Source organism: Oryx dammah, unplaced genomic scaffold, assembly GCF_014754425.2.
Source record: "Oryx dammah isolate SB20612 unplaced genomic scaffold, SCBI_Odam_1.1 HiC_scaffold_8, whole genome shotgun sequence".
In the NCBI taxonomy this organism is placed as follows: domain Eukaryota; kingdom Metazoa; phylum Chordata; class Mammalia; order Artiodactyla; family Bovidae; genus Oryx; species Oryx dammah.
Genome location: NW_024070192.1, coordinates 21,686,900 through 21,750,328, shown reverse-complemented (window position 1 = coordinate 21,750,328; position 63,429 = coordinate 21,686,900). Strand labels below are relative to the sequence as shown.

At 42.5% G+C, this 63,429-nt stretch overlaps 3 protein-coding genes and 1 pseudogene across 3 annotated transcripts; all 4 read right to left on the bottom strand.

The window, feature by feature from the left end:
* Positions 1–5,346: 5,346 nt before the first annotated feature.
* On the bottom strand, positions 5,347–6,588 carry GJD3 (gap junction protein delta 3). The gene has a single exon (XM_040245430.1). It carries the CDS (start codon positions 6,586–6,588, stop codon positions 5,734–5,736), a length of 855 nt encoding a protein of 284 aa, XP_040101364.1. The 3' UTR covers positions 5,347–5,733.
* Positions 6,589–22,375: 15,787 nt separating this feature from the next.
* Positions 22,376–23,265, bottom strand: LOC120866620 (annotated as a pseudogene).
* Positions 23,266–23,771: 506 nt separating this feature from the next.
* LOC120867193 (cytochrome c oxidase subunit NDUFA4-like) lies at positions 23,772–24,194 on the bottom strand. The gene has a single exon (XM_040245429.1). It carries the CDS (start codon positions 24,192–24,194, stop codon positions 23,946–23,948), a length of 249 nt encoding a protein of 82 aa, XP_040101363.1. The 3' UTR covers positions 23,772–23,945.
* A 3,797-nt stretch (positions 24,195–27,991) lies between these two features.
* TOP2A (DNA topoisomerase II alpha) lies at positions 27,992–54,009 on the bottom strand. The gene is made up of 35 exons (XM_040245428.1): positions 53,844–54,009; positions 52,833–52,988; positions 52,533–52,623; positions 52,205–52,268; positions 50,974–51,119; positions 50,690–50,787; positions 50,018–50,230; positions 49,511–49,684; positions 49,210–49,311; positions 48,967–49,104; positions 47,813–47,951; positions 46,807–46,964; positions 46,373–46,498; positions 46,001–46,111; positions 45,751–45,856; positions 45,553–45,662; positions 44,989–45,081; positions 44,476–44,590; positions 44,269–44,390; positions 42,653–42,801; positions 40,446–40,677; positions 40,134–40,268; positions 39,817–40,017; positions 39,444–39,639; positions 37,836–37,927; positions 37,568–37,732; positions 37,359–37,442; positions 36,136–36,318; positions 35,734–35,824; positions 31,131–31,283; positions 30,772–30,892; positions 30,608–30,651; positions 30,067–30,207; positions 29,342–29,541; positions 27,992–29,010 (listed from the first exon to the last, which is right to left on the bottom strand). The coding sequence occupies exons 1-35, from the start codon at positions 53,862–53,864 to the stop codon at positions 28,882–28,884; spliced, it is 4,599 nt and encodes a 1,532-aa protein (XP_040101362.1). The 5' UTR covers positions 53,865–54,009; the 3' UTR covers positions 27,992–28,881.
* Between the last annotated feature and the right edge of the window lie 9,420 nt (positions 54,010–63,429).

The window sequence follows — 63,429 nt, the reverse complement described above, 5'->3', positions numbered from 1 at the left end:
TCCTTGGAAGAAAAGTATGACAAACCTAGACAGTGTATTGAAAAGCAGAGACATCACTTTGTGGACAAAGTCTGTGTAGTCAAAGCTATGGTTTTTCCAGGAGTCATGCACAGACCTGAGACTTGGGGCCGTAAAGAAGGCTGAATACCGAAGAACTGATGCTGTGGTGCTGGAGAAGATTCTTAAGAGTCGCTTGGACTCAGAGATCAAACCAGTCAGTCCTAAAGGAAATCAATTCTGAATGTTCATTGGAAGGACTGATGCTGAAGCTGAAGCTCCACTACTTTGGCCACCTGATGCAAAGAGCCAACTCAGTGGAAAAAAACCCTGATGCTGGGAAAGATTGAAGACAGGAGGAGAAGAGGGCAACAAGATGAGATGGTTGGATGGCATCGCCAACTCAGTGGACATGAATCTGAGCAAACTCGGAGATGGTGCAGGACAGGGAAGCCTGGCGTGCTATAGTCCATGGGGTCACAGAGTCAGACACGACTTAACAACAGTGTGGGCTCCCACCTCTCAGCCAGGGCTCTTTCTTGGATCTCTGAAGCCCTTGAAGAAGTGTCAAGCACTGAGGCCTGGGGGAGGTCTAGGGAGTTGGCAGTAGAGGCTGTGTTTGGGGAAAGTTAGCAGGCGCCCCTGCAGGATGTGATTCCTGTGTGGGAAGTCTCTTCTGTGGGGAGCCATCTGCCATTTCTACTTTAGCCACCAGGTGGCGCCAGCTTCTCACTTATGTCCCAGTCTGGCCTCTGTTGGAGGGGGACAGAGGCTCCCTTCCTCTAGCAAATATTTTCTAACACTTCCCATCAGGTTTCTTTATGAACTAGACAGAAATTTAATATAACATACCAAACACATGCGTTAAAAAAATCACCATGCTGTCACACTGTCCTGTAAAGGAAAGCTCCTGAAGCCTGGTGTGCTGCAGCCCATGGGGTTGCAGAGCTGGACATGAATGAGCAACCGAACTGAACTGATCTGAACTGTGAATTTCAATATGTCAATGCACGGGCACAATCACCAGACAATAGGACATAGTCCTACGTTTGCTTCTATTTTTAACAAATATTTGGATCTAAAAGAAGAAGGCCAGAAGTTATTCTGTACAGGAAGCCCAGGAAAGTTAAAGAATATGGGTGTGTGTTGAAATAAAAACAGGTAATGAATAATACAACCATGTGAACAAAAAAACCCGAACTAAACCCCCAATATTTTGTACGTAAAACAGAGTCAAGTTTCGGGCTCAGGTAATTATAAAGAGGTTTTTCACTATGTAAATGTCAGTGGGACATTCTAAAGGTGTGTGTGACAATTCTTTATTGTGGGGGGACACTGGAATTCCTAGCCCCTGCTCACCAAATGCCAGAAGGATCCCCCTCCTTGTGATGACTAAGTCAGTGACCCCCAAACATACAGAACGCCCACCTTGGGATAGTAACTTTGCTGCTGGGAACCTCTGGGGTCTGAGGACGCTATGGATGGTTCACAGTGCACCACCAGAGAGCAATTTTCATCCACGGCACAAGGGACATTTTGCATTGGGAATTATTTGTCGTGAGGGGCCATCAATGTCTCCAGACATTGCCGAATGTCCCCTCGGGGACAAAATCGCCCCCAGTTGAGAACCACTGCTGTGGAGTTTGGTCATCAACAGCTGACATGTGCTTTGCTTAGGGGAACGCAAGACTCAGACATTTAACCAGGCCTGGAGCAGGCCTTAGACACCTTCTTGAAAGAGGTACCCCCGCCGCCGCCCACCTAAATCTGTAAGGGGATGAGTTAGCTAGGTGGAATGCAGAGGTAATAAAAAGCTTCTGGGCTCAGACATTATCCCCAGCTCTGTGTTTTAACCATTTTGGGCTTTGGTTGAAGTGGTAAAAGAGGTGAGGCTGATAAAAAGGAACGCATTTGAATCAGGTCTAATGAGGTAGATGAACCTAGAGCCTATTATACACAGTGAAGAGAAAAACAAATATCATATATTAACGCGTATATATGGAATCTAGGAGGATGGCACCAATGAAATTATTTACAGGGCAGCAATGGAAACACAGAGGACAGACTTGCAGACACAACTGGGGGGGAAGAGGAAGGAGAGGGCAGGATGTATGGAGAGAGTGACGTGGAAACTTAATTACCATATGTAAACCAGAGAGCCAATGGGAGTTTGCTATATGACTCAGGGAACTCAAACCCAGCTCTGTAACAACCTAGAGGGGTGGGATGGGGAGGAAGGTGGGAAGGAGGTTCAGGAGGGATAGGATACGTGTATACCTATGGCTGATTCATGCTGATGTTTGGCAGAAACCAATGCCATCCTGTAAAGCGATTATCCTTCCATTAAAAAAATAAAGTTAAAGAGATGAGGGTGTAGAGGCTGGGACAGAATCAGGACAAGGCTAGTTCAGGAGTGGGACTGGATCCTGAGGGCCCCAGCAGTGAAGGGGCTGAAGCTGGTGATTGAAGTGTTCGGATTAGAATCACAGGGGCCAGAGCAGAGGCTGAGGGAGGGCATACACCAAGCCATCGGTGACGGTGACGGCTGCTCCTGGGCAGCTTCTAAACAGGTGACGAGGGGAGGAAATGCTTAGGTGGAGAAACGGGAGGATCAGATGCTTGACAGGATGCGGAAGGCGGGCAGAAGACAGGCTATGGCAACAGCGGATGGAGGTGGCCGGGGTGGCCGGGGGCCCCAGCAACTGAGGCGAGAGCTAAGGAAGTTGAGATGCCATCTGAGTTGCTGGTGACCCCCTCCGCCCCCCTCATTCCACTCCTGCCACACCAGTCTCTTCTTGGGCCTCCAACACTTTCAGCTTATTTCTGCCTCAGAACCTTTGCTCTTGCTATTTCCTCCAACGTGAATGCTCCCCCTGGAGAGACTTCCAGCTAGAGGGTTGCTAGTTCTTCTCCCCGACACTCCCCAGGTGTCGCACTCTCTCCCTTGACTCTTACCCTGGCTGGTAGCACAGTCAGTGTTTGTTGTTTGCCTTCTCCACCAGAATGTAAGCTTTGAGAGGGCAAGTTTGCACGTGGATCTCCTATTACAGCAACCACTTGTCACAGATGACAGCCAAACCTGAGATTCGTGGGTGGTCCAAACTGAGAAGGGTTTCAAGCACGGAACATACACCAGACTTAGTACAAATGAAACCTGTAAAGCATCTCTGTGATATTTTTTTTATACTGATGATGTGTTTGAAATAATATTTTAGATGTTAAAAATATATTTTGGGTTAACCAAAATATATTACAAATGTTTCCTTTCATTTTGTAATGTGACTAAGGGAAAACTTGGAATGACATAGGTGGCTCGTGTCCTCTTTCTGCAGAACAGTGCCTGGCATATAGTATGTGCTCAAAAGTATTTGTTGAATGAATACACACGGGAAACAGTTGGACATTCATGTCTAAGTCTGTGCAGAAGGGTCTGGGAGGCAGACACAGAACTCACCCTGGGCAGAGAGATGGCGATACACTCTGTGAGCGTGGATAAGTGTTTGGGCCTGGAGAACACTTCCAACACAAGTTTGTGTGTGTGCGTGCTAAGTCAGGTCAGTCGTGTCCGACTCTGTGCAACCCTATGGGACTGTAGCCCGCCAGGCTCCTCTTTACATGGGATTCTCCAGGCAAGAATACTGAAGTGGGTTGCCATGCCCTTCTCCAGGGGATCTTCCCGATCCAGGGATTGATCTCATGTCTCTATGTCTCCTGCATTGGCAGGCCGGTTCTTTACCATTAGCGCCACCTGGGAAGCCCCCCAGCGCCAGTTTACCAAGCACCTACTATGGGCCTGCAAGGAAGAGAGAGCTATGTATCCAACAAGTGCTGCCTTGGGGCCTTAGCTCTGGTTTTGTGGGGCTGATCTGTCTGTCCAGAAAGGCATTCATTTTCTTCCCAAATGAGACCAAAGGGCAGGGAGGAGTTAACTAGAGGAAGGGGGGCAGCAGAGAGGGAGACTGCTCCAGGCAAAGGAACAAGTTGAAACATTAGAAGCAAATCTGGGTACCCTTGGTAGGAACAGAAAGTTTAGATTGGTTTGGAGCATGGAAACTTTAGAGGAGCTGAGCTGAAGGGGTTGGGGAAGACCTGATGTAACAGGGCCAGACGTGGAGGATTCAGAAGCCTCGCTCAGCTGCTTGACTTACCTGAGGACAGGGGAGCCCCAGAGAGTAAGCAGGGGCACCTGTTTAGAAAGACTCTTCCCTCTGCTTGTGTGCAGTCCAGGCAGGAAAGCTGAGGAAGAGGCATGAAGGAATGGAGGATAGGGAGGGAATGACCAGAGGTGTAGAAGAAAATTGTGCAGAGTGGGGCCCTGGCAGCCTGCTCAGCAGAGTCTGGTGACGGCCCAGAGGTGTGGTTAGATGGTGACCCCTGGATTTTTCACTTAGGGGGTGTGTGTGTGTATGTGTGTGTGTGTTCGTTGCTCAGTAGTGTCCGACTCTTTGCAACCCCATGGACCGTAGCCCACAAGGCTCCTCTGTCCATGGGATTTGCCAGGAGTGGGTTGCCGTTTTCTTCTCCAGGGGATCTTCCTGACCCAGGGATCGAACCTAGGTATCCTGCATTCCAGGCAGATTCTTTACTGTCTGAGCTGCCAGAGAAGGTGCTGGCTGCTTATGGACAGCATCCCCACGGGTGTGGTGAAGGAGGAAGCTGATGGGGGCAGAGGAGAGACAGGAATGAACAGGAGGCAGCCCTGTAGACAGTTCCTTATATTTCCAGAGGGTGGGAGTGAGGGAAGTAGTGAAGGAAGAAAATGTAGGGCCAGGAGGATGTTTATGGACTGGGGTAACGGCAGCAGGGTGAGGAGGAGGAAGCTAGAAAAGAGTCCTGCCCTCTGACCCCAGCCCCAGCCCCACTCTGTCTTCATGAAGGAAGGGCCCAGCCACCTTGCCCAGGTGACAAGGTTGAGAGTGCAGCTGGTACCTGGACTGAGGCCCGCCCAGGGTGAAGGACTGCCCCTCCTCCAGCACCCCTCCTGCGTGGGCTCGATTAGGAGGGATCTTCCTGAGGAAGGGAGGAGCCACCGTGGCTGCTGCTTGCCCTGGATCCTGGCCACCCACACGGGGCATGTCACAGATCACACACACAACTCACACAGGACACACCGTCACACGCACAGACGCAGAATGCACACAGGGGTAGGCACACGTGTGTGCAGAAAGCCTGCACAAGATGGCCATGTGCATATGCACACGTGTGCACATCCAGAGCTCACACAGGATATATATGCATGCATGCACACACACAAAGTGCTTACATAGGTTTTACACATGCGAGGGCACCTATGCTCACACCGAATGTGTGTACACGTGTGTGTGCATGTACACGTGTGTGTGCATGTACACAGAGAGCCTTAGTAGAGGCTACACCCCAGTCTGAACAAGGAGAGGCCCCGGGGGATGCTGGTATCACAGCTGTTTTCCTTTCCAGTAAAATACCCAGGGCTCCTCCAGAACGTCCACTCTCCACTGACTCTGCCCTCCTCTGGTCCACCTTCTTTCAGCCTCCCTGGCCTCCTTCCTTTCCGCCTGGATCAGGGCACCAGGGACAGGCCTTAGTTGGTTCGATGTCCCTAGCTCCGCTGGGAAGTGTGGGTGCTGCCTGGAGGGCCGTGCGCCCTGCGTGTCATCTGCTGGGGCAGGGGTCCCTGCCAACAGTGGGTGAGGAGACACTTCTTGCTCCGGGATGGTGGGATCCGGCCTCTGGCCTCACCTCCCGCCCCAGGCAGTTCTAGATGGCCAGGCCTTGACGGATGGTGGCCAGCGACGCCTTGCTGCGACCGCTGCCGCCCTCGCTGTCACCGGCCGGCGCCCCGTGCGCATAAGCCGGTGGGGCGTAGGGGTCGGTGCCCGGTCGCCGCGTGGGCAGGGCGGGCAGCGGCTGGAGCAGCTGCCGCGCCTCCTCGTGCGCGAGGTTGCAGCGGTTATCGCGCTCGGCGGCCTGGCTACAGCGGCCGGCGCGCGGGCGGCCCTTCCAGAGCAGGTGGCCCAGCTCGGCCACGCTGAGCAGCGCCGAGAGCAGCCCCACCGCGAAGTAGAAGACCACGAAGACAGTCTTCTCGGTGGGCCGGCTCACGAAGCAGTCCACGGTATGTGGGCACGGGGGACCTGCGCACACGAAGTGCGGGGCCACGCGGAAGCCGTAGAGCAGCGCCTGGCCCGCCAGGAAGGCCAGCTCAGCCAGCAGGCGCAGCGCCACGCTCAGCAGGTAGCAGCGGCGCGCGCGGCGGTCCCCCGGGCGCCCCCGGGCCCCCGCCCCGCCGTCCGCGCCGCCCGGCTCCTTGCTGGCCCGGTGCACCGAGTAGATGACGAAGAGCACCGGGGGCGCCGACAGCAGCAGGATGTGGAAGAGCCAGAAGCGGTAGTGGGAGACCGGGAAGGCGCGGTCGTAGCAGGTCTGGCGACAGCCAGGCTGCAGCGTGTTGCACACAAACTCCTCCTGCTCGTCCTCGAACACGGCGCCGCCCACCGTGGCCAGCACCAGGATGCGGAAGATCAGCATGACCACCAGCCACAGGCGGCCCACGAGCGGCGACTGCAGCTGCACGGCGTCCAGCAGCGAGCCGAGGAACGCCCACTCCCCCATGGCGCTGGAGATAGACGCAGGGCGGGCAGTTAAGAGGCCGAAGGATCAGGGTCCCAACCCTCCCAACCCTCCGCGCCCATCGGGGTGGGATCAGCTGGACCGCTTCTAACTTCGAGGTGATCCAGGGGGTCAGCCAGACCTGGCTTTAGCAGGGGCTTTGAGGGAACAAAGGGCTTAGCTTAGGGGGGCTCAGGGCTGCTGGGGAGGAGCTCCGCCCCGGTGCTCTGGTCAGACACCCATGGAACTGCTGGGTTGGATCCTGCGCTCCTCCAAGGCCAGGTTGGAGGGAAAGGACCTCGGAGATGAGCCCTGCCGGCCCCTGACTACATGTGTGGAAGCAGAAACCCAGCAGTGCCCTCGTGTGCTCCAAGATGCTTTCTGTGGGCAAGAGCAGTGCCCTGAACCCAAGGCTCTGACCCAACTTGGTACTTCTGGGTGAAGTGGAACCAGCAGACCCAGAAGGATTCACCTTCTTCTTTCTTCGCCCATTTCTCTTGCCTCCCTCCTTTTTTTTTTTTTTTTTTTTACTGCAGTGAACTCCTCTCAGAATTGGGGAGTGGACACAAAGGGAAGGAACCCCACTTCCATCAGGATCCATTGTCCTAGATGCCCCCTACCATCTGTGCGGTGGGAATGCTGGCCCACCTCTTCCCATCTCCTCACTGGTGTCTCTCTGCTTCCAGCTTCTCGTATCTCCCGAGAGAGACTTCCCAACACCCCCCTCACAGGTCCCACAGGCTCCCAGACCCTCACCCATAACCACTCACCCTGCAGCTGGTGCTGGGATGTTAAAGTCGAGTGAAGAACCTTGGGCAATGGTTGGGACCTGTTCCTCCTGATCCCTCTTTCATTTTTCCTTTTGGATTTGGCCAGGATGGATGGCAAGACAGGATGCCTGAGAGGGGCGAGTGCTCCCCCTTCTCTTAAAGGGACAGGGTGACCCTGTTGACTGGCTCCACCCCTGGGAACAGACCCAGGGCCACGCCCCTTGCTGGACTCTGCCAGCCTTCCCTTCCCATCCCCTCATCCCCCCACCCCCACCCCCACCCCCACCCCCATCCCAGGGCTGAGTCCCCACTGGAAATGAGGAATGGGGTTACCCAGCGCTCATCCCTGTTGAAGAAAGTCCATCTCTAACAGACTCTCCTAACTGGAAGGCCTAGATCCACTATCTAGTAAAAAAATCCCCCCTGAAGGCGGTCTTCAGGGCTGGCGCGGGGTTTGATGCTGGTATTGGTGGCACTGGTATTTTAAGCAGCAACAGACACCTGCTAACTCTTCTTCAAGCTCTGACATTACAAGTCCCTTAGTTCTTCTGGGCCAGTCTCCTGGCTTGTCAGCTGAGGAGCCTGGGCCAGCTGATCCCCAAGTTCCCTTCCAGCTCTGCATCTTAATGCTGAGGTCCCAACCATGTCACAGAAAAGCTCAAGCCCAGAAAAATGTTCCTTTTGGAAAAACATTAGGGTATCAAGGGTATCTGGCCTTGGGACTTGAATAAAAACTTTTGCTTCCTTCCTGCTTTTCTGTAACTTCCAGATTTACTGTAATGAGCGTGTCATTTTATAATGTGAAAAGTAAAGGCTTTTGAACTGAGTCACCTTCTACTGCTCTAGGTAGCTGGAGAAGCTGTCCCATAGAGAAGGGCAGTTAGGATGACCAAAGGTGACCTGAGCGGCCAGGGAGGGGACACTCCCAGGTTAAGTGCTCATTTGTCCTCTCTGCCTTTCCAGGAGTCTGGACCCACACCATTCTCTTCCTTCGCCTGTGCAGTTGCTCTGGGTCGGGCCCCAGGCCCCACTCACTCATTGTAAGAATTAGCTTATTTCATCCTCCTGACAAGGATGGGAAGCTGAGACACAGAGGATCTAAGGCACAGTCACGCAGCAAGAGAGAGAGGGTCCTGGCCTCACACCCAGCCTCACTGGTTTGGAGCCCATGTTCTGAAGCTCATGGTGGAACTGTTCCGGTTCTAGCCTGCCTGGACTTCCCAGGGCCTGACAGTCCCTAGGGCTTTGTGTGGGGTCATGCCAGGACTCACCTCTTTGGTGACACTTTCTCTCCTCTCTGGCCATGGGGGCCTGTCTGGTTTCCCATGTGCTGATGGGGACCCCTGGCCGGTTTCAAGAAGGGGTGGGAAATGTGTCCTTCACCCACACTGGCTCCAGCCCAGCCCTGCCTGGAAAAACCCTAGGTTAATGCTCGGGAGTGCTGGGGTTCCCTAGGGACAGGGCCTGGGTGGGGAGACACCAGCCTGGATCAAGTCCAAAGGAAAGCACATGCTGGGGCCCTTTCCAAAAACAGGATGTAGGCTGGGAGCACCGGCGACCTCCCCATTCCCTACCTCCACCTGCTCCTGGCAAAGCTGCTCCCTGACCCATGACTCCTGCCCCCAGCCATGGGGGCCCAGGGACACACCTCATCGCCCCTGGAATAGTCCCTGCCCTGAACTCATGGCCACTGCCGGGTCAGCCCACCAGCCCAGCCTGGAAAAATCATCAGACCAGACGCATCTGCCTGCGGAGAGTGGAAAGTAGCAGAGGTGGTGGGTGCGCAAGGGGGGAGCCGTGGAGCCGTGGTTCCCCGGCACTGTCCCCGGCCCTTGATACCGCAGGGCCAGACACAGGAGACTCAGCAATCTCTGGGGCCCATCCTCCTTCTCAGATAGTGCCAGCCTGGGAGGAGGTGTCACTGATGCTGCCCAGAGCTGGCGGCACTTGGCCTCATTCTTGGCCCAACTTGCGGCCGGGTGTGGGGCTCAGACTGGTTCACCCTCGGCCTCCATCCCAGACACCTCACCCTGGTCCGTTGGACCGTGGAACCACTTCCCATGTTCATCATACATGATGTCCATCACACATGAACACACATAGGCAGGCACACACATGGGTAAATTAATACCCATGACATCAGCAACCCACAACTATATTTTCTCTCCACTGTGTCCCTCTAACATTTAAAAAGATCTTTACATAAATGCTGCCTTTTAGTAAGGCCTTTTCTAGCTGCCCTAACTGGAATTTAACCTCTGACTTCCTATCTCCTTTCTGAGCTCTATTTCCTTTGCACTGACCACTTCATAACATACTTTATATTTTTCTTATTTATTCTGTGTGGCATCTGTCTCCTTTATTAGCATGGTAGCTCCAGGAGGGCAGAAATTTTTGGTGCTTTATATACTATCCTGCCCTCAATGCCTAGACAGTTCCTGGCACTTTAGCAGATCTGTGTGGTGGCTGAATGAGTGAATTGGGGTGGAAGGGTTTAGAGGGTGTAGATCTTCTCTGCCTCAAGAGGATGACGCTGCTGGGTCCCACCCCTCCGTTGTTCCCTCCGATCTCCTCCAGGGCTTGCGATCACTTAAGCGAATATTCAGTCTGAGATCCGCAATCGAAAGAAAACTCCAAAATCGGTTAATGGTGAAAATCTGCCCCAGCTCAAACAGAGCAGGAAGGAAGAGTGGCTGAGAGGCAGGGGGCATGGCCGCTTCTCCTTGATTACTCCTTTCAAGTCCGCCGCAGCCCTTCCCCTGCAGAGCTGCGCTTCTGAGCCGGTCCCCAGGCTGGTCTGAAAAGCCTCCAGACCAGATGATCTTCTGGTCACTGGTCGCCCCAGCTCTCTGCCTCCTCCCCTCTGTCCTCAGCCTTTGGTTCCCCATAGAGCCCTCAGGCTCTGTGATTTATCACCAGCTGGGACCTGCTTCCCTGTCCAGCCTTGTTTGGCTCTAAGAGCAAAAATACTAAACAGTGGATCAAACCAGAGGGAATCTTGTTTCTCACATAAAAGGAGAGTGGGGGCTGTTCAGCACTGGCAGAGCAGCTCTGCGCCCCAAAGTCCTAAGTAAGGGGCAGTCGGCTCCTTCCAAACCCCTCCTGGGTTGTAGCCCCCTCCTGCAGGATTCACAGAATCTATCAATCATATTCCAGGCAGCGGAGGGAGGAAGCGATGAAGGTGGGAGAAACAGGCGCAAGAACATCTCTCTAAAAAGTCTGGAGAGGCTGCCACGTGACCCACCTGCTCGCATATTATTGGTCTTCCCTCCGCAAGGAAGCCTGGGAAATGGAATCTTTATTCTGAGTGGCCTTGCGTGGAAGAAGCGAGAATGTAGCCCTCAGTCAGAAGTCCACCTGTAGTATTCACATTCTGCACTGAGATGGGAGTCAGGTAGATAAGGTTCGCCCCAGGCCTGCCCCCACCAGCTGCTCCCTGAGGAAGGAGGAGGCCGCCTCAGTCTACCTTGTCCCCTCAGCTCCTACCAAACCGGTGCATCTTCATTCACGTGCCTCTGCCCCGCATGGTCTCTTGCGCCCTGTCACGCTTTTCTAGGTTGTACGTGTGGCAGCTTTGTTCAGTGAGGACGATGACTGGGCCTGAGGGTGCTTGGGCCCTGCAGGCAGCCTCATCTGAGAGACAAAGAGGCTTGGGAGTTCCACTTCCTTTCCTCGAAAGCCTAGAGTGAAAGACTGAGGAGAGAAACTACTTTGGGACTGAGGTGGGGAAGGGGACAGGTTTGTTATCAAGAGGCGTCTTTCCAAGTTCCATTTCCCTCCCCGGAGCTCTGAATAGCTGATATGTATAACTGCCAAGATCCGTAAGCTGCTACAATCGCTGCTGGTGGACCTATGACCTTCTCTCCATCACCCCGGGGGCAGAAGTGGGATCAGGTTGACTCCAGATCAGTTGATGGGCAGACCAAAGTAACTCCCTCCCTGAAAGAGATACTCCTGGGTTCAGAGGAGTGCTGCCCACCAGGCCCTGGAAAATTACAGAAAGACTAGATGCAGAAGACAAAGTCACTTATGGATTCGGCTTCCTATCCTCCGGTTAAAATATCTTTTTTATTCAGCGGGATGTACTGGGGCCACCTTGAGGCCATTCAAGATACTGTCTTACTCAAACAAATCTGATTCCAAAAATTACTGAGGAAACACGTAAGGGGGAGGGTAAAATGATACAACTGTTTTGAAAAGTTCGGCAGGTTCTTAGAAAGGCAAAGATTTATTAAACAAATGACCAACAATTCCACTTCTAGGTATCTACCCAAGAGACATGAAAAAATATGCTTTAAACAAGGTTTGTATTCTCACGTTCATAACAGTTTTATTTATAATGGTCGCAAACTGGAAGCAACCCAAATGTCTGTCAACAGGTGAATGGATAAACAGATCCATACAATGGAATGCGTGTGTGTGCGCGCGCGCGCGCGCGTGTGTGTGTGTGTGTGTGTGTATGTTAGGCACTCAGTTGTTTCTGACTTTTTGCGACCCCATGGACTATAGCCCATCAGGCTCCTCTGTCCATGGAATTCTCCAGGCAAGAATACTGGAGTGGGTTGCCATTCCCTTCTCCAGGGGATTGTCCAGATCCAGGGATAGAACCTGAGGCAGATTCCTTACCATTTGAGTCACCAGAGAAGTCCTACAATGGAATAATATTCAGCAATTAAAAAAAAGGATGACTACTTGATACCTAAATATGGTTAACTTTCAAAAACATGATGTCAAATGAAAGGTCGGACACAAAAGCATACATACGTATACATTAATATATGTATATGAAGTTAAAAGCATATATATATATGAAGTTCTAGAATAGGTAAAATTAACCTATAATGGTAGAAATCAGATCACTGTTGGGGGTCAGGGTTGAAGAGACACTTAAGAATTTTGGGGAGTGATGGAAAAGTTTTATATCTTGATAGTGATGGTGGGTATGCAGGAATATACATTTGTCAGAAGTCATGAATATGTATACTTATAATGAGTGCATTTTATGTATGTAGATTATACCTCAATAAAGTTGATTTAAAAAGGAAAAAGTAATGTTGCTTTGTGTTGGAATTCTTTTAAAGGAGTGAAGAGAGCGATTGAGACTTTTTAAGAGTCACTTTTACATCTCTCTCTCCAGCTCTTTTAGCAACTCTCTTTCCTCTTCGTCTCCCTTCACCCTCTTGTCCCTCCACAATCCATTCTGTCATCCTTCCCCCTGTAACAACTGCCTCTTTCCCATTCTTTATGAAATAGAGCAAATTGGCTTGTTCCTACCAATCTGAGTTTGATGTCTGAAGGACGCTTTTGTGCACAAAATCAATATCCTTGGGTTTGAATTTATTCAATTTATTAAAACAAAAAAATTCTAACTTTTTCCTTTTTAAGTCTTCAAGTTATACACTTTGCTATTTTAGTTATACAGGTAATATAGTTTGAGTATAAAAATAAGAATACTCATTTTCACTTGCTGTTTCATATTCAATTATAATTTTTAAGTTAAATTTGCATCAGTTCAGTTCAGTTGCTCAGTCGTGTCAGACTCTTTGTGACCCCGTGAATTGCAGCACGCCAGGCCTCCCTCTCCATCACCAACTCCTGGAGTTCACTCAGACTCACGTCCGTCGAGTCGGTGATCCCATCCAGCCATCTCATCCTCTGTCGTCCCCTTCTCCTCCTGCCCCCAATCCCTCCCAGCATCAGAGTCTTTTCCAATGAGTCAACTCTTCGCATGAGGTGGCCAAAGTACTGGAGTTTCAGCTTTAGCATCATTCCTTCCAAAGAACATCCAGGACTGATCTCCTTTAGAATGGACTGGTTGGATCTCCTTGCAGTCCAACGGACTCTCAAGAGTCTTCTCCAACACCACAGTTCAAAAGCATCAGTTCTTCGGTGCTCAGCCTTCTTCACAGTCCAACTCTCACATCCGTACATGACTACTGGAAAAACCATAGCTTTGACTAGACGGACCTTTGTTGGCAAAGTATCGTCTCTGCTTTTCAATATGCTATCTAGGTTGGTCGTAACTTTCCTTCCAAAGAGTAAGTGTTTTTTAATTTCATGGCTGCAGTCACCATCTGCAGTGATTTTGGAGCCCCCCAAAATAAAGTCTGATACTGTTTTCACTGTTTCCCCATCTATTTCCCATGAAGTGATGGGACCAGGTGCCATGATCTTCATTTTCTGAATGTTGAGCTTTAAGCCAACTTTTTCACTCTCCTCTTTCACTTTCATCAAGAGGCTTTTGAGTTCCTCTTCACGTTCTGCCATAAGGGTGGTGTCATCTGCATATCTGAGGTTATTGATATTTCTCCCGGCAATCTTGATTCCAGCTTGTGCTTCTTCCAGCCCAGCGTTTCTCATGATGTACTCTGCATATAAGTTAAATAAGCAGGGTGACAATATACAGCATTGACGTACTCCTTTTCCTATTTGGAACCAGTCTGTTGTTCCATGTCCAGTTCTAACTGTTGCTTCCTGACCTGCATATAGGTTTCTCAAGAGGCAGGTCAGGTGGTCTGTTATTCCCATCTCTTTAAGAATTTTCCACAGTGATCCACACAGTCAAAGGCTTTGACATAGTCAGTAAAGCAGAAATAGATGTTTTTCTGGAACTCTCTTGCTTTTTCGATGATCCAGCAGATGTTGGCAATGTGATCTCCGGTTCCTCTGCCTTTTCTAAAACCAGTTTGAACATCAGGAAGTTCACGGTTCACGTACTGCTGAAGCCTGGCTTGGAGAATTTGAGCATTACTTTACTAGCGTGTGAGATGAGTGCAATTGTGTGGTGGTTTGAACATTCTTTGGCATTACCTTTCTTTGGGATTGGAATGAAAACTGACTTTTCCAGTCCTGTGGCCACTGCTGAGTTTTCAAAATTTGCTGGCATATTGAGTGTAGCACTTTCACAGCATCATCTTTCAGGATTTGAAACAGCTCAACTGGAATTCCATCACCTCCACTAGCTTTCTTCGTAGTGATGCTTTCTTAGGCCCTCTTGACTTCACATTCCAGGATGTCTGGCTCTAGGTGAGTGATCACACCATTGTGATTATCTGGGTCATGAAGATCTTTTTTGTATAGTTCTTCTGTGTATTCTTGCCACCTCTTCTTAATATCTTCTGCTTCTGTTAGGTCCAGACCATTTTTGTCCTTTATCGAGCCCATCTTTGCATGAAATGTTCCCTTGGTATCTCTAATTTTCTTGAAGAGATCTCTAGTCTTTCCCATTCTGTTCTTTTCCTCTATTTCTTTGCACTGATTGCTGAGGAAGGCTTTCTTATCTCTCCTTACTATTCTTTGGAACTCTGCATTCATATGCTTATATCTTTCCTTTTCTCCTTTGCTTTTCACTTCTCTTCTTTTCACAGCTATTTGTAAGGCCTCCCCAGACAGCCATTTTGCTTTTTTGCATTTCTTTTCCATGCGGATGGTCTTGATCCCTGTCTCCTGTACAATGTCACGAACCTCCATCCATAGTTCATCAGGCACTCTATCTATCAGATCTAGTCCCTTAAATCTATTTCTCACTTCCACTGTATAATCGTAAGGGATTTGATTTAGGTCATACCTGAATGGTCTAGTGGTTTTCCCTACTTTCTTCAATTTAAGTCTGAATTTGGTAATAAGGAGTTCATGATCTGAGCCACAGTCAACTCCTGGTCTTGTTTTTGTTGACTGTATAGAGTTTCTCCATCTGGCTGCAAAGAATATAATCAGTCTGATTTTGATGTTGACCATCTGGTGATGTCCTTGTGTAGAGTCTTCTCTTGTGTTGTTGGAAGAGGGTGTTTGCTATGACCAGTGTGTTCTCTTGGCAAAACTCTATTAGCCTTTGCCCTGCTTCATTCCTTATTCCAAGGGCAAATTTGCCTGTTACTCCAGGTATTTCTTGACATCCTACTTCTGCATTCCAGTCCCCTATAATAAAAAGGACATCTTTTTGGGGTGTTAGTTCTAAAAGGTCTTGTAGGTCTTCATAGAAACGTTCAACTTCAGCTTCTTCAGCATTACTGGTTGGGGCATAGATTTGGATTACTGTGATATTGAATGGTTTGCTTTGGAAACAGAGATCATTCTGTTGTTTTTGAGATTGCATCCAAGTACTGCATTTCAGACTCTTTTGTTGACCACGATGGCTACTCCATTTCTTCTAAGGGATTCCTGCCCCTAGTAGTAGATATAATGCTCATCTGAGTTAAATTCACCCATTCCAGTCCATTTTGGTTCACTGGTTCCTAGAATGTTGATGTTCACTCTTGCCATCTCCCGTTTGACCACTTCCAATTTGCCTTGATTCATGGCCCTAACATTCCAGGTTCCTGTGCGATATTGCTCTTTACAGCATCAGACCTTGCTTCTATCACCAGTCACATCCACAACTGGGTATTGTTTTTGCTTTGGCTCCATCCCTTCATTCTTTCTGGAGTTATTTCTCCACTGATCTCCAGTAGCATATTGGGCACCTATCAACCTGGGGAGTTCCTCTTTCAGTATCCTATCATTTTGCCTTTTCATACTGTTCATGGGGTTCTCAAGGCAAGAATACTGAAGTGGTTTGCCATTCCCTTCTCCAGTGGACCACATTCTGTCAGACCTCTCCACCATGTCCCGCCTGTCTTGGGTGGCCCCACACGGCATGGCTTAGTTTCATTGAGTTAGATAAGGCTGTGGTCCGTGTGATTAGATTGACTAGTTTTCTTTGATTATGGTTTCAGTGTATCTGCCTTCTGATGCCCTCTCACAACACCTACCGTCTTACTTGGGTTTCTCTTAACTTGGACGTGGGGTATCTCTTCACGGTGCTCCAGCAAAGCACAGCCGCTGCTCCTTACCTTAGACGAGGGCTATCTCCTCACCACTGCCCCTCCTGACCTTGGGCTTCGGGTAGCTCCTCCCAGCCGCTGCCCCTGCATAATGGACACTAATTACAAACTTGTTTAATTAAATTTCCAAACACTTCCAATGCCCAATGGGACTGAAAACTCTAACAAATAATTATCTTCTGATGCATTGAAATAACTTCTGTAAACCTAACAAACCAAATGTACAAATGTACAAATTCAAGTTCTTTTCAATTTTATGGTAGTGTTTACAAATTTAATCAAATCTGTTAAACTTTTGCGAATTCCCTGGCAGTCCAGCGGTTAGGACTCTGCACTTTCATCGCCAAGGGTGCAGGTTCAATCCCTGGTGGGGGAATTAAGATCCTGCAAGTTGTGTGGCACACCTCCCCCAAAGTTAAAATTAAAATATCATCTAAAAATATGTTACATATTTAAATTGAAATTACTGGGCTAATCTATCAGGTTTCTTTACTTAAATTCTTTTAAACATTAGGAACATTAAAAATATGTAATACAGGGTCTTCCCTGGGTTCAGTGGTTGGAACTCTGTGCTTCCAGTGTGGGAGGGGCACGTTTTGTTCCCAGGTTGGGGAACTAAGATCCCACATGCCGTATGTGGTGCAGCCTAAAAATAAATGAATGAATAAATAAGTCTTTAAAAAAATATGTAACACAAACACATTCTGAATGATTATGAAATGTTCCTAAATTTAACACAAAATCATAAACACTGTGAGTTTGATTGCTTCATCATTTCTATAGTTCTATCTTTACCTTCCAGTTTGTATGTAGAGTCATTTACCCAACTCAGAACAGGTTAATCATGTAAGGTGGACTGAAATGTTTTTTAAAAATTGAAGTATAGTTCTTTTTTATAATGTGTTAATTTCTGCTGTACAGCAAAGTGATTCAGTTATACATACATATGCCCTTTTAAATATTCTTTTCCATTTATCACAGGATATTGAATGTAGCTGCCCATGCTACACAGCAGGACGTTATTGTTTATCTAATCTATTTATAATAGCTTACATCTGCTGACCCCAGTCTCCTCCTCTGTCTCTCTTCCAGCCCCTTCCCCCTTGGCAATCATAAGTTTGTTCTCTATGTCCATGAGTCTATTTCTATTTCTATTTTGTGGATAGGTTGTTTTTAGATTCCACATACAAGTGATATCATATGATATTTGTCTTTCTGACTGACTTCATTGACTTACCAATAATCTTTAGTTGCATCCATGTTGCTGCAAACGGCATTATTTTGTTCTTTTTATGGCTGAGTAGTACTCCATTGTATATATGTACCATATCTTCTGTATCCATTCATCTGTGAATGGACATTTAGTTTTATTCCATGTCTTGGTTATTGTAAATACTGCTGCTATGAATATAGGGGTGCATGTATCTTTTTGAATTAGAGTTTTGTCTAGATATATGCCCAGGAGTGGGATTGCTGGCTCATATAATAGCTCTATTTTTAGTTTTCTGAGTAGTCTCAATACTGTTCTCCATAGTGGCTGCACCAACTTACATCCCACCAACAGTGTAGGAGGGTTCCTACACTGATTTCTTAGTTAATGTGGCATCTGCCAGAGCTCTTCTCCACCATGTAGTTCTCCAAGCTTTTTGCTTTGGAATTTATTAAAAGTATGTGTTTATGTTCCCATTTTTAGCCTTTTCATGTTCATTGCTTCATGTTTTTTGTCTGGCAAAGACCATTACAAAGCACATAATTTGAATATGTGCCCCGGAATTCTGTAACCATACAGGTGGTAATGCAATTATTTCTCCATCCAATTCAGACTTGTCTGTTCCATCCAGCAGGAGGAGATACAACTGTGGTTTCCATGGAGATTCTTGAAGGCGGGATCGATAGTTTCCCCATCATGCTAGTGCTTAGTCTCTCAGTTGTGTCTGATTCTTTGAAACCCCATGAACTGTAGCCCTCCAGGCTCCTCTGTCCATGGGGTTTTCCAGGCAGGAATACTGGAGTATGTTGCCATTTCCCCATGGTGCATTGCAAATCTCTCCCCAATAACTGCAATGTATATTCTGGAATGGGCTTCTCTGATAGTTCAGTTGGTAAAGAATCCACCTGCAATGCAGGAGACCCTGGTTCTATTCCTGGGTCGGGAAGACCTGCTGGAGAAGGGATAGGCTACCCACTCCAGTATACTTGGGTTTCCCTTGTGGCTTAGCTAGTAAGGAATCCGCCTGCAGTACAGGAGACCTGGATTTGAACCGTGGGTTGGGAAGCCCCTGGAGAAGGAAAAGGCTACCAACTCCAGTATTATGGCCTAGAGAAGTCCATGGACTGTATAGTCCATGAGGTTGCAAAGAGTCGGACATTACTGAGCAACTTTCATTTTCACATGTTCTGGAATGCAAAAGTAGAAAGTTGAGAGATACTTGGAGTAATAGGCAAGTTTGGCCTTGGAGTACAGAATGAAGCAGGGCAAAGGCTAACAGAGTTATGTCAAGAGAACACACTGGTCGTAGCAAACATCCTCTTCCAACAACACAAGAGACGACTCTACACAAGGACATCACCAGATGGTCAATACTGAAATCAGATTGATTATATTCTTTGCAGCCAAAGATGGAGAAGCTCTATACAGTCAGCAAAAACAAGACAGGGAGCTGACTATGGCTCAGACCATGAACTCCTTCGTGCAAAATTCAGGCGTAAATTGACAAAAGTAAGGAAAACCCCTAGACCATTCAGGTATGACCTAAATCAAATTCCTTACAATTATACAGTGGAAGTGACAAATAGATTCAAGGAATTTGATTCGATAGGCAGAGTGCCTGAAGAACTATGGATGGAGGTTCATGACATTGTACAGGAGGTGGTGATCAAGACCATCCCCAAGGAAAAGAAATGCAAAAAGGCAAAATGGTTGTCTGAGGAGGCCTTACAAATAGCTGAGAAAAGAAGAGAGGCTAAAGGCAAAGGAGAAAGATGGCAATGATGACCCTGTATGCAAGACAGCAAAAGAGACACAGATGTGTAGAGCGGACTTTTGGACTCAGAGGGAGAGGGAGAGGGTGGGATGATTTGGAAGAATGGCATTGAAACATGTATACTATCATGTAAGAAACGAATCGCCAGTCTATGTCTGATGCAGGATACAAGATGCTTGGGGGCTGGTGCACGGGGATGACCCAGAGAGATGTTATGGGGAGGGAGGTGGGAAGGGGGTTCATGTTTGGGAATGCATGTACACCCGTGGTGGATTCATGTCAATGTATGGCAAAACCAATACAGTATTGTAAAGTAAAATAAAGTAAAAATAAAAATAAAAAAGAATATAAAAAAAATAAAGGCAAAGGAGAAAAGGAAAGATATATCCATCTGAATGCAGAGTTCCAAAGAATAGTAAGGAGGGATAAGAAAGCCTTCCTCAGTGATCAATACAAAGAAATAGAGGAAAACAACAAAATGGGAAAGACTAGAGATCTCTTCAAGAAAATTAGAGATACCAAGGGAATATTTCATGCAAAGATGGGCACAATAAAGTACAGAAACAGAAGCAGAAGATAGTAAGAAGAGGTGGCAAGAATACACAGAAGAACTATACAAAAAAGATCTTCATGACCCAGATAACCACGATGGTGTGATCACTCACCTAGAGCCAGACATCCTGGAATGTGAAGTCAAGTGGGGCTTAGAAAGCATCACTATGAACAAAGCTAGTGGAAGTGACGGAATTCCAGTTGAGCTATTTCAAATCTTAAAAGATGATGCTGTGAAAGTGCTGCACTCAATATGCCAGCAAATTTGGAAAAGTTAGCAGTGGCTACAGGACTGGAAAAGGTCAGTTTTCATTCCAATCCCAAAGAAAGGCAATGCCAAAGAATGCTCAAACTACCACATAATTGCACTCATCTCACACACTAGCAAAGTAATGCTCAATTCTCCAAGCCAGGCTTCAACAGTATGTGAATCCAGAACTTCCAGATGGTCAAGTTGGATTTAGAAAAGGCAGAGGAACCAGCGATTAAATTGCTAACATTCACTGGATCATAGAGAAGGCAAGAGAGTTCCAGAAAAACATCTATTTCTGCTTTATTGACTACACTAAAGCCTTTGACTGTGTGGATCACAACAAACTGGAAAATTCTGAAAGAAATGGGAATGCCAGACCACCTAACCTGCCTCCTGAGAAATCTGTATGTGCAGGTCAAGAAGCAACAGTTAGAACCAGCCGTGAAACAAGAGACTGGTTCCAAATTGGGAAAGGAGTACATCAAGGAGGTATACTGTCACTCTGTTTATTTAACTTATATGCAGAGTACATCAAGTGAAATGCTGGGCTGGATGAAGCCCAAGCTGGAATCAAGATTGCTGGGAGAAATATCAATAACCTCAGATATGCAGATGACACCACCCTTATGGCAGAAAGTGAAGAACTAAAGAGCCTCTTAAAAGTGAAAGAGGAGAGTGAAAAAGTTGGCTTAAAACTCAACATTCAAAAAGCCAAGATCATGGCACCTGGTCCCATCATTTCATGGCAAATAGAAGGGGGAACAATGGAAACAGTGACAGACTTCATTTTCTTGGGCACCAAAGTCACTGCAGATGGTGATGCAGCCAAGAAATTAAAAGATGCTTGCTCCTTGGAAGAAAAACTATGACCAATCTAGACAGCATATTAAAAAGCAGAGACATTACTTTGCCAACAAAGGTCCATCTAGTCAAATCTATGGTTTTTCCAGTAGTCTTGCATGGATGTGAGAGTTGGACCATAATGATAAAGAAAACTGAGCACCGAAGAATTGATGCTTTTGAACTGTGGTGTTGGAGAAGACTCTTGAGAGTCCCTTGGACTTCAAGGAGATCAAACCACTCAATCCTAAAGGAAATCAATCATGAATATTCATTGGAGGAATTGATGCTGAAGCTGAAGTTTCAATACTTTGGCCACCCAACACAAAGGACTGACTCCTTGGAAAATGCCCTGATGCTTGGGAAGCTTGAAGGCAGGAGGAGAAGGGGACAACAGAGGATGAGATACTTGGATGGCATCATCGACTTGATGGACATGTGTTTGAGCAAGTTCCGGGAGTTGGTGATGGACAGGGAAGTTTGGCATGCTGCAGTCTATGGGGTCACAAAGAGTTGGACACAACTGAGCTACTGAACTGAACTTCCATGCTTACAAGAGCATGTATTGAAAGCAGGGAATCCCTCCCATTCACTTTTTAAATTAACACTGTGATTTTCCACAGTTATGAAAAACCTGTTTACTCCGTCAGAATGGAGTTTTGTGCACTATACAAAATGTTATTACCAAAAGCTGCAGCCCAGGCAAAGGATGTGCTAGTCTGCCTTGTGGCCACTGTTTCAGACCTTGGGAAGCTACTCTGTAAGAGGTTCAGTATCATCACACGATTACAGTGTGGAGCATGACTGCTGAGCACTAGACCGTGGCTCACCCTTGCCTGTTCATCCTCCTGTGTCACACCTTTCAGCGGCTTTCTAAGTTCTCTGTCCATACACTCTCCTCCAGTTTATAGTTGTAGCCGTCACAGCAAAGCACAGATGAATACATGTGGACAAAAAGCTTCCAGGTCTTTGGAAATCTTGCTGTGCGTTGTGTCAATAAAAGTAATTCCAGTTTCCCACCACTGTGGTAACTTTAAGTTTGTTTCCTACACCCATGACTCTACTTATGTTTTGCAAATAAGTTCATTTGCTCCCTTTTTATTTTTTTTTAAAGATTCCATATGTAAATGATATCATATGGTATTTGTCTTTCTCTTTTGACTTACTTTACTTACTGTGATAATCTTTAGGTCCATCCATATTGCTGCAAATGGCCTTATTTTGCTCTTTTCTTACCACTGAGTAATATTCCAATGTATATATGTACATCTTCTTAAGCCATCCCTCTGTTGATAGACATTTAGGTTGCTTCTATGTCCTGGCTATCATAAATAGTGCTGCAGTGAAGCATGTATCTTTCTGAATTATGATTTTCTCCAGGTACATGCCCAGGAGTGGGACAGCTGGGTCATATAGTAGCTCTCTTTTTAATTTTTTAAGAAACTTTTATTCTGTTCTCTTTAGTGGCTGCACCAATTTACATTTTCACTAACAGTGTAGGAGAGTTTCCCTTTTCTCCATACTCTCTCCAGAGTTTATTATTTATAGACCTTTTTTAAAAAAAAAAAAAAAGCAGTTGTTAACATTTAATGCATCTCCTACCACATGGCTTCAAGCTACTGGGACACATGCCCTACTCACATCCTTAACCTTCTCAGCTCTGCTGCTGAAGTATTTGACCTTCACCATAACAGGCTGCTTTGGGATCTTTTCCTTGCTCAGAAGTTTGTATTTAGTAGCCTGACAGCACTGCATTGATGTTAGGAGCAGCTCCTCTTGTTCTTGGCAGCGTTTATACCCATGTCTGTTCACTGACCAAAGTCCACCATTTATCAAGGTTGACATCTGGGCAGAAGTTCTGTTTCCTCTTTTTTTTTGGCTACACAGTATGTGGGGTCTCAGTTCCGCAACCAGGGATCCAACCCATACTCCCTGCACTGGATGCTCAGAATCCCAACCACTGGATCACCCTCAACTCCAGGGAAGTTCTGCTCTAGGTCCTCTTTAAGTGGTAATGCCTCATACCAGCTTGCCCAAAGTATCCTGGGTGATATTTGTTGAAGTTGAGTCTGTGGTGATGAATGTCACCATCATTGTCCCAGCCTCCTGGGTGCTCCCGGTGTTTGCTGATGCAGCTGAGGCTGTAGCTCATGTGGCCCCTACGTTTCCAGGCCTTCCTTAGTCTGATGGCTGTAGATTTTTAAAAAATTTATTTATTCGGTTGCCCTTGGTCTTAGTTGTGGCATGTGGGATCTAGATCCCCAACCAGGGATCAAACTTGGGCCCCTTGCAGTGGGAGTATGCCTGCCGAGTCTTAGCCACGGCCCACCAGGGAAATCCTGGCTGTAGATTTTTTGATGATGACTATTCTGACCAGTGTGATACCTCATTGTAGCTTTTGTTTTAATTTGGCTGTGCCGGGTCTTCACTGTGGCACGCAGGATCTTTAGTCTTGGCATAATGGGCTCTTAGTTAGGGCATGCGGACTCTAATTCCCTGACCAAGGATGGATACCAGGCCCCTTGCATTGGGAACATGGAGTTTTAACCACTGGACCATGAGGGAGGTCCCCTGCATTGTAGATTTAAAAAAAAATTGCCTTAAAAAAATTTTTTTTAATTACTTTATTTTTGGCTGTGCTGGGTCTTGGTTGCTGTGATCCGGTTTTCTCTAGCTGTGGAGAGTGGGGGCTGCTCTCTAGGTATGGTGTGTGGGCTTCTCACTGAGGTGGCTTCTCCTGTGGCAGACCATGGGCTCTAGAGCATTCAGACTTCAGTAGTTGTGCCACTTGGGTTCAGTAGTCGTGGCTCCCGGGCTCTAGAGCACAGGCTCAGTGGTTGTAGCACATGAGCTGAGTTGCTCCTCGGCATGCGGGATCTTCCTAGATCAGGGGTGGAAACTGTGTCTTCTGCATTAGTAAATGTACTCTTCACTGCTGAGCCACCAGGGAAGCCCCTCATTGTAGTTTTTTTTTTTTTTTTAAGTTTCAGACTACTTATTAATCATTGTAAACCCAACACAATACACTAACATGGTTTTGTGCATTTAGAGCGGAAATATTTCCTGGTTAGGTGGAAAATTGTGTGAATGGCTTCTGGAAGACCTTCATTCTAAGCAACTTTATAGTGAAATGCTTCATTTAGAAGTCTGGACTTTCTTTCTTCAGTTTGCTGTAATCTACACTCACAGAGTTGAACTTGTACTGATCATTAGGTCCCAGCTGGTTCCAGAGGTCTGGGTTATTCTTTCTGTCCCAACTGACAACAGGATTGAACAATGCCAGGCACGTGATATACAATGCTGTTCTAGTACCTCCTGGTCCAATAAATAGGAAGAGGGGGATCAAGCTAGAATCCTTCTTGGCCTGACCAACGATCTGGGGGAGCATGGCTTCAACAGAAGCCTTGAGTCCAAACTTAGAAAAGACTAACCTGCAAGGCCTGGGATTAAGCAGTCACCCGTCATTGCAGTTTTTATTTGCATTTCTTTTCATGTCCCTGTGATCTTCTCTGCAGCATTCAGAACCAAGGCTGCCACATCCACTATCCTAGGTCGTCTTCGGTTCTTTCGGTACCAAAATGGACTTTGGAGCTTGCATAGGCAGGATTCTCCAGAAAAATAGAACCAATAGGGTGTATATCTATTTATGTAAGAGGAGATTTATTATAGGAACTGGCTCACATAATTAAGGAGGCTAAGTCCCACAGTCTGCCATTTGCAAACTGGAGAATCAGGAAAGCTGGGGTGTAATTCAGTTTGAGTCCCATGGCCGGAAAACCAGGAGTATGGAGGTCCGAGGGCAGAAAACAGACACCTCAGCTCAGAGAGAGCGGATTCACCACACCCCCGACATTTTTGTTCTTTTCAGTGGAGTGGTTGATCCCACGTGCACTGGTGGGAATCATCTTAACTCAGTCTACTGATTCAGATGCTAGTCTTTTCCAGAGACACCCTCACAGAACACATTCAGAAGTTCTATTTTACCAGCTATCTAGGCATGCCTTAACCCAGTCAAGGTGACACATACAGTTAACCATCACAGTTTTCAATACAGTCTGTAGACATCCTGCTGAGATTTGCAAGGGTACAGCCCCTGAGTGAAAGAGAAAAAGCCCTGAGGGCAATTCCTGGAGCACTAACAGTTCAGCATCATATTAGAACCAGAACCCATACATTACTTGCGCATGCGTGCTCACTCACTCGCAGCCAGCCCTATGGACTGTAACCTGCCAGGCTCCTCTGTCCATGAAACTTCCCACGTATCTTTCTGACCTAGGGATGGAACCCACATCTCTTACATCTGCATTCACAGGCAGATGCTTTACCACTGAGCAACCTGGGAGTTCACATTATTTTCAGAAGCAGAAAAAAATATATAAAGTTACGTTCATTTTGAAAGAGAACATGTAATATTTACTGTTTTTGTCAACCATAGGAAGATACAAAGAAGAAAACAAAAATCACCCAAATCTCATTATCCAGAGAAAAGCAACTGACATTTTGCTGCAACTTACAATAAGGCGTTTCAATGCACATTGAATTGGTTCTCCATCATGACTAGGTGGAGTGCTTGTTAAACAAGTGTTTTTAAAAAGTCAGTAGTTCTGGGGTGGACCTGGTAAGAAAATTTAAAAATAATTTTATTTAAATATATTTTATTTTCCTGGGTCAGGAAGATCCCTGGAGGAGGGCATAGGCAACCCACTCCAGTATTCTTGCCTGGCAAATCCCTTGGACAGAGGAGCCTTGTGAGCTAGTCCATAGGGTTGCAGAGTTAGACATGACTCAGTCAACTTGGCACACATGCGCTTATGTATCTAAGCAATGTTTCATATGTGTAGGAAATCACTATATTCTCTAAAGGGTTTAAGTGTATATAAACACTAAGTTTATTGGAACTAGAATTTTCATCTCCTAGAATGTCAGCAGCTTAAGGAATGAGGAGTCAAGGACAGAGTTCACTTGGAGTCTTTTTAGTTAGCAAGTGCATTAATGACCAGGAGAGAACTTTTGGTTTCTGAAGGGAAACATTTGATTTTTTTCTTTCCAAAGGTTTCTATGCCTTTCTCCCACTTTCCCCCCGATTCATTTTGTAAGCAAACGCATACACACCAGACAGGGATTTCACCTTTGATTTGCAACTTGCTTTCTTCACTTAGCAATGTCCTAAATATCTTTTTAAGTCAAATAATCTGCATGATCTTTTTTTCTTTTTTTTTAATCTTTTGGTCATGTGCCAACTGGGATCTTAGTTCCTCGACCAGGGATTGAACGAACCTACGCCTCCTGCCCTGGAACGAGGTTTTCTTTAATTGCCCTGGGTCTTCGCTGCTGTGCTGGCTTTCTCTAATTGAAGTGAGTGGGGGATATTCTTCATTGCGGTGCATGGGCTTCTCATTCCAGTGGCTTCTGCTATTGCAGAGCATGAGCTCTAGGTACTCAGGCTTCAGTGGCTGCAGCACGTGGACTCAGAAGTTGCTGCATGCGGGCCTTGGAGTACAAGGGCTTCCTCAGTAGTTGCAGTGTGTGGGCTCGGTAGTTAGAGTTCGAGGGCTCTAGAGCTCAGGCTCAGTAGTTCTGGCACCTGGTCTTTGTTGCTCCACAGCATGTGGAATCTTCCCACACCAGGGATGGAACCCAAATCCCCTTCACTGGCAGGCGGGTTCTTATCCACTATGCCACCAGGCAAGTCCTCAGAGTCTTAACCACTGGACTTCCCGGGAGGTCCCTGCACGATGGTTCTTAGTGAGCACTTGGTATTCCTCATTGTACCATAATGTTTCACCACAGGTCTCTTGTTCGACATTTAGGTTACTTTCAGTTTATTATTATAGAAACTTTAATAGGCAGCTTTGTATGTAACTTTTTTGTGTGATATTATAGATTTACATGTAGTTGTGAAAAATAAAGAGCGATTGCACACTTTGCCTCCGTGTGTGTATGTGCTCAGTGGTGTCTGCCTCTTTGCTGTCCCATGGAATTTTCTCTGTCCATGGAATTTTCTAGACAAGAATACTGGTATGGATTGCCATTTCCTACTCCGAGGATCTTCCCCGACCCAGGGATTGAACACTTTGCCTACTTTCCCCCATGGAAGCACTTTGTAAAATTATGCTGTAACCAAGACATTGATATTTCTTGTGTTACTTGAACTCTCCTTTGTATTTACGTCGATTTCCGCACGTCCCCTTCTCCTAAATTTCTTAAGGTGAGAACTGCTGGGACAAAGAGCTTGACCTTTTTGTCCAGGTTCTGATAAAAGGGCTCATTTTCCATTCTTTGGACAACGCCACTCTTGGGGATGTGTTTAGGATGGCTATCCCTCTGTGACTCAAGACTTTCCTTCTAGTACTTAATTAAAAAAAAAAATTATGGCTGTACTGGGTCTTCATTGCTACTTTTGGGTTTTCTCTAGTTGAGGCAAGTAGGAGCTACTCATCGCAGTGGCTTCACTTGGGGAGCACAAGCTCTAAGTGGGTGGGCTTCATAGTTGTGGTCCAGGGGCTTAAGTTGCTCCTTGGCATGTGGGAATCTTCCTGGGCCAGGTCCCCTGCACTGGCAGCTAAGTTTTTAACCACTGGACCACCAGGGAAGTCCCTTCAGTTTTGTTTTTGATACTTAATAGTCTATGTGAAGAATTTCCCTGGTGGTCCAGTGGGTGACTCTCAGTTCCCAATGCAGGAAGCAGGGGTTTGATCCCTGGTTAGGGAACTAGGATCCTGCATAATGTGTGCAATGTGGGTGGGGGAGGGGGAAAAGGCCTGAGTTTGACTTTCCTGTAAGATGAGAAGGGGTTGGGCCTTTCTAGCATTTTCCCCCTTAAATGATTAGCCAATTGCCCCAATTTACTGATATCATCAAACAGTCGACTGGATTATCAAAATATTATTAAAGTAGGGAACAGAAGTTTATATTTAAAGTTATTTATTGATGGAGGGTCAACACCTTTTAAGTGTGGAAGAGATGAATTTAACACCCATGTTTAAAGCTCAGGGAAAAATCTGCTTGGCCGTTAGTCATGGTGCCTTTCTCTTAGAACTATCACTGTGGCCAGGAGTTATGAGGGACATCAGAAAATGATGAGAATAGTTCTCAAAGCTATTTTATAGTGAATAGTGAAGAGGATATATTTCAGACTAAGGTAAAGAATGTAGTGCAGGGTGAAAAAAGGGCAACAATCAAGGGTTGCAATGTTTACAACGTTTTATTAAAGTATAAAATAGTTGGAATTAAGCTAAATAGAAAAACATAGTAAATATTTACAAAAACATTGATAACATCACTCAAGTCACACACATGTAATAAATGCAGGAAGGTCTTGAACAGTTTATAAATTGAAAATTATGGAGATTTCCCAAAATGGATATAAAAGCTCACTACTGAATATAGCATCAATATTCTTTGAGAATATTGTTCCTGACTCCTTTGCAATCTGAGGGGACAAGTCAAGTGTTGAGATAATCACAACTTAGGATCTAATTTTCTTCATTTTATTGACTGTTATAAAGACACATCCATGGTGTTTTTCTTCAGCTTTTGGTGATATTCAAAAGGATATGAAGAATACGAACAATTTTTCACTGCTTAAAAATTCAGCATATAAAAGGCTGAGTGAGTATTTGGAACTGGAGCTACAGAGTTCTATCTGATGGAAAATTACTTATAAAACTAAGATAAAACAGAGAACTAATCATGCTCTATATTTATTGAAAGTAGGCAGAGTAGAAACTTTTATGTCAAAGGGCTCCAATTTTAGCTTAATAACTGTCAAACTACCTTATGCTAAAGTTACCACACAACTATCCCAAGAGGCCAGGAGAGCCTAAAATCATACTTTAAAAGACAAAAGAAAACAGACTAAATACATATACAAAGCAGAGGAAAACAAAACACTTTCCAGGAGATGGTCACAGTATTATACAGTATTACAGAGAGATAAAGGACACTTGGGCTCTACATACTTCACCTTAATGGTCCTGAACTAAAACTGCCTTCCCCAAGCTAAATTCAGAGGGGAGGAAATTGAGACATTTACCTAACTTTAGGATCATTACTTAAAATAGTCACTTCACATTTTAAAAGAAATCATCTTCATCTGATTCTTCAAGGTACTTTATAGGTTTCTTTGTTCTTCCAGATTTTGCCCGAGAACCCACAGCTGAGTCCAAGTCCAGATGGAAATCATCGCTTTCCTCCTTGGGTTTCTAAAAAAGAAGAGCACAAGTAATTTCTAGTATCAACCAGACAGTAGAATTTCAATGCAAAAAATATACCAACAGACTACAACTCAAGGGATAGTCCACCTTCTAACAAGTAGTAAGAAATAGACCAAAGCCAAATCTCTCGTTGACTAATTAGTGACATTTAGCTGTTTTACAACTAAACTACATAGAGTAAAAGGGTAACGGACTTACATTTATTTTCTTAAAAATGTGCCAAATTATTAGCAGCAAAGTTTGATTACGTGTTTCGCAATAACTTTTTGTCAGTGGAAAAAAAAAAACCTACAGTGAAAGGGCTGACTAGAATAAATACCTTGCTTGTGACTGCTTTGGAGATCAGTTTCTCAAAATTAGAGTCCGAATCATCAGAGGAGGATGGCTTCCTTTTGCGGCGAGTCTTGGTTTTGGGGGCATTAGGCTTTTTAGAGACATCGGAATCCAAGTCTGGGTCCTTTTTGGTTCTTTTTGGTGCAGCCCTTTTCTTGGCGCCTGTAGTGGAGGTTGGAGACTGACCTGTAACACAGGCATTCATCAGGGTCACTCTCAGCTGAACTGTTTCCACAGCGAACTTTCTTTAGCAACTTGTTTTCCGCTTATATTTAACATAGGAAAAGACAACATAATCGAGACGAAAATGTATTAGAGAACTGAAATATTCTTAAGTATCCGATTTTTTCTTTTGTAGTTATATGCTTCATGTTAAATGTCTGTAACTGTTTCTAAGTCCCATCCCTGTCATAGATATGAGTTAGGATAACACCTGGCATTTTGAGAAACACTCTTTTTAAAAATCTTTTGACTAGCAATTTTGATTATAAAGATCTAAGGATTTGTTTTCATTTAGACAAAGTCTTTATTTTAATATCTATAGTAAATTTGGAGAATAAAAATTTGAAGTTGACTTGTAGAAGCCAGTTCAGTTCAGTTCAGTTCAGTTGCTCAGTCGTGTCCGACTCTTTGTGACCCCATGAATCGCAGCACGCCAGGCCTCCCTGTCCATAATCCCAATATTAACCCAGTTCAAAGACTGAGGCTCACTTTTTGCTGCTGTCTTCTTTGCTGTCACATTCTTTTTAGGAACAGGGTTTATGGTTTCAGTTACAGCTGGGAAATCAGCAGCAGGAGAGCTTGGAGGAGGTGGTACATTATCCTGAGCATCATCAGCATCAAGCTCTGTTACTTCAAATGGAAAGGAAAGTAGTACATATAAGCAATACATAAAAATCTGTGCTTTGTCTGTGCTCTGAATTCCTATTCAAACACCATGTTTGTGACTTTTCTGGAATATTTCAAACACACTTTTATAACTTTGTTCTAATTTCTGGGTTCTTCATCAGCAAAGTTATTTTTTGTATCTCTAGCACAGTACCTGGCAAGTATATGGTTACTTTTAATATATTAAATGGAGAACTTATTCATGTGCAAAACTAAATCTAATGACCAATATCAATGTAATACTAACAAGAACCCACATTTATTTTCAAAGATAGGACTTGGATAATGTAGTCTGGGTTAGAAGCCAGGTGGACCTGAGTGTCCAGTAAAGCAGACATCTCACAATTTTTACTTAAATACATACCTGATGAGGTACTCTTCAGTGGCTTCAGTTCTTTGTTACTATGTCTAGAATAAAATAAAACAAAACATCCTGACGACCAGTTCTAAATGTGTCAGACAACAAAGAATATATCATCAACTATTAAAAACAATCATGCTAAAATCCCTATTAGAGAGGATACTTACTTTGGGGAAGTTTGGATCTTAGGTGGACTAGCATTTGATGGGACAAAATCATCTTGAGTGTCTTCATCAAAATCTGAAAAATCTTCATCTGAATCCAAATCCATTGTGAATTTGGTTTTAGCTGTTAAAAATATACATATGCAAGGAATCAAAAGGACAACAGGAGAAATATTTAATCCACAGATTAATATAATATGTCCTGAAGATATAAGCTTCAGTTTAATCTTTGTAAAGATGTCTTCATTTCTCAAAAATTTAATTACTGCTCTAAGATAACAATTTCTGGGATTATGTACCTCAAAATACACAGATCATCTGAATCTTTCAGAATATGCATCATGTTCTTCATTTTTCCTTACCTGCTGCTCTCCGCGACTCTTTTTCTCGTGGAGGGACATCAAAATTACTTTCGTTACTGCTCATGTCTGATTCTGAATCAGACCAGGGGTTTCTTTTCTTTGCTTTCTTGATTGGTTTGAATGGCAAGGTAGTTTGTTTCTTTGTCTTGGTAACTGGAAAGGAGATAGGAATTAACCATCTTTACATATTCTCTGACTCACTTTTCTCCATCTATCATCCATCTATCCTTCAAATATTAGGTTGGCCAAAAATTTCATTTGGCTTAAAGTGTAAAAATAAAAGACATATTTTTTATATTTACCAAGGACTTTATTGAACAAAGCAGTCACTAACTGAATGAACTTTTCAGCCAACCTAATACTTAACTCTGTGCTAGTACTGGGAATACAATGGTGAACAGAAACATAGTCCCTCTTGCTAAGGAGTTTATAGCTTGGTCATCTAATCCCATAGTAGTAGTAATCCCATAGTATATGTGTTTACATAGGGCATGCATCAATAGTATGTGTGTATATGTATATAAATATGAGGCTTTTGCAAGAAAGAGATGTTTGAGCTGAGATCTGAAGGTTAAACAAGAGTTAACTAGTTGAAGGGAAATGGATGACAAACATTCTAGTTCAGGATATAACATGTACAAAGTTCTGTAAGAAAATACAGTGGATTTAGGAAGCTGAAAGAAATCCATTATGGCTGGAAAACCGAAGTCAGGGGGAGAATGGCTGGTCTTGTTAAGAATTTTGTTTTAAACAGGGAACTTATATGACCAGATTTGCATTTTTAAAGAGTTCTTATAGGCTACAGTGTGGAGATGGGAAAGGCTGCAAGATTAACAAGTTATAAAGTCAAGGCAAGGGAGACAATTCAAAAGGAAAGAATGGCTTGGCCCAAATCTTAAGGGGCATTTAATGGCTGAGTTGAGGAGGTTTAAAGTCACTAAGTCTTGTTAATTCTTAACCCCAGCTGTCTCTCATACCCACCTTTTGCTATTTATTTCCTTCATTTAGGCCCAAAGATAAGGACAGTCTCCCTTATTGGTCTACTTAGTTCCTTCTTCATATACCTAGTTGAATCCAACATATCCATCCTCCCCAACAACCTGGTTTCCTAACTCTTCACAATTTGATATAACTATTTGCTACTATTTTTCAAAATAAACCCTCCCACTCTACGAAGGGGGCCTTCTCATTGTCCCATGCATATTATATAATTTTTCTTCTCTTAGTCTAGAATATCTAAACCTTACTCAATCTGTAAGACCTAACCCAAGTGTTATCTCTTTCACAAAGCCTGCATATACCCACACTGATCCCACTTTCTCTAAATCACTACAGTGGCTAGTATGTTCTGCTTTACTTCTCTTTCCTGATAAACCTCTTGAGGGTAAACACCATGCTTCCCCATTTCTTGTGTCCTCACAGTATTTGAGATGGTGATGGGAAATGTAAATGCTCAAAATACTTATTTGATTCATTGGTTTTATACACTAATTGATTGCTTTGTGTTGTTCAGTTGCTAATTTGTGACCCACTCTTTGTGACCTCATAAACTGCAGTCAGGCTTCCCCCGTTCTTCACTATCTCCTGGAGTTTGCTCAAATTCATGTTCATTGAGTTGGTGATGCTATCTAACCATCTCATCCTCTGCCACCCCCTTCTCCTTTTGCCTTCAATCTTTCCCAGCATTATGGTCTTTTCTAATGAGTTGGCCGTTAGCATCAAGTGGCCAAAGTACTGATTGCTAGGTAGTTTAAACAGCATAGTACATACGACATACTTTTATTACTTTTTTGGAGGATAATTGCTGTATAACATTGTGTTGGTTTCTGCCATACCACAATGTGAATCAGCCATAATCATATATATATCCCTGCCCTCTTGAGCACCCCCTCCCATCTTCTTACTACTTCTTTTTCAACACTAAGTTGTTTAGGGGACAACAGACATGGTTGGATGGCATCTGGACATGAGTTTGAGCAAGCTCTGGGAGACAGTGAAGGACAGGGAAGCCGGGAGTGCTGTAGTCCAGGGAGTCTCAAAGACTCGGACATGACTGGTCAACTAAACAACAACAAAAGCTGTTTCTATTTGTTTTATTCATCTTTGTACTCCCCACAGAACTGAGCACACATTACCTATCACAGGTAGGCACTCAAGGATAGATATACACATCAATCAATGGAATAGAGCTGAGAATCCATAAATAAACTTTAGATTTTTGGCAAAAGTGAAAACAATTCAATGGGGAAAGTTTTTTCAGTATATGGTGCTGGGTCACCTGGATATCCACATGCAAAAGAATGAAGTTGGACCCCTTGCTTATACCATATACAACTTACTTCAAAATTACCTAAATGTAAAAGCTAAAACTAAAAACTCTTAGAGGAAATAAGGGGTAAATCTTTTCTTCTTTTTTTTGGCTATACCACAGGGCTTGCAGGATCTTAGTTCCCCAACTAGGGATCAAACCTGGGCCCTCAGTAGTGAAAGCATGGAGTCCTAATCATTGGACTGCCAGGGAATTCCCTAGGTGTAAATCTTTATGAACTTGGATTTGGCAAAAGATTAGATATGACACCAAAAATATGAGCAACAGAAGAAAAAGATAAATTAGACTTCATCAAAATTAAAAATTGTGTTTCAAAGGACATCATCAAGAAAATGAAAAGATATTTCACAGGCTGGCAGAAAATATTTGAGAATCATAATCTGATAAAGATCTGGCATCTAGAATATAAAGAACTCTTGCAACTAACTCAACAATAAAAAGACAAATAACCCAATGTAAAAAATGGGCAAAGGATCTGAACAGACACTTCTCCAAAGAAATATAAAAGCCCCAAAGTGGAAACAATCCAAATATCTATCTATCAGCTGATGACCAAATAAATATAATGTGGTATACTCATACAATGAAAAACTATTTAGCAACAAAACAGAATGAAGTATTGATAGATATTACTACATGGCTGACCCTTGAAAACATTATGTTAAATGAAGAAGTCAGCCACAAAGGAAAATATTACATGATTCCATTCATATAAAATGTCCAGAATAGACAAATCTAGACACAGAAAGTAGATTGGTGGTTGCCTGGGGGGAGGGGGAGTTGGGAGAAAATGAGGAGTGACCATTAATGGGTACAGTGTTCTCTGCAGGGCAAGAAACTGTTCTAAAACTGAGTATACTAAAATCACTGAATGGTACACTTTAAATGAGTGAATCTTGCATACGACTATGTTAAAACATCTCAATGAAGATGTTAAAAATAAGTAGATATTCAGTAAAGGCATAAACAAATGGTTAGAGTTGTTACTTCTATTTAATTTACTGCGTGGGTGTTAAGTTTATCCCACGTACAGTGCTGAACTCTGGGGATAAAACAACATGACTAAGATGTGGTGACTGTCTTCAAGAAACTTTATATATGAATATGGTTTCAAATAGGAAAAGGAGTACGTCAAGGCTGTATACTATCACCCTGCTTATTTAACTTCTATGCAGAGTACATCATGAGAAACGCTGGGCTGGAAGAAGCACAAGCTGGAATCAAGATTGCTGGGAGAAATATCAATAACCTCAGATATGCAGATGACACCACCCTTATGGCAGAAAGTGAAGAAGAACTCAAAAGCCTCTTGATGAAAGTGAAAGAGGAGAGTGAAAAAGTTGGCTTAAAGCTCAACAGTCAGAAAACTAAGATCATAGCACCTGGTCCCATCACTTCATGGCAAATAGATGGGGAAACAGTGAAAACAGTGTCAGACTTTATTTTTTTGGGCTCCAAAATCACTGCAGATGGTGAGTGCAGCCATGAAATTAAAAGAGACTTACTCCTTGGAAGGAAAGTTATGACCAACCTAGACAGCATATTCAAAAGCAGAGACATTACTTTGCCAACAAAGGCCTGTCTAGTCAAGGCTATGGTTTTTCCAGTGGTCATGTATGAATGTGAGAGTTGGACTGTGAAGAAAGCTGAGCGCCGAAGAATTGATACTTTTGAACTGTGGTGTTGGAGAAGACTCTTGAGAGTCCCTTGGACTGCAAGGAGATCCAACCAGTCCATTCTAAAGGAAATCAGTCCTGGGTGTTCATTAGAAGGAATGATGCTAAAGCTGAAACTCCAGTACTTTGGCCACCTCATGTGAAGAGTTGACTCACTGGAAAAGACTCTGATGCTGGGAGGGATTGGGGGCAGGAGGTAAAGGGGACGACAGGTTGAGATGGCTGGATGGCATCACTGACTCGATGGACATGAGTTTGAGTGAACTCCGGGAGTTGGTGATGGACAGGGAGGCCTGGCGTGCTGCAATTCATGGGGTCGCAAAGAGCTGGATACGACTGAGCGACTGAACTGAACAGACGTTATACATGTTAAAACCTCATAACCAGCTAGAAAGTGAAACTTAACTGATCATTTTCTTCAGAGCCCAACAAAGTATTTCATTACAAAAATCAAATACCAAGGAGAAAGATAGGGAAGTTCAGATATAGTCCTTCATGGACCTCAAGAAGAACTTCTGAATATCTATGTGGAATGTACTAGGTAACCAACAGAATTTAATCTCAACTCTACATCATTTTACTTAAGATGTTTCAATACCTGGCTCTCTTTTCTGTTTCTTTTCCAGCCTCAGTTTTAGGCTTTCCACTTCTGTTCCATACTCTTGAGGGCTTCCTTCAGTATTTTCACTCTAAAAGATAGCATGACAAAAATGGTCAAATTCTGCCAACTTATTATTCAGAATAATATAGAGTCAAATATACAAATATATATTTGGTCAAAGAATGATTTTTTTTTCCTATTTTGGCTAAGAGCTCTGAATAATGGTATGGGTATGACTTTTTCAAGATACTTAAACACTGAAAATAAATCAGGCTCATAAGGAAGGGAAGTTATGAGTTGATAAATTCCAAACTACGGGATTAGAAGTTTTATGATTAGTTCAGTTCTAAGTGGAAAAATGCTTAAAGTGTTTTATGTATAAGCTTTCAAGAGTATTACCTTAATTTTCTTTTTAATTTTCTTTTCTGCCCCTGCTTTCATCTCTTCAGTCACTCGGGGTATGACTCTTTTTCCACTTGGAGAAGGCAAAATTTCTACCATTTGTGTTTTTTTCCCCTTTGCTTTCCCACCTTTCCCAGGAAGTCCTATTTGTTCATCTTGTTTCTCCTTTGCTTCAACAACCTAGAAAAGGTTGATATAAGAAAGCAAGTCTATGGGGAGGAAGATGGGAGGGAAGTTCAAAACAGAGGGGATATATGTATACCTATGGCTGATTCATGTTGAGGTTTGACAGAAAACAACAAAACTCTGTAAAGCAATCATCCTTCAATTATAATATATATATATATATATATATATATATATTTAAAATGGGGTCACACCAAAAAAAAAAGAGAAAGCAAGTCTATAAGCTAACAAGGACATTACAGCATTGATGTCACTTTATCCCTAGGGACAGAATAAAAGGCAATGATTAAACTGATTTCAGTTTGTTACATCTCAAAGGTAAATTTGTGATAAGCTGTTCAAACATTAAGGCACACTTTGAAAAGTGGAGATACAAGACTGAGTTCTACGTTTGATTCTACAACTTAACCTTTGAGGATAAAATGGGGAATCAGAATTAAGGATAAAATACACATACATACACATAAATGTATATGTTTATAAACTCAAATAAGCAGAAAGGATGTGATTCCAGTAATGTATTCAATCACCCATTACAAGCTAGACATCCAAACTGAAGTGCGATAATATAAATCTTCACATTAAAGATTTTAGCTTAATTTATGGAATTAAGATACTTTTTCTTATGTTAAAGATAATGTTGCAAAACAATATTATTGATTTGGTAACAAAGGATCCTCTTAAACTACTGATTAGCCAGCCCTGAAGGAAACCATCTTTGTCCTTTCAGGTTTACTTGGGGGGCTGGGTTGGTGTTCTTCTACATTTAAATTCTCACTCCCAATAGGTCAAAAACCAACTTTTGTCCTTTCCCCTTTTTGTGTGAAAACTTCTAGGTAGTGTGTTTCCTGGTACCATTTACTTTACTCTAACTTGTTTCTAACAATCTGTCACTTTATGTGTTATCTTGGAATGTTTCTTCATGCTTCCTATATTCTATTGTCAACTGTGAAATTTCCTGACAAAGAAGTATATTGGTAGAATACCTTATTTCATTAATACAAATTCTAACATGGGCATTATAAACTACACACCTCCAGCTCTTCAACAAAAGCAGCCAAGTCTTCTTTCCACAAATCTGATGGACTCTTTCTCTTTAATGTTTCTAGCTCTTGCTCCTTCATAAGACAGTCAGAAAATAAGAGTTAATTTATGTGCATAAACGGCATTTTCCCAAAGCCCACAATTTTCTTTCACCATTAGAATACAACCAAGCAACATGTACTATCCAGCAACAACTCACTTTTTCATTTCTTAGTTTGCACAGTTCATCTTTCTTTTCCTTGGTTAGATACCAAAGAGGCATGTCAAGAAGGTAGTTGAAGGTGGGTCCAGAATCTGTTGCAGAGTCACTCTTTTCAGTTTCCTTTTCATTGTCACTCTCTTCATTTTCTTCTTCATCCGGAACCTAAACAAGAAATTAAAATCTATCTTTAATAGGAAATGTGAAATATAGACATTAGACTGTACACAATCTCTAATAACATAGAAAATGCTAACCAAGAAATTACCTTTTGCTGGGCTTCTTTCCAAGCCTTCACAGGATCCGAATCATATCCTCTCTGAATCAGAACTTTAATTAACTCTTTCTTGGGCTTATTTTCTATTTAAACAAATGTGAACACAGACAATAATTTTGAGCAATATTTTACAAAAGGATAAAGTTTTTACCATATTAAGTCAAAGATTAAAACTGGAAATTATAAGGTCTTCTTGCATAAATTTGTGGATCCTGGTGGACACCAAGTCTTCTCCCTAAACCACTGATAAATATAAACTACCACAAGGGGGCAGTCAAATCATATATGAGGTTGTGATCTAATCATAACAGAAGACAATCAAAACCTTTTATTTCTGATAAATATCAACCTCAATTATACTATTCTTTTAATTTCAACACTTGAGCAGGCTAGTTCTTAGTGCCACCATCCAAACATTGATTTCTCTTGATTATGGCCCCTTATAATGCATTTGTTCCCTTTTTTCTATAGTACCCCCTTCTCAGTGTCTACTATAGTCAATTTATTAGACTTTGAGGGATACTGAATGTTACTAGCTGTGAATAGTGAGGTTCTAAGTGCCAGTTAACTTGACATTAGTCACACCTTTAGGCCTTCTATATTAACTCTTCAAGAAGCCTGGAAAGTCGCTAGTATTTCCTAAATTCTAGGCAACTAAATATAATCTTTACTTTTTATTTTGGAGTCATACCCAATATTATTTATATAGCTTTGTCTTAACTGGTAGTATCTGTGAAATTAGGGGACTGAGATGCCATTGTTATAGTATTTTAAAAGACCCATGAATATGTAACTACTAAGCTAAACATTTTTGTGTACCATTAGAAAATTATCCTATGATCACTATGTAACTTGTGTTGTCATGTTTTGGGACTTGCTACTACAACCCATAGTTACCTGGCTTTTCTAGTTAACCCTGGCCAGATCTGAGGCTTCTAACTTTAGTCAAAACTGTTTTTTCCTGGTAATATTTAAACTTTGATTTTGTTGCTTCCGGAATGTCTTAAAATTCCCTTAGACATGACTTTCAGTCTTGGGTATGCAACTTACTTATAATATAATCCATGTAAAACCCTCCTTCCTTTTTGGTTTTTCTATCAGACTTATCTCTGCTGTTTATCAATCAGTTTACACAGGGACCTCTTCTAGCTCTCCATTCTCTTCCTGTCTAAAATAAAAGCGAAGTCGCGCAGTTGTGTCCGACTCTTTGTGACCCCATGGACTGTAGCCCACCAGGCTCCTCCATCCATGGAATTTTCTAGGCAAGAGTACTGGAGTGGGTTGCCATTTCCTTCTCCAGGGGATCTTCCCGATCCGGGGACTGAACCCAGGTCTCCCGCATTGCAGGCAGACGCTTTACCGTCTGAGCCACCAGGTAATGTTAACTAATTCCTGATTTCTCAAGATGCTCAGTTTAGGAAAAAAGCTATCTCTTTTAAACCATAAATGCTTATTTAGATATATGAAAGACACACATGGAACCAGCAGAAATAAATGGATTTTGTCCTCCCTCCCTATCATTCCTCTCACCAAAAATGTTTAAAGAAGTGAGGCAAGATTGTAATTTTAGTACAGGCAGTTTTCGGTCCAGAAACATACCAATGATTATTTTGCCATCTATTTTCTCTAAGATAAAGCGAGCCTGATTATTCAGTTTAGCAGATTCAGCACCAAGCATTCCTAGAAGCCATTCTTTTCTTAATCCATAATATTTAAGCCTGAGTTCAAAGAAGTCTCTTAGAATATCCAAAGCTGTGTCGTATTTCTTTAAACAGCCTACATGGTCAAAGAGGACCTAGAAAAGAAAAAACAAGATGAGTGTCAACAGTAGATAAATTGGCTAAACTTTAATGGTTTTAGAGGAATGACCTCATTCTTTGAAAATGTAAAAGTAGCCTAAGATATCCTTTAAAAATTGATATTAACCTGTAATATACATGGAAACATGTGTTTATCATAAAACAGGACATACCATGGAGTTGCACGTGAGACTAGTTTGGAGTTTGAAGACTTTGTGTAGTCCAGCTCTCTCTGCCTCTGCCAGTTTTTCTTCAGTCATCTTCACAACAAACTTCACAGTGGTGTCTGTGTGGTATTCCCTATAATCTGTTATGAGAGGGGGTGTCTTCTCAGTGCCATTCAACATGGGCTCAAGAACCTGTTCTTTATACGTCTAAAAGAAAGAATCCTTTTGTAAGTTTCTAAAACTTAGGCTCCTGTATATTTAACATACGTTAGTATAAAAAATGTTTCCCCATCACAGAAATCAAAAAAGAAATCCTTACTTACCTGGGTCCACGTTCTGATGGGAAGCTCCGAGATTTCAATGGTTGTAGAATTAAGAATAGCCACTTCACCACTAATCACATATTGATTTGGAGCCAGCTCCTCAATAGTTCCCTTGAAGTTCTTGTAACTTGGAAGCTAAATTGGTATTTAAAAAAAGAATGTTTTCGAAATGTGATACTAAAACAAATCCCAACAGCATTAAACAGTAAATCTAACATTAAGCAATAAATAAATTTTTATGCTCTTTAACTACACCATCTGCTGAATTGAAACCAGAGGAAAACTAAGGTTCTTAGTCCACAGAATAGTTACCATTGGCAAAGGTTCTTCTCCATCCATCAAACGTCTGATGTTATTCACAACTTCACGAACATCAAAGTTGGGGATTTTGCAGGACCACCCAGTACCAATTCCTTCAGCGCCATTTATCAACACCATGGGTATAATAGGAATGTACCATTCAGGCTCAACACGCTGGTTGTCATCATATAAAAACTTTAAAGTATGGTCATCTTTTGCTGGAAATAACAACCGAGCCAAAGGGCTAAAGAAAACAAAGAATGTTGTTTTAGAAAAATATTGGCTTTGACACAACTTTCATGGAAAGAACATGTGTTATTTCAGATATATACATAAAATTACCTTGGTTTTACCTGTTAATATTCATTTACCAATATTATTTATTGAGTATTTTCTACATATATGTCAAGCACTGCAGACATTAAGTCTCAGTCTTTAAGGAGCTCACTACAGGTAGATACTCTAGTAGTAAAGCCAATGAATGTACATTTTGTCAGGTGGTATGATAAATATTAAATAGATAAAGTAGCTAAAATTGGTTGAGGGGCTGCTAAGGAATGGTAAGCCTTTTCTGATAGGATAATACTTGAACACAGAAGAAACTGAGAGAAAGTGTACAGCAAACAGAGATACCAGTAAGTCAGAGGCACTGAGGGAGTGTGCTTGGCCTGTTTGATTATAGGCAAAGAGGCCAGGTGTGTTTGAAGAAGAGATTGTATGAGATGGAATCAAGACATGGGGAGGGGGAGCATAGATCATATAGGGTCTGGCTTGCTAAAATAAAGCTCTAGTTTTTCTCTGAATGAAGAAGTTGTTCCAATGGCTAAGAATCCACCTTCCAGTGCAGGGGACATGGGTTTGATCCCTGGTCAGGGAACTAAGATCCCATATGCTGTGAGGCAGCTAATGAGCCCGTACACTCTGGAGTCCATGCACCACAGCTAAAGAGAAGCTCATGTGCTACAACGAAGATTCTGCATGTGACAACTAAGACCTGATACAGCCAAATAAATATTTTTTTTAAAGTTGGAAGGCTTTGAACTCGAGTAACCTATTTGAAAAAATTAATCAACTGCCAACAGAAAGAAGGTTGGTAGACTATAACAGTCTATATAATGAATGGGGTGACTAAGTATTTTTCCAGTTCAGAGTCCCCAGGACTTGCTGATGAACTGGATCCAAGTGTAGAGAAAACAAGTCAAAGGTAACTCCAAATTTTTAGCCTGAGAATTAGGAGGATGGTATTTCATTTACTGAGACAGAGACTAACAGTGTAGTTTTGAACTTATGTGTGAAATATTTATTAGACATCCAAGTAGTAAAAGCTGAGAGGGACATGAAATTTAGAGGCCAGGGCTGGAGCTGAGACTAGATGCATGAGAAGGCAGTATAGTTAGTGGAAAGAGATCAGATGAAGAAGCCCCAGGGCAGGCCATAATTTGGAGGTTGGGAAGATGAGAAGGACCTAGTGAAGAAGACTAATAAGGAGGAGAACCAACAGCCTGGTGTCCTGGAGGACAAATAGAAAAAAAGAGGTTCAGGGATGGAATTGTTAATTATGCCCTATGCTGTTGAAAGAATGAGTAAGATGACAGGTGAAAATTGACCAATCATAATGTACTTTCCACAGACTTGTAAAGGAAGTAGAATTTCCACTTGTGGTATTTAAGAAGAATTAAGTTCTAATCTTGAGCCTGGCTCAAACTCTATATCAGAGTTTCTTAATCTTGGCACTACGGGGTCAAATAGTTCTGTGCTGTGCAAGTGCTGTCCTGTGCATTATAGAGCATTCAGCAATACCCCTGGCCTCACCAGATGCCAGGAGCATGGCTCCCCTAGTCATGACAATCAAAAATGTCTCCAGACATTGCCATATGTCCCCTCAAGGGTGAAATCTACCCTGGTTGATAACCACAGCTCTAGATGGATAAAAGAGAAGAAAATAAAAAGAAACAAGAGTAAAACATTTATAGTTTGGCAAGGAAACATTTTAAGGGATATAAAGGCTAAGCTATCAAACTGAAATGGAATTTTGATTTTCTACTCATTGAAAAGAGTACACTAAACTTTAATGAGCTAGTTTAAAACAATTAAGAATGCAAACATTTGCATCAAAAATCCATTTTCTGATTAACTGAATTTTTCTGTTTTTGGTCAACTAACTCACAATACTTCAAAACTGGAAATGGCAATTTACTAAAAATCACAAGCATACCCACCTGAGCATTGTGAAGATGTATCGAGGACTAGCAGAGTCCTTGCCACCATGCAACCTGGTACCAAACTGACCAATGGGCTGCAAAAGGTTCAGATTATTGCTGCCCACAAAGTTCTGAGCCAAATTGATAATGGTCATCATTAGTGACATCTGGGGGGAAAAAAGATTCATTAATCTCATCCATAGCCTCTCAATAACATGTCTATTGTTATGACTATATTCCACTATAATCCTGTAAAGTTTTATGAAGTGTAGATGTTTATTGGCTTTTCCAAGATAAACACATGGCAGACGTAGTACCTAAACCTAAGACTTCTGGCTCCTAGATCAGGGTGCTTGCCTTCCAGCAATTTCTATCAAACCCTGAAGGCACAGCTCTTCTATTAACCTCTGCAGAATGAAGTATTTCCTCCTTCGTGTTAAACACTTTACTCCTTTCTATTCTAGCACGTTTCACTCTATTCTATAGTTGTGCGAGTGTATGTGCACATGTGTGTAGCCCTCTGGCTTAACTGTGATTGTATGTTAAAGGTAGAGAATATATATGATTTAATTTTGTATACTCTGTACATGGTAAGCATTAAACAAATATTTACTAGGTGAACACCTACAAAGTACCTACTATATTTTGATTCGAAGCCAAAAGCAAGACAATCATCTCTTTAAAAATCTAGAAACTTACAGGCAATCTTATTCTTTAAAAATGTTTTATATAATAAATGCAAAAAACCAATTTCAAAATAAAAAACGAATAGATGTATGTTTGTATAAAGGCAATCAATTCAGACATATATGAAAAATTCAAATACTGCCCTTTCCCATTCCCAGGGATAACCAAAGATAACAGTTTGGAGTATATTATTATTCTGCTCTTTTCTTTTCCCTCACTTGATAATAGATCATGGATGTTCTTCAGTGTTAGTACCTATAGATATGTTGTTGTTGCTAAGTCATGTCTGACTCTTTTGTGACCCCATGGAATCTAGCCTGCCAGGCTCCTCCTCTGTCCATGGGATTTCCCAGGCAAGAATACTGGAGTGGGTTGCCGTTTCCTTCTCCAGGGGATATTCCTGACCCAAGGATTGAACCTGTGTCTCCAGCATTGGCAGGCAGATTCTTTACCTCTGAGCCACCAGGGAAGCCCCACCTATCAGTTATATCACTGATTCCATGTACAGACATCATAATTTATAATAATTTTCCAATTGATGGACACTTTCCATGTCTAAATTTTGGCATAACAAAGTTATAGCAAACATTACTAAATATTAATATCTTTGAATGTAGATCCTTGCATTTCTTTTGATTATAGCAGCCTTGTGTTAGACATTCCCTTCTCCAGAGGATCTTCCCAAATCAGGGATCGAGTGTGGGTCTCTTGCATTGCAGACATATTCCTTACCCTCTGAGCCACCAGGGAAGCCCATTATAGGAACATTATTTTTATAAACAGATTGTTAGGTTACAAAATAAACAATTTTACAGTTTGATATATTTCACCAAATTGTTCTCTATTATGGATGTACCAGCTTATACTTTCATCAACTGTTTGGAGAATGACTTTGCAGGTATTTCTGCTATAATGCTTTCCAGAAACATTTTAGATTATGTGTTTACCTCACCATGATGATAAGAGGACATCTCAGCTACTGACCCAGCTAACTGGGCAACCTTCACCTCTCGCTTGTCATTCCGTTTGAAACATGTAAACAAAACCTTTCTCTGACCTGGTTTCAAACCTTCAAAATGAAAAAAGTGCAAATATTAATATCCTTAATCATTTCTAGGCATTGATTTCCATCTTATGGTAAAAATCGAACTCACCATCCACCATAGATGGGATAGATCTTTCATTATCAGAATTTGAGAACAGGATAAGTTCCTTGTTTATGAAGTCATTGTATGTCAGATATGTGGTAGCTTGCCCATACAAATAATCCTAAGGACCAAAGAGAGTATTACATGATCTAGTTTAAGATAAAAAACATCACTGGTCTTAACAATGCTTAATACAAAAATAAAACAAAGCATTATCATTTCTATGATAATTCTTAAAGTCCTTCAAAAACAAAGAATTATAAAGTATTTTATGTTTTAAAGACAAAAAGCAAATTTATTTGCTGCACAATTAGGAAAAAAGTTTATTGACTTTGTAGTTTCTTTCAGGTCCAATACATTTACGCAGCAATTATTAAATAAGAATAAGGATATTTATAAGTAGTTATCTATTAACTTTTTTACTGAAACATTTATTTAGCAGCCTTAATTTGCTATACTATCAATTCTAAAAGGTCAGTAAATAGTACATTTTGTGGGATATATTTAAAATTTTCTTACATCAGGAAGGCCAAGTAACTTTCGTTGTCTTCTATCTTCCATGAAATGAGTTAACCATTCCTTTCGATCATCTATCTGCTTTTTGCTAAAGGCCTACAAATTAGAAGATAAAAAAGATGTTACTGGCACTAACAGATAACAAAATATTTTTTCTAGAAAAAACTAACAAACCATAAAAACTCAAGTTTCTAAAATATCTGATTCCTTTCTTTGGAATATGTGTACTGAAAATCATCTATTTTATAAAACATTATATGAAAAATTAAATGTTTCAGTTGACTAGTTAAAACATTGATTTCTAAAAACAGTGTGTGTATGTGCTCAGTTGTGTCTGACTCTGCAACCCGATGGACTGTAGCCCACCAGGCTCCCTTGTCCATGGGATTTTCCAGTCAACTATACTGGAGTGGGCTGCCATTTCTTTCTCTAGGGGATCTTCCCGACCCAGGGATGGAACCCATGTCTTTTGCATCTCCTGCATTGGCAGGGAATTTTTTTACTACTGCGCCACCTGGGAAGCCCCCCTAAAACCAGAAAGTATTTGTGAAATACACTCAAACTCACCAGGCTGATTGCAGCATCATCTTCGGGACCGGAATATTTGAATTGGATACGATGTCTTTTCATATCAGCAAAGTATTCTTTAGCTTCCTTTGATGTGCTGGTACCCAAACCTAGAAAAGCAACACCAAGTTACTCCATACAAACCTGTACAATGGTATACAACAAAATGAGAAGTTCTATGTGAGTTTCAGTACAAACCTTTGTAATACTTGACTTTCCATTTTTTATGATTTGGTGTAGAACTCTTCCATTCTTCAAACTCAGGAAGGCTATAGAATGCCATTTCTTGCTTGTTTTTAGATACCTGAGGTAAAAAACACATTGCTATGGCTTTCCACACTGCTGGGTTCCCTGCATACCATCACACATCACTGAGGTTATATGTGTATCCAGGGTTGAGGAGTAGAACCTTCAAATATCCATTATGGTATCTTAGAAATCAGTATACCTTTACAATGGGAGTGATAAATTCCTCCAGAAAACGATGTCGCAGAAGAGAGGGCCAGTTATGATGGATAAAATTAATCAGCAAGCCTTTGATATGGGAACCGTCTTGGTCCTAGAAATATATGGAAGGCCAAAACACAAAAGATTTGCTTAGAAACTAAAAAAATTGTGACTGACATACTGGCAATTTCTCAGTTTTTCTGTGGGAATTAGAGAAAAAAAAAAAAGCTATTCAAATTTAGACTCACTTAACCTGTATTATATAATATGCATAAAATAGAAACATATCTTACTAGATGTGGACTAAAGATAAATAATAATATCCTTTCATGGCAGGAAAGCAATGCAACAATAAGACATATTTAATTCTGACCTGATCTGTCATAATCATTATCTTTCCATAACGTAGAGTCTTCAATGAATCTTCATCTTCATAGTTTTTCTTGTACTGAAGACCCACAATCTTGATTATATTGTTAATTTCAGCATTTTCCATTATCTGAAATGGACATATAGACAAAAAAGTAAGATTTTGTTTACAAACTTTAAAGGAACAAAGAATTATAACAGTATATGTTGCTTGGGTTTTTTGGAACTCCAGTATTTTTGAGTTATTAGAAGCAGCAGCAGCAGCCTATACTTTACTAAGTCAGAAAGATCTGTTAAGATACACTACATTATACCCAATTTTCTACAATAACGACAAACTAAGATATATTTTAAAAAATCTTATTTATATCTTATATCCCCCTAATAAGGGGATGAAATATAAGCTTAGATTCTGAAGATAGTTTTTATATACTCTACCTGTTTATGAGATGCTTCTCGTACATTGAGTATTTTTCCTCTAAGAGGGAAAACCCCATACTTGTCTCTCCCAACCACACCAAGGCCTGAAACAGCTAAAGTTTTAGCTGAGTCTCCCTCTGTCAGGATAAGTGTACACTCAGTAGAGTTTCGGCCTCCTAAAATAAATGAATATTAGCATATTTAGTTCAACCTCAAATATACTAACTCAGACATGTAATAAAACACAAATAACTTACCATTCATAACAAGTTGGTTTGAGAGTCAAATAGAGCTAAGTAATTGGACATATAGTTTAACTAAATTTGTAAGTTAATAAAGTCTTAGTTTCCTAGACTAATCTTTCATGATAATTATACTGTTGCCAAACATTTGCTTGATCATATTACATTTAACATATTTTGTGGGTAATGAGGTTTAGGACATGCCTCCAAAATATGGCACCTTGGCACATTATCTTAAGCTCAGGGAGTTTTGAGAAAATAAAACTTTGGTAGAAGCAAGAATATCTCTCTGATCTCGCCCCTAAACTTCTCCCCTGAAGCAGGTCATAGGATCCTAATGCAAGAGGTGCTCGCCTTAAACCCGGAAGAAAAGAACATTTTAATCTAAGATTAAAGGTCACCAAGAATCTGAATGAAAAGGCCATGCTAAGTTTCCCCAGGTTTACTATAATCAGCTAATAATCACTGTCTTATCATTATCTTTCTAGAACTTTGCATTCTAGATCAAAGCTAGCATAAAATCACTTAGGTTTAAGCATTTTTTTGGGTTTTCACTTCCTTACAAATTTTCTGGTCACATGAAACTTTACTTGCTTTTTTTCCGTTAATGTCTATCATTTTATTTTTCAGAGATAGCCAGGGACTTAAACTGGTTGATTTTTAACAAAGTACAAACATTCTGTTGAATATTAAGTGTCAAGGGAAAAATATTCACAGTATGCTGTCAATGAATCAAATCAAATAAGTTTAAGATTTAAACTTTGGAAACATTAAATGTGTACCTGCATCATTGGCATCATCAAGTTTGGGAATTCCTTTGATTCTGTTATGTTTTACAGCGGAACACTTCTTGTTTAATTGGATTTGGGCCTTAAATTTCACCCAATTTAGTATACTTTCTACAATACCACAGCCAATTGCCTGAAAATGAGAAGATTCATGTTAGGGAAGAACAGTTCTGTCAGAAATATGGAATACAAATGAACTCCCACAAAAATGGGCAGAATGTGGCACATTTTCCTGTCTCAGGTTATCACCACTGAGGGAGCTGGTTCCTTTGGGTTTTCGACTACATACTTATATGGTTCCAGGCACTGAGCTCCATGTGGAGATCTAGTGGTTAAAACAAATTAGCCGTAGTCCTTGTCCTAAAGCAGTTTGGTATACAACAAAGAAGACAGAAATAAAATGAGCGATTACAGTGTGAAGAGATAAGTGGAAAGCATATCATGTATAATAATATATGGCCAGTGTCTTATGGGAACATATTTTTAGGGAAATGAATAGAAAGTACAGGTTTTCCTAAAGAAATGACAGTTAAGACCTATAGTCGTCAGCCAAGTGAAAAGCGTTTCAGGCAGGGTAATCCTTCTGTCTGAAACGTGAAAAAGCTCTAAAGAGCGAAAGAGTACTCTGTTTTTGAGTAGTTTAAAGCCAGTAGGAGTGAGACTTAGGTAATGTGGGAAAAGTGGTACTGAGATAAGGTTGGAAATGGCAGGGTCTTGTAGGCTGAATTAAGGAATTTAGGTTTATGCAACCTAATAGTTGATTGGGGCCTTTGACTAAACAGGACATACTTTTGTTTTTTGGGGGTGGGGAAGTTCCATGAATGGCGATTAGTGAATATGGAGAGAACTGATTCAGTTTTGGATGTGTCCGCTGAGAGCAATTTAAGGCATTCAATGCTTGGTAAGTAGTTAGATGAGATAAATTCAGAAGTGATCTGAACTGGTGACATATAATGGCCAAATAAATAGAGATGGCATATAGATGATAATTAAGGGCTTGGTAAGAGCTGGTAAGTGGTAAGGGTTGTTTTTTTAATTTCCTTTTCAGAGAGAGAAGACATGTGGGAGGAATTTTGGTTTCTGCAGAGCTAAGAAGGGCAATGGAAAATAAAGGAAGATGCTCCTTTTATTTCCTTCCAAGTACTCACAGCTTTGATGAATTTTTCACTCAGCTGGCACGTTGATCCAAAGCTCTTGACTTGTAAAGTCATGTTCTCTTTTGTCTGGGAGTCGAAGGTTGGGTTTTCAATTAAGGCATTCACAAAAATCCACATGTGATTTTTTACCTGCAGTAAAAATTGACAGTAAATTACTAAACATTTACTTGTTTTATTTATAGACTTTCGCGTCTTCCTTGACTTTCACGAAAGAACAGTGTTAAAGGATCGTACCTGATGTGCTTTTACTGCAACACCACCCTTGTTCTTTTTCTTCACAACATCAACAAGTTTAGTCACAATCTGATCAGCTACATAATCAACATGTCTGCCACCCTAATGAGGAAAAATACCAAACTGTAAATCCATTACCCTCAAAATTGTAATAATAATCAAACATTTAAAAAAAGCTAATATAGTTCTCTTGATGCCAAGGTAGCCAAATATTCAAGTTCATTTTATATATTTAAAACAAGAATAGTTATATGAAATATGTAAAGATAAATCATGATTGATAATTCAAAAATAAAATTACCTTGGAAGTAGCAATGCTGTTGACAAAGCTAATTTGCTGAAAGCCTTTTTCACTCATTGTTAAACATACTTCCCATCTGTGGTTTACTTGTTCATGGATAATTTTCAATGGATTGCCAGTTTCATCTACCTTATCCTTCAGATACAGATCTACATAGCTACGGAATCCTTTCACCTAAAAAATAATAGTATTAATTTTTTAAAAAGTAAATGAAAAAGTAGGTTTTAATAAAGATGTTTCAAAACTAATGAAACAGTGTTCACTGATATGTATAAGAGGATGGTCATTAAAGGACACAAAAGGATTTATTTAGAAGATTCTTTGAGAAAGACTTCAGTGAACTTAAAGTAAGTTAACTGATTTTTTTTAAATGTGGCATTATGTTTTCTTTACAGGAACATATCTGAGAAGTGGTAAGAAAAACAAATGGGAGAAAAAAAAAAATCAACTTTGCTTTTGACGATGGTCACAAAGTACCTCATTGCCTACATCCAATAAAATACTTACTGGAAGCCTATTTCCATTGAGATAGACCTTGACATCTTTAGTGGATCCAGCAATATCATATGCTCTTCTAACCATCAGTGCAACAATGTCTTTGTCTAGGCTTTGCATTTTAAACTTAGACAAATCAGGGTGGAAGGTAATACATGTATAATCTTCTCCACTAAAGGGCTTGAGTTCCATCTCACCAGCTTTCCCCATGTTATCCATCCATGTCTGTGGAAATAAAGAATAGAGGAGAGAAAAAAATTCAAGTTATCTCACAAACTAGAATTAAATAACAAACAAACAAACACACACCCAACCAAACCAATCCCCATCCCCCAACTTCCCTAATATACACTTATGAGTAACTTTCTATGAGCTTCCCTAGTGGCTCAGAGGGTAAAGCGTCTGCCTGCAATGCAAGAGGCCAGGGTTTGATCCCTGGGTGGGGAAGATCCCCTCGAGAAGGATATGGCAACCCACTCCAGTACTCTTGCCTGGAAAATCCCATGGACGGAGAAGCCTGGTAGACTACAGTCTGTGGTGTCACAAAGAGTTGGACACAGCTGAGCGACTTCCCTTTCCCTTTCCCATGATTTAATAGATTATAAATTAAGTTAAACCATTAATGCCACTATAAATTGCTACAGCATAATTTATAATCAAGGCACAAGATACTCATTTACTTACCTGTTTGAACATTTTCTTGTATTCTCTACTTGCTGTTTCCACAGTAAATTTGGTACTGAATATGTTACACAGTTTGGCTCCATAGCCATTTCGACCACCTGGGCAAATAAATGTAAAATATGATTTAATTGTTCTTATCTCATTTACAGCTTTATTTCTTAATCACTGGCAATGCTATTTAATTATAGAGATTTATTCCCATATTTTTAACTTTTAGGCCACAATCTTTGAAAAGATGTATTTTTTAGCAACAAATGTGTTTTTTATTTTCCTCAATACTTTACCTGTTACTTTCTTTTCTTCATCATCATAGTTGCTAGAAGTTAGGAGCTGTCCAAAGATGAGAGCTGGGACATACATCTTCTCAACTTTGTGTTCGACAACAGGAATACCTTTTCCATTATTCCATATACTAATTAAATTGTTTTCCCTAAGAAAAGAAGATTGAATTTTTTTTTGTAAAACAGATGTTAAGCTAGTGCTTAATTCTTTTCATATTTAAATACCATTGTCTCTAAAACACACATCTCAATTTCTTTATGACTCTTTATATATATATACCTTCTGAAATTCAGCGTACTTAGTTCCTAACACTCATGAAATAGGAGCCAAGAGGAAAAAAAAAAATCAATCCTTTTCCAACACCTGGGCAGACACTGATAATACTGAAAAAATATGAAGCTTTAAAATGTTAGGATAAACAAAGGGAAATGACTTATGCCCAATGGAAAGAAAAGGACAAAATTTGGAAACAATATTATTATACCGCTTTTAAGATCATCTGCACTGTCCCAGCTCCCTTAGCTTTCCCACCTGACAAAGCACACTGGCAAAACAAATATGAAAGAGCATCATCAACTGTAAACGTCCCTGCTCTCCAATATAATGGTCAAAATTTACTTGGACTTATTATTTTAGTTCTAATGACACACACTATGGTTCTTATTACACGTAGCTTAAAACTAGCTTTATATTTTTAAAAAGACTATGGTATCAAGTCCTTAGGTGCACTCAAGCACATCATTAACACATTTCCCAAAAAGAATCTAAAGTATAGTTTATGTTATAACTGATTAGGATAATAACAAAGGGAAGCAACACCCTGACTACCCACAAAAGGACATTTATAAGCAGAAAAGTTAGATCAAATTATTCTTTATCACCATCTGCTGGTTTACTGTTTGAATAGCATCATGAGAAAAAGTTATAGCTATAGACTCTGGAATACTTAGAGAACTTATTGGAGATGTTTATTGAAATATTTAGAAATAAAATGTTATAATGTCTATAATTTATTTTGAAATGATTAAAAATATAGATGGTACCAATATGGCAAAGTGTTGATAACTGCTGGATTTAGATGGTAGCTATCTAGATTGCTCATTTCAGCACTCTACCTTTCTGCAGTTTTGCAAAATTCCATTAAAAAAATGCTCAACTTTACTATAAATCAAGTAAATGCAATTAATAGCAACAGGGTGCTACAAAAAACAAAAGACTAAGCAGGAGACTTACGGGTCAATTGTGATTCTAATACAAGACATTTTTGGGTCCCTTTGTTTGTTGTCTGCAGCATTGACTGAAAGAAAATACACATTTGTAAAAAGTTAAAGTATTTTAGAAAACACTCTTTACCTCTAAGATATATATAAAAAAAATACTCAGGCAGTGCAGGAGTAACATTGATGAGGTATTCATTTAGCAATTTTTATTCATAGGACTGTTTCTAAGAACTCAACTTCCTAGATTCCAGCAGACTGTCTAACCTTTGCCAACTGTTTTTTGCTAGGAATAATACTTCTCACATCTGACCAGCAGATCTTTGTATTAAGAATATACTTACCTAGAATCTCATCAAAGATTTTGTACAAACCAGGAACATAAGTGACTTCCCTATAGTTAATGCCAGTATCTTCATCGTAAACCCACATTTGCTGGAAATAAGACAAAGAAACAGGGTTACTTTATATATCTACTTTGTTTTATTACCACGGTTCCTGTAAAGTCTTCTCAGTTAGTATGACAATGTAGATGATAGCTTAGGCCAGTTCCAGAAGACAAAGTACATGAAATATAGAAAATTAACCTGGACAAGTATTCATCTTAACTACTTAGTAACTACATTTAATTAGCCTGATTTTACCTGGGTCACTGATTCCACAGAGCCAATGTAGGTGTCTGGGCGGAGCAGGATATGTTCCAGTTGTGTTTTCTTTTGATAGATTCTTTCAACAGACAATCTTTTCTTAGCATCTTCATTTTTCTTTGTTTTGCTGACTTGCATATTTTCATTTACAGGCTAGCAATTTTTTTAAAAATTGAAGAAAAGGGATTTTGAATCATAGGTTTATCAGAAACCAGAAACAAAATACCTATCATAGTGACCTGCTTACACACACCAAAACAAATCACAGACTTTTGGTGGGTTATCAGTGGAGATGACATAGTTTTGTACAAACATGGCAAGTTAACTGCAGCAGGTTCCCTCCAAGTGTCAGTTTAAACAGACATATTATTTTGCCGTGTGTATCTGACATGGAAATACTTCCATGCGTTAGATGCCATCAACAGCACACACCCCCTTTTTTCAGGTACTCCACACATATCTACTGAGTGCCTACCAGGTCTCAGGCACATAACAGATTCTACAGTAGCAGTTTGGGAGGATAGGGATTCCATCCTTTGGACACGTTAACGTTTTAAACACAGGAGGGACGTATTTTGAGCATCTCGGACCTGCCGGCTCCATAGTGGGAACCCTGTTCCTTGCTCTGCACTGTCCAAGGTCAGGGTCGTCCAATCCCATTTTCAGTCCCAGGTGGGAGAGGAAAGCATCTCTCACTGCCGCATAAAGCTACATGCGGACCACGATTCCATCGACCTACACCGGGACCAAATGAATCACTAGAAACAGTGAAGCACAACGCCGCACCCTAGAAGCCAGTACAGCCGACAATACTTCACTACTAGCACCAGAAAAAGGTTTCAGTCTCTTCGCGATCACGCCGAGCCCAGGGGACCCGAGTAGACGCGGAAAACTCGCGCCCAGCCCTCGGCGGCCGGACCACGACCCAGACGCCTCTCTCTCACCGGCAGCCAGAGAGATGCCGGGCCGCGCTGAGGCTCCGCGACGCGCCCCTCCCGCGAGCTGTACCTGTAGTGGCGACACCTCCATGGTGACGGTCGTGAAGAGGCTCGAGAACCCTGCAAGTGACTAAACCGGTGGGACCCTCGAGACAATCACGGAGCAAGCCTCTTCTCCACAGACGCACGTCGGTTAGAAGAGAGCTTCCCCTCCGGTTTGAACCTTCCGCTAGCCCGCCCAAACCAGATAGGCCAATCGTTGACGTGCTCTCATCAGTTCCGACTCGAGAAACCAATCAGGGCTGTTTTTTTATATTCACCAATAAACAGCTGAGCTGGCCCATTCGAATGAACCAATTAGAGGAGGGAGGCGGGACTAGAGGGTTTTAAAAGACACCACTCGGAGTCGTTGCTGAGAGACGGACAGGGAATCTAGCCAATGAGGATGGCTAGTTTGTTCTCTCGGTGTAACTCTGGTAAAATGTGCTGTGGAAGTGGGATCCAGGTTGGGGTGAAAAAAGGGGAGGATATGTATTTCTGGACAAGCAGCCGGGGCATTCGGTTCAGTTCGGCAAACCGGACGCCTGCCTCAAAGCCCGCCCTCCCACCTCTAGAGTTTATCTTTGAAGAAACAAAAGCCATGCTTGGCCGTACGTGAACGTAGCTGGGGTTTTCGTATAATGGCAGGGCATAGAGAGGCCGCATAAAACAGAGAGACCAGCGTTCAAAACCCCCGAAAGAGTGGCTTGAGGCAGCGACTTGTCAGTCAGAGGGGGTAATTTATAGTCACCGCCTCAGGAGTTGAGGATGGTTTAGGTGCCATTCTAAGACAGTAACTTTTTCCTCAGACGACCAGGAGAATGTCCTCGTAGTTGTTACTTTTATTCTTCTCTGTGTTGTTCCCTGAACCCTGTAGTCCATATTTGACTGCTGCTGCTGCTAAGTCGCTTCAGTCGTGTCCGACTCTGTGCGATCCCATAGACGGCAGCCCACCAGGCTCCCTCGTCCCTGGGATTCTCTAGGCAAGAACACTGGGTGGGTTGCCATTTCCTTCTCCAATGCATGAAAGTGAAAGTGAAGTCGCTCAGCCGTGTCCGACTCTTAGCGACCCCGTGGACTGCAGCCTACCAGGCTCCTCCGTCCGTGGGATTTTCCAGGCAAGAGTACTGGAGTGGGGTGCCATTGCCTTCTCCGCCATATTTGACTAGGAAATGCCAAAGACCGAAATGTTTACTACTCTGACGTTTAAATGTTCAAATGTGTGTGTGTGTGTGTGTGTGTTTTCTGTCCTCAATCCACAATGTTAAAATGACAAAAAAGTCATTGGCTTCACAAGATGCTAGAAAAAATAACTGCACAATTTGAGTGACTGCGAATTCCATCAGAAATATTAATTCCTCCTTCCAATCATTATTCCCTGAATTTCAACCCTGACTAGGCATTTTGCCAGTTGTGTGATCTTGATGAAGGCAGCTTCTCAGTTGCTTTCTTTTCCTCTGCTCAAAAAAGGGAGTAAAAATAACAGCATTACCTCAGGGTAGTGTGAGGATTACAGGATGATAAGGTGTTTAGAAGAGTAGACTAACAGTATCAGAATCAGGAAGCAGGGGTTTTCTTTACGTTAGCATAAATTTGTGGGCTTAATCCTTTTTTTTCTTCTAAAACCAAGTCAACCACTGCAGGGTACCCAATGCCCACTCTGCCAGCAAAGCCTCTGGGAAGGCCAATGAGGCCAGTGAGGAGAGAGTATGTTGTGACTGGAAGTCAAGGATGGAAGTGGCCCATGTGCTATGTGCCAAGTCACTTCAGTAGTGTCTGACTCTTTGTAACCCTATCGACTGTAGCCTGCCAGGCCAGGATAATTGGAAAAGCCAAAGGAATAGGGTTTTGGCATTGCTCTGGTCCCTATCCTCTTGGTTTCCTGGTCTCCATTGTTTACAGCTCCACTCTGCTCAACCATGTGCATTGATACAGAAAGGCAACCTTAATGCACCAGACCACCAGGGTCTCAGAGCAGTTGTAGGGAAGCCCGTTCAGTAGCTTCTGTCCATCTAGAAGGCTCACCAGGCCCTGCAAGCCTGTCATTCCCTATATGTTCCCCAAGACAGAGGATTACCTTGAAAGTCAGACACCAGCCCTGCTGCCTTCTATCTCTTGGAACACAAAGGCCCCATGTATTCAGGGTGGGTGAGCATCCTTCCTTAAAATGGCAATGCAGCCTCTGCGTCATGGCCTCCACCTTGCCCAGTCTGCAATTCCCTGCAAGACCCATCTGAGGATGAGGCAATAGGAATTTAATAAGCTGCTCCAGTTCTATTTTCTGGTATCCAGTTTTAAATCCCCCTTGCATTTTAGCCTGATCCTGATTGTGTGGGTCTTTGTTCCAATGGCCCTGAAGCAGAGCTGGGCAGTCAAAAGGACTGTGCAGTCACACATGCCTGAATCAGATATCTCCCTAAGCCTCAGTTTCCCATGCCATTATCTTTTATCAAAGGTGCGTGTGTGTGCTAAGTTGCTTCAGTTGCTAAGTTGCTAAGTTGTGTGCAACTCTTTGTGACCCTATGGACTGTAGCCCACCAGGCTCCTCTGTCCATGGGATTCTCCAGGCAAGAATATTGGAGTGAGTTGCCATGCCTTCCTCCAGGGGATCTTCCTGACCCAGGGATCAAACCCACATCTCTTATGTCACCTGCATTGGCAGCAGGGTTCTTTACCGTTAGTGTCACCTGGAAAGCCCTTTATCTAAGGTACACAGGTTTAAATGAGATATGGAAGCACCTAAGACAGCCTTCCAGTCCTCTAGTACAGGGTGATCTTGGGGTGGGGTGGGGTGGGGTGGTAGGGGGTGGGTTTCTCTTCTGGACAAAAGTTGTTTCTCTTTTAGCCCCTCCTCCCTTCCAGAGACTCTCACAGAGGATCGTGCAGGACTTGAGTGGGGAGAAGGGGAGGAAGGAAGTCTGGATGAGGGTCCTGGCAGGCATTGTCCACAAACAGGGAGTTCTGGGGGCCTGACAGCCTATAGTCCTGGGAGGCAGGAAGGGATTGAGAGTCAGTTCCAAGGAGAGAGGGGGCTGCTATCATTCTCATGATCCTTCCCAACTCCCATCTTCCCCCAACTCTGCAGGGGCCCAAACTACATACTCTGACCTTATTCCCATCTCTACCCTGACCTATAGGGGTGAAGTTGAGTACCTGAGTCAGACTGCTGATTTGTTGGATGTATGACCTTGGGCGAGTCACTCAGGCTCACTGTACTTCCATTTCTTCATCTAAAATAGAGATGATGTGGGATGTCCCTGGTGGTCCAGTGGTTAAGACTTCCCCTTCCAATGCAGGGGGTGTGGGTTCGATCCCTGTTCAGGAAGATAAGATCTCACATACCTCACAGCCAAAAAAACCAAAACATAAAACAGAAGCAGTATTGTAACAAAATTTTATGTGGACTTTAAAAGAATGGTCCACAAAAAAAAAATAAAATAAAATAAGGATAATGAGAGTACCTTCACAGAGGGTGAGATAATACATGCAAAGCACTTAGTGCGATCCTTGGCAAATAGTAGTGCTCAAAACACATTAGCAGATATTACCTCTACTCCTTGTCAAGATCTTCCTCCCTTATCCCGGCCAAGTCCCAAGTCCCAAGTCCACTCTTCTGTTGACTTAAAAAAAATGCACAACATAAGAGTTGCGAGTTAAATTTTATTTGGGGCAAAATGAGGACTGCAGCCTGGGTGGCAACACCTCAGATAGCTCTGAGAAACTGCTCCAAAGAGGCAGAGGGGGAGGGATAGTTAAATATGTGATTTTGGTGAAGGGGAAATAAATGCAATCAACCACATATTTTACCAAAAGTTTTCTGCTAGTCTCATGAAGCTTTCTGCTAGTCACGAGGAATAGACATCACCATGAAGGATTTTAGTGCTTTTCTAAGTATGAAGGGATACAAGAATTGGGCTCATAGATTCACTCCTGAAGCTGTCTGAAGACCTGTTCTGCAAGCTTCCCCCCAACTCCCCACCTCCCAGTACAGAGTGTCTCATTTCTGCTGTCCACCCTGGATTCCTTTCAGGGAGTGTCGAAGGTCAGCAGTTGCAGCAGCACTTGATTTAATCCTGTAGAGGTAGATGGCAAGCATCCATGGCAAGTGCCAATTTGTAGTTAATGCTTGCAAAACCAATTCAAAATTTCCCTTTTCCAGGGTGTCTCCAGGGACTCTTCTCAGGCCAACTTATAAAACTGAGGCTCTTTCAAGACCTTTGGAGTATATTTTCATATATGGATGAGATCCTTTCATGAGCATTTCTGCTAGATGTCCATTTCCTGTCTCTCTGCTCAGAAGCAGAAGGAGGGGTTCCACCCTCCAGCTGGACACCCCCCTTGAAAGGGCAGTATTTCTTTCATATAGAATGAAGTTGATTTAGGTGTACTGACATAGAAATATCATGAAGATATATTGTTAAATTTTAAAAAGTGAGGTGAAGAATAGTATGTAGGGCATAATCACATTTGGGTAAATGTTCATGCTTTGAAAACATCTAAAGGAATTGTAAATATATGGAGGCAGAGAAAACTTGTCATATTTTCCCTTCTATCCTATTTGAAAATTTTTAAGTTATGAACCTATTATTTTTTAATGTGTAAAGTTAGCTTAAATTAGGAGAATTTAAACAATTTCCCTCAGTAATTGTAGGTCTGGGCAATTCTCTGTTTCATTACTTTTTGCTATGTGATTTTCCAAGTGTTTTCATCCATGTTCTACACCCTTCTTACTCTCATCCCTTTTCTCCACTTCACTGAAGGTGAGGCATACCTGACTCTGCATGTTTGTGTGAGAATATAAGTCCCACTAGAGGAGTCCCTCTGAAGTGTCTTCTGACATTAATCTATCTGACTTTAACCTGACTACCCCTTCTGAGTCCTCCACAGGGTTAGGTCTGCAGGGCCCAATGCACAGATGATCTGAGAGACTAGGCAAGTTTGAAAGGGATGGAGTGGAGTTAAGAGCAAGTTATTCACCTAAAGAGAACAGAAAACTATACCCTTTTGTTAGGAGAATTGAAGAAAATCATGGTCTTTTCCAAAGCCCTACAGCTAAGTACTGCTTCCTTGTTTCTCTCTCTTCCCTCTTGATCATGAAGGAATCGACACAGGCAGAAGGCAGGCATTTTACAAAGTACAGAGAAGGCTCTCAGTTGGAGCTGGATATTAGTCTTTTTTAAACAAACAAACAAACAAACAAAAAACAAAACTAGAGGAACCAGAGGCTCCAACAGGAGAAAACCTCCATGGGCTTTTGGAATCAAGCTGTTTGGAGCCCTGTGAATGTATAAGAAGTTTTGACCTGATAGGTAAACATTTAGGGCAAGTGTAAGGAAGTGTTCTATTTGAGGTTGGGAAAAATCCAGGATACGTTTAGTTTTGATAGGTTGTTCTAAGTCGCTTCAGTTGTGTCCAACTCTTTGCGACTCTGTGGATTGTAGCCCGGCAGGCTCCTCTGTCCATGGGATTCTCCAGGCAAGAATACTGGAGTGGGTTGCCTTACCCTCCTCCAGGGGATCTTCCCGATCCAGGGATGGAACCCACATTTCTTATTTCTCCTGCATTGGCAGGTGGGTTCTTAACCACTAGCACCACCTGGGAAGCCCTTGGATGGGTCAAAAGGAACAATTAATAAGACATACTGATGTAAGAAAGTACCATGTAAAGAAAGTTTCCAATTAGAGCTGTCCAAGAATGGACAGTCTTAAGAGAGAGGGACTTCTCCCACCACTGGAATATTTAAGAAGAGTCTAGATGACCATTTTCCAGGTATTATTGCAGGAGGGATCTCTCCAGGGTGAGAGTTAGACTCAAAGGGCTACAAGATCACTTCTAACTTTAAGGTATTACGATGATTTTACCTAGAAGTTTACATTTCTATAAATCGTGCTATAAATTATTTATCAGGTCTAAACCTAGTCCCATGTAACACTGACATTTTACTAGTTTAACAGAGTGATTTTTCAAAAAGTCTAATCAAGTGGAGAAAGGTAATATAGCTCCTGTCTGGCATAGCTTCTGCTTGGAATGTCTGTAGCAGTTAATTTTCTGTGTCAGCTTGGTGAGATTCTGGTGTCTGGTTGTTTGGTTGAACTCTAGTCTAGATATTGCTGTGAAGGTATTTTGTAGATGTTGTTCAGTTGCTAAGTTGTGTCTGACTCTTTGTGACCGTAGGGATTGCAGCACTCCAGGTTTCTCTGTTCTTCACTATCTCCCTGAGCTTGCCCAAACTCATGTCCATTGAGTCGGTGATGCCATCCAACCAATTCATCCTCTGTCATCCCCTTCTCCTCCTGCCCCCAATCTTTCCCAGCATCAAGGTCTCTTCTAGTGAGTCGGCTCTTCGTATCAGGTGGCCAAATTATTGGAGTTTCAGCTTCAGCGTCAGCCCTTCCAACGAAAATTCAGGGTTGATTTCCTGTAGGACTGACTGGTTTGATCTCCTTGCTGTAGATGTAATTAGCATCATTTATAATCAGTTTATTTTAAGTAAAAAGATTCAGTTCAGTTCAGTTCAGTTCAGTCACTCAGTTGTGTCCGATTCTTTGCGACCCCATGAATCGCAGCACTCCAGGCCTCCCTGTCCATCACCAACACCCGGACCCTCTCTAATGTCAGTGGGCCTCATCTGATTGGTTGAAGGCCTGAAAAGCAGAAAACTGAGATTTCCCAGAAAGAATTCTGTCTCAGGACTATAACATAGAAATCCTGCCATAGTCTCCAGCCTGCTGCAGATTGCAGACTAGTCAGCCCCCATAATTGGAGTCTGTTCCTCAAAATAAATCATATATATGTAAATTTCTGAGTGCCAGTTATGTACCAGACACCATAATAAGCACTTTACATAATTTTCCCCCTGATCTTTACAACAACATTTTAAACTGAAAAAACTGAGGCTTGGAGGGTTAGGTGATTTTCTCAAGGTTGTGAATTTCTACTTATCTTTCAAGATTCAGATCCAGCGTCTCCTCCCCTGAAGATCTTCCTAACCACTCTGGGTCCTCTCTGTTTTCTTGGCGTCCGACTGCATTTCTCTCTCTCACACAGCACTGCCTGCGGGGTGTTTGCCTGCAGGTCTCCCTCTTCAGGGGCTTCCCAGGTGGCGCTAGTGGTAAAGAACCTGCCTGGCAATGCAAGAGACGTAAGAGACTTGGGTTCAGTCCCTGGGTCGGGAAGATCCTGCACCACAAGCCCTTCTAGAGTCAGGGGTTGCCTGTGCCTTGGAACCCTCACAACCTTGTCTGGGCCCATGATTCCCAAGGAGGCTCTCCGTGAATGCTACTGGCAGTACTATCATTGTCCACTTGGGGGCAACATACTCAGCGGCAAAACCCCTGGTACAGGAGGGCGGGACTCCGCAGGAAGGATGGCTGCTCAAAATCAAACATTAATGTGCAGGGAAATGCCTCTGCTTGCACCCTCCACTGGAAGCTCAGTTCAGTTCAGTTCAGTTGCTCAGTCGTGTCTGACTCTGCGACCCCACGGACTGCAGCACGCCAGGCTTCCCTGTCCAGGCTTCCATGTCCACCACCCACTCCCGGAGCTTGCTCAGGTCCATCAAGTTGGTGATGCCATCTAACCATCTCATCCTCTGTCGTCCCCTTCTCCTCCTGCCTTCAGTCTTTCCTAGCACTGGAAGCTAAGGCCCACTGTTCCAACAGTTGGCTCCATCCTCTGGGAATTCAGTGGAAAACTCAGCACCCATTGCTGATACTAGCTGAGGTGGCCTTAAGGACACTGGGACTGTCCTGGAGCATCTGTGCTTTGGACTCAAGGATCCAGTGAGGGGGCTGCAGGAAAGAAAACCCAGAGGGACAGAAGGGATCAGCTGCAAGAGCCTCAGAAGAGAATTTCCTGAGTAAGGCTGCACTGTCATGAGGTGAAAGGGGGGAGGAGAAGGAATTCTCCACCAGGGCAGATGAATCCTGCTCCTAACTGGAAACTGGATAAAGAGTCAGCAGCCCTAGCAACCGCGTGCACAAACTCCCCGCTTCCACCTCTCCTGCTGTCAGATATTATGTTCTTTCCAGATCACTTCTTTTTTTTTTTTTTTTTTTTTTTTTTTAAATTTATTTGTTTATTTTTAATTTTTACTTTACAATTCTGTATTGGTTTTGGCATAGATTGACATGAATCCACCACAGGTGTACATGCGTTCCCAAACATGAACCCCCCCTCCCACCCCCCTCCCCACTCCAGATCACTTCTAAGGATGGGGTGAGGTGGGGGTGCAGATAAGTGTGGTGCCTCATGTGTGCTCAGCAGAGAAGTGGGAATCAGGTTCAGTCTGTCCTCTGGAAGCAGAGATAGGGCAGTCCCAGGGTGTCTCTGTGGACACCCTGCTACTTCTTTTCCAGGGCTACATGGATGCAGAAAGGTGTGTGCTGGGGGATGATGATGGGGGTACTGGAGGCAGTGGGGAGGAGGGATGACAAGTTCAGCCACTGATTCCAGAGCACACTGAGGTGGAACTGATGAAAGAATGAGGGGGGTGGCAGGGCATTGCAAATAACTTAAATTTGGGGCAAACAAATACGAGAAGACAGATGGAAGGAAGCATCTGGAATCATTTATTTAGAGAAAAGAAAGATACTCGCACAGACTTCACTGATATATATGAAGTGACATGTCCAAGGTCACACAATTCCCAGACTATTGATGTTCGGCTACACACACTGCCTCCTCAAAACCCATTAGTCTTTAACAGTGGATGGTGAGATCTGAGAGGCCGAACTGAGAACGTTGCTTCAGGGAGGAAAAGGAGGAAGAAGAGAAAGAGGAGACAGTAGCTATGAAGGAGGGGTTCTCTGTCCTGTCCTCTCAGGAAAATCCATAGATGACATTTCCAGATGGGCCTGGGACTCCAGGAGGCCCCTCCAAGCCTATGGGACAAACCAAGGACATCCATGGAACTTCCCTCTCCTTTTTGGCCCTGCACTAAAAAGGGGCTGCTTTATGGATCACAGTCTTGTCATGGCAAAGGGGCTTGAGTAACTCAATGAAACTATGAGGCGTGCTGTGCAAGGCCACCCATAGGGGAAAGTCCTGATAAAATGTGCTCCACTGGAGGAGGGAATGGCAAACCACTCCAATCTTCTTGCCTTGGGCTTCCCTGGTAGCTCAGTTGATAAACTGCCTGCAGTGCAGAAGACCCGGGTTCAATCACTGGGTCAGGAAGATCTCCTGGAGAAGGAAATGCCAACCCACTCTGATATTCTTGCCTGGAAAACCCTGTGGACAGAGCTTGATGGGCTACAGTCCATGGGGTTGCAAGAGTTGGACACAACTTAGCGACTAAACCACCATTCTTGCCTTGAGAACAAAGTTTGTATAGTCAAAGCTATGGTTTTTCCACTAGTCATGTGTGGATGTGAGAGTTGGGCCGTAAAGAAGGTTGAGCACTGAAGAACTGATACCTTCAAATGGTGGTGCTGGAGAAGACTCTTGAGAGTCCCTTGGACGGCAGGGATATCAAACCAGTCAATTCTAAAGGAAATCAATCCTGAATATTCATTGGAAAGAACAATGCTGAAGCTCCAATCCTTTGGCCATCTGATGTGAAGAGCCAACTCACTGGAAAAGACCCTGATGCTAAGAAAGATTGAAGGCAAAAGGAG

Excerpts from the sequence above, each read along its gene's own strand:
- GJD3 (XM_040245430.1), bottom strand. The coding sequence starts at position 6,588 with ATGGGGGAGTGGGCGTTCCTCGGCTCGCTGCTGGACGCCGTGCAGCTG.
- LOC120867193 (XM_040245429.1), bottom strand. The coding sequence starts at position 24,194 with ATGCTCCCCCAGATCGTTGGTCAGGCCAAGAAGGATTCTAGCTTGATC.
- TOP2A (XM_040245428.1), bottom strand. The coding sequence starts at position 53,864 with ATGGAGGTGTCGCCACTACAG. Across the intron at positions 46,965-47,812 it reads TGATGATGCCAATGATGCAG|GAGGCCGAAACTCTACTGAG; the intron begins GTACACATTTAA and ends CATTTATTTTAG. Across the intron at positions 45,663-45,750 it reads GAAAGTCAAGTATTACAAAG|GTTTGGGTACCAGCACATCA; the intron begins GTTTGTACTGAA and ends TTGCTTTTCTAG.